The 71,855-nt window shown below is 43.5% G+C and overlaps 2 protein-coding genes and 1 non-coding gene across 4 annotated transcripts; 2 read left to right on the forward strand and 1 right to left on the reverse strand.

Annotated features, from left to right (window-relative positions):
• Window positions 1-10,468: 10,468 nt before the first annotated feature.
• On the forward strand, window positions 10,469-19,110 carry TAC4 (tachykinin precursor 4). The gene is made up of 3 exons (XM_061141106.1): window positions 10,469-10,567; window positions 15,154-15,247; window positions 19,079-19,110. The coding sequence occupies exons 1-3, from the start codon at window positions 10,469-10,471 to the stop codon at window positions 19,108-19,110; spliced, it is 225 nt and encodes a 74-aa protein (XP_060997089.1).
• A 6,581-nt stretch (window positions 19,111-25,691) lies between these two features.
• KAT7 (lysine acetyltransferase 7) lies at window positions 25,692-58,898 on the reverse strand. 2 transcript variants are annotated; one of them, XM_061143771.1, is made up of 15 exons: window positions 58,732-58,898; window positions 55,866-56,013; window positions 51,469-51,645; window positions 50,112-50,351; window positions 45,765-45,847; window positions 42,761-42,850; window positions 41,231-41,329; window positions 38,983-39,093; window positions 37,119-37,310; window positions 33,247-33,336; window positions 32,889-33,029; window positions 31,780-31,873; window positions 29,016-29,162; window positions 28,316-28,422; window positions 25,692-27,359 (listed from the first exon to the last, which is right to left on the reverse strand). In XM_061143771.1, exons 1-15 carry the CDS (start codon window positions 58,744-58,746, stop codon window positions 27,258-27,260), a joined length of 1,836 nt encoding a protein of 611 aa, XP_060999754.1. In that variant the 5' UTR covers window positions 58,747-58,898; the 3' UTR covers window positions 25,692-27,257. The 2 variants fall into 2 exon arrangements, with proteins under 2 accessions (XP_060999754.1, XP_060999755.1); XM_061143772.1 differs by lacking the exon at window positions 42,761-42,850.
• On the forward strand, window positions 46,848-46,920 carry TRNAE-CUC (transfer RNA glutamic acid (anticodon CUC)). The gene has a single exon. It is a non-coding gene; the product is annotated as a tRNA-Glu (tRNA).
• Window positions 58,899-71,855: the final 12,957 nt, after the last annotated feature.

The raw sequence follows: 71,855 nt of genomic DNA on the forward strand, positions 1-71,855 counted from the left end.
CCAGGTGTTATTCCACAGGGACCCCTAGTTCTAAGGCCACCCCCATGGGCCTTCAGCTTCACCCCCAGACACCAGCGATGGAGTGAAATGGTCCCTGGAAAAGGTTGGCCACAGCTCCCCCGAGGATGCGTGTAAAGGTAAACACGCTTTTGTACATGTCACCCACATGTAAGCGCCCAGCACACACCCTACAGGCCCCATGGACACTCATGACGCGCACCTGTGTTACGCATATGGCTTGGGCCGGGTGGAATGCTTGGAGGCCCCCACCTTACCCTCTTCCCTGCTTCCTCTCAGGGGCGGGAGGCAGAGGGCAAACTTGTTTACCACTTCTGCTCTGGGCAGTGGTGATGAGCTCAGACTGGCCCATTGCCCTCCACGGGCAGGGCCAGGCCTGAGTCATGGGGGTCAGATGACTGCAGAGGCTAAATGGGTCCCATCCTGCAGCCCCCAGGAGCTGCTGGCAACCCCGCCCTTTCGCTGATGGTGGGCTGCCCTTCTAAAGCAATCAGGATGGGGTGGGGAGGGGGATTCCCAGGCTCAGGCCCCAACCGGCCCCTCCCCTGACCAGAGGACAACAGGGCAGATGACCCCCTTGATCTATGCCCAGCCAGGCCTGGAGCCCTGAACATGCGTCCAGGAGCAGCACCTCCCTCTGGGACATCCTAGTTCAGACCAACGCCCTCCCAGAATGCCAAGCACTCCTTCAGTCATGTGCAAGTCCCCAAACACATCTCAGAAATAAATGGAATGATGCAAAAACGGTTGTGCTGGAGATTATGATACTTCTCCCTGGGTCTCAGTCTGCCACACTCTGAAATGAGAAGAGGGATCAGTGTCGTCCAGGGGCAGTTCCCAACTGACACCTGCCTTGACCTGCAGTATGTCTTTGGGGGGCTGCAGCTGAGGGAAGCTGAGAGAAAGTCCTCAGCTCTGTTCCCCCCACAGATCCGCAGGCCTTAGGATTATCTGCCAACAGGAAGACCACAGCCTGGCCCCCCTTGACAGCAGAGTAACCAAGGTCAGCACCAGGTACCCACCTTCATGATGTATTTTTGCCTTGTAAAAATCCTTTCTAGTATTGTGGGTATTTGATTTCCACTGAAAATAAATTCCTAATGATTTTTAACCCCTCTCTATTTTTTGGAGTTCCACCAAAACTACAGTTTTCATGAGATCCCTCCCAAAGGTCCCAGCTCACAGGAGATGCACTCCACTATTGACCCAGAACATTTCCCCAGGGGCACAGGTGGTCTTCCACTGCTGCTGGGATTGACCTCACATCCCCAAGGACCACTAGCCCCTTTAGTCAAGACCAGAGTCCTTTACTCCCTCCCCTCCCAACTCTCCATGCTACCCTCCACTGGTGTGGCACAGACAAGGACACAAAGCCAGGTTCCATCCAGGTCATGTCATTAGACTCACCAGGTGGCCTCAGAAAGGCCAGTCCCTCATCATGGGTATTACTGGCCCCACCAGTACAAGGAAGGAATTGGAAAAGATGACCCCAGAAGTCTCTCTGAACCCTGAACTCTAGGGTTTTATAATTCACCAACAGAGGCATCTGTTTTTATTACAAGACTGAATGAGAACTAAGGAAAGAATAAGTGTGAGGGCTCCCTGCCCCCCAGCCCCAAGCTGGCACTGACTCTTTCCCATTGCTCCTTTGGCACTGCCCACTTCCTCCCGGCCACCCTCTGGCTTCACTGATCCTCACGCTCCTCCCACCGCCACCCTGCCCCCGGCGGCCTCCTGCTTCAAGCCCTGACAGTGTCCTGGCCCTCCCCCATCCGCTCTTCTGATCTCCAACCCTGGCAGCCCCTCTCCCCATCTTGGCACAGCATCTTTCAGCTTGCTGTCTGCCAAGCCTGGGCATCGCCCACTCTCCATGCCTAGGCACCAGAGTTTGGCTTTTGCCTCCCCAAGCCTTCAAGCCTCAACACTATCCTCGCCCACCCGCCCCCCTGGGTGCCAGAGACTTGCTGATTCCTGCCAAAGTCGGCATGGTCATCCCCCCGCCTCAGGGCCAAACTACGGCTCCAGCAGCACTGACTGGTCCAGCCACTGTCACCCCTTGGGTCCTCAGATGAATCCCTCCCAGGGTGATGACTGCATTTATTCTTTGGTAAGAAACAAGGACAGCTTCACTGTAGCAGCAGCAGCAACAGCAAAGACTGTCAGCACCCCTCACGGGTCCCAGCGCGGCGGGTCCAGACCACAGGAAGTCCCCAGGTGGACCACTGGCTGACGATGGGCTCTCAGGACCCTCTTGTCAGGACTCCTAACAGGAAACTGAAAGCAGACCCTGTGCCTGTGGGCTCAAAACACTGGTGGGAGCTTGCCTACCCCAGGTCAGCCTGATTTCTGCCCCCAACTTTGTCACTGTATAACTTTCTCCACATTTCCAGCCTGGATGGGAATGGCGTTTGGGGGAGAATGGATCCATGTATATGTACGACTGAGTCCCTTCACTGTTGACCTGAAACGGTCACAACATTGTTAACTGGCTATACCCCAATACAAAATAAAAAGTTCAAAAGAAAAAAAAAACTTTCTCCACATTTCATACTGTTAACCTTGCCTTTTTTCTTTTTTTAACTTTATTTTCCCTGTTTTTCTTATCATTCCTCTTTTTTTCAAAGTGTTTTGATTATATCAGGCACATAAAGATGTATAGATAATATCACAGCAAATTTCGATGCTCACTACCTAGCGTGGTTTTGGGGGGCCTGTTTTGTTTTCTGGTCACATGGCTGTGGGATCTCAGTTTCCTGACCAGAGACTAAACCCAGGCCCTTGGCAGTGACAGCATGGAGTTCTAACCACTGGACTGCCAGGCAATTCCCTCACTACCTGATTTAAGAGAGGAATCGTTACAAAGAAAATTGAAGCCACTTGTGTTCCCTCCCTCCTCCTCCTCCCCATGGATATGTTCACTACATGTGCATGTCCATTTATAATATGGAAATATGTTTTTCATGCTTTTAAATTCTGCATAGATGGACCTATAGTTTAGGTATCCTGATATAACTTGGCTTTTTTAGCCCAACACTTTATGAGTTTTATCCACGTTAATACACCACTCTAATTTATTCATTTTTACTGCTGTGTAGTATTCTACTGCCACAATGGACTTATCTGTTTTCCTGTTAAAGGACATTTAGATTATTTCTCATCTTGTTTTAAATTGTAAAGGTAATAAGTGCACATATTCTCACTGTAAAATATTCAAATCATATAGGATACTGAATAAATAATGGAAACCTCCCTTTACCTACTTCTCCATCTCAAAATTTACCACCACGATCACCTATGTGTATTCTACCGCCCTTTTTCTTTTTTTTTTTTTTAACCTTCATTTTGGGTCTCTTTATTTATTTTTTTTTCATTTATTTTTATTAGTTGGAGGCTAATTACTTTACAATATTGTAGTGGGTTTTGTCATACATTGACATGAATCAGCCATGGAGTTACATGTATTCCCCATCCCGATCCCCCCTCCCACCTCCCTCTCCACCCGATTCCTCTGGGTCTTCCCAGTGCATCAGGCCCGAGCATTTGTCTCATGCATCCAACCTGAGCTCTACCAGCCCTTTTTCTAGTCATTAACATATGCATGTTTGAGGTGAGGAGGATTTGGGAACCTATGAAGGGAAAAAAAAACACAATCCCACATAACTCCTTTGTTCTAAAACCTTCAGTGACTCCAGTGTCTGCTGGATAAAAGCCACACTCCCCAGCCTGGCATTCAGGGCCTCATCTCTCGGTTCCCCAGTCCCCAGGCAGCCTGGACAGGGTCTCACTGAACTCAGCATTCCTCTGAGAGCCCACATGTTCCAGACTTCGGTCAGGGAAAGCAGGACAGGGGTCAATCCTGAGTCTCATGCTCCACCCGCACCAGCCAAGTTAGCCCACTCATGGGTGCCATTTCCATCTCTGAGTGGCTGGCTGCAGTCCTCCTGACTTGAGAAACAAACTGTTCTGCAGACAGCAGGGTCTGGAGGCTCCACTTGGTAGACAAAGGATGGTGCATTATAATTATACTTTCACTTAGCAGTTCACTTTTCTGCCACACTTGCTAACTAAGATCCAGGAAGAAAATGCCAATTGGATTCATGAGCTTCGCCTCTCCCACTAATGGGGTCAGGCCCTGGCGGCCTTTATTGCACAGAGGCTCCGGGAGACGCAAACACACAGGCGAGACTTCACCACCACATCTGAGGCAAGGGCTGCGCAGAACCCACATTCCCTAATGTGGGGGATCCACACGCCTCCCTCAGCACTCAGGCCTGAAGCTTCTGAACCCTGATTTTAAGGCTGGGCACACTGAACCTTGTCAGAGAGTCCTGGCCACAGGGAGTTCCAAGTCTGAGAGAGACCCAGTTCCTGTCCTTAGGAAACTCTCAACATGACAACAAAATATCAGGGAATGCCGAAAATTACTTTCTTTAATCTGACTTTCCTGTAAAATAGGGATGAGTGTTATTGTTTAACTACAGTATTAATGGCAATCATAGTAGCTACCATTTACTAAGGCCTACAATGTGCCTGATGCTGCATGAAGCTCTCTTATGCACTATCTCATTTAAAAATTTTAACAACCTTAAGAAGTAAGTATGTTATTATTCCTATTTTATGGTGAAGGTCAGAAAGGTTAGTCTGAGTTCACACACTGTTAAGTGATGCGGTCAGAATTCAAACCCGGAATCATCTTCTTAGACACTACACTTTACTTCTACTCTTTTTTTTTTTTTTCTAATAAAAGTATTTTTTCTTTAATTAATTTGCTTCTCTTGACTTCTATCCTTCTTGTGGATAAACACCCCCCACCCCCAGCCACTGTGCACATTTGTCTTTCCTCATAGAATCTAATTGCGAAAAAGATGTGGGTAGGTGGGGGGCCAGGGACCTGGGGAGAAAGGTGATGGAGAAGGAAGGGAGATGGAGTGAGAAGTCCCAGGGCCATAGGGCTGGGCCAAGAAGCACCTTTGGTGGTGGGCGAGGGGTCTGATGAAAAGGGCAGGGACAGGGACTGTTTTCAATCATTCTCAGGATCCAGGAATTTCTGGTACTGGGCCACCTATACCTTCAGGCCCTCTCAGAAATCCTTGGGATATTACTGACAGGCTACAAACGCCAAAGGCAAGGCAGGCTTGGGCCAAATTGTCTGCCATGCCCACACAACCTGTGGGCACAGAGGGTTATGGCTTCATTTGCTCCATCTATAATCCATGTGTAGAGACCCACTTTTCCAAACCCTAAGTGTTCTGGCTAGGTCAAGTGTCTGAAGTGTGCGTGCATGTGTTAGGCCTCTTTGGGGCCGCATGGACTATAGCCCGCCAGGCTCTTCCATCCACAGAATTTTCCAGGCAAGAATACTGGAGCGGGTTGCCATTTCCTACTCCAGGGGACCTTCCTGACCCAGGGATGGAACCGCGTCTCCTGCATCTCCTGCACTGGTAGGCGGATTCTGAAGTGTACGCATACTGTAACCACACTGTAAATGTGGGTAAAGAGGGCCCAGGATTCTTATTCTATCCCCCAGATACCACTGCCATGGCACTTTCCACACTGTTTAAAATGTTAAAATGCTTGTCTGGTTTTTCAGCTGTGTTGTGGGGCAACTCACATGTTGTAAGGTCTCATCAAATCCAGAATCAATGAATGAATGCATGAATGTAATCTCAAAGATTCGCAGTAAAACTAAGCCATTGCCGTTGAAAGGGTCCAAGCACAGGGTGCAAAGACTATTGCCCCAATTCCACACAACGGGATACATGTACCAGGAACCACCCTGCCCCCTCCATTGGAACGACCACGCTGCGCATCCCAAGGAGGCTCGCCTCCTCTGGCGGCCCAGCCTCCCTTTCTCCTCGCGTCTTTCTATCCAAGGGGCAGGCCGTGAGACTAGGACCCAGCTCTGGCCCCTTCCAGATCTGCCCACGCCGAGTTCTAGAAACGCGCGCGCGGAGGTGGGGTGGGCGAGTGGATTGGGCTTCAGAAGGAGCCTCCACATGGGGGCGCTGGAAGGGCGCGGGAAAAACTGAAGCAGGGTCTCTGTGGCGTCCTCTGAGGCTGGGGAACCCAGAGAGCCAGCGCCCCCTGTCCCCTTCCCGCTCCGGCCCGCCCCGCCCCTGCCCCGGCTTGCGTTTGCGTTCTCAGCCGCAGGGAAAGAGGCCGATCAGGCTCGGGGCTCCGCGGCTTCACAGCTGGACGGCCTCGTCCGAGGCACCCAGCCTCCCCGAGCCGGCCGGTAAAGCGGGGCCAGTCTTTCCACCTCCTTTGGACGCAGTCGGCGCTCAGGAAACGTCAGCTTCCTGCCCGCATCCCGCCCTCGGCTCTTGTTTCCCTCTCCCCAGCTGTACTCCCTCCTGCGTCCTTTCTCTTCTCGGCTCCGCAATCTTAGCCAAACCGCAGCCTTTAACAATCGTGCGCGCCCACCCGGCGCCCGGGCAGCCTCGCCGCGGCCGCGACTCACCTCGCAGCCCGCCAGCCCCCGGCGCCGCCCCCGCCCCAGACCCGCGCTCGGCCAGCTCCAGAGGCCTCGTCCCGGCTCAGCAGCGGCTCCTCAACCCCCCGCCGGGCCACGAGGATCGGGCGAGGAGGGACCCACAGGCCAGGGAAGTGCCCGGGTGGCCGAGGGCACCGGGCGGGGCGGCGGGCTCGGCAGCCGAGCCGAGAGCGCCAGCCTGACCGCAGCCCGAGGGCAAAGCTGCAAATAGCCGCGGTTTCCAGCCGGTGCCCGGCCTCCCTCCCAGCCTTCCGGACCTTCGGGATTTTCTCTCCCTTCTTCCCGCCGCCCTCTCCTCTGCCCCGTGACCCCTGCCCCCTCCCCGCTGTGCCCCCACCACACCCTGTCAAACTGGGGCCAGGAGACCAGCGATAAGGTCCAGGGTTCCAGAGGTAGAATAATCACAAAACTTAAGTTAGGACTAACTGAGCACATACTATGTGCCAGTCACTGTGCTGAGCTCTTTAAGGGTGAGCATTCATAAAACCTTTACCACCACAGATGAGGGTTGGCTCCAATTTGCAGATGGAGACACTGAAGCTCAGAGAGAGTCCTTGGGTCCTAAGGTCACTGGGTTTCAACCTGCAGAATGGGAAGCCATCTCCCCTGTCTAGAGGGGAATGCTGTTACTCTGCCTCCAGCCATGGACTACTTGCTCTTGTGGGAAAATGGAAAGCAGCTGACTGGGGACCTGGGATGCTAGTCAACCAATAATTCTCAGTGTAACCTAGAGCAAGCCCAACCTGCTGGCTTGTGAAATCCAGTGTCAGTTTCCACATCTGTAAAGTGAAGGGACCATTCATCTCTGTAAGGAAAAACTTGTTAACAAAAGCGGAAAACCAAAGTGGATTGTAAGTTATTAAGTGCCCTGCCCATGGAAAAGTTAGCTGGGGCCTGTGTAGATTCAGACCCACAAACTAGGGTTTACTAGGTCAGAAGGGTCTGAGCTGGGGAACCTGCATTTTAGCAAATGCAGGGATTCTGAAGTCATCAGGGTTTGGGGGGTTTTGTTTTCATTTTAGCTGCTCTGCGTCTTCATTGTGGTGCCTGGACTCCTTGTTGCTATATGTTGGCTTCTCTAGTTGTGGCACTCAGACTTTTCTTGTTGCGGAGCATGGGCTCTAGACAGCAGACTTAGTAGTCATGGTGCAGGCTTAGTTGCCCCAAAGCATGTGGGATCTTAGTTGCTTGACCAGGGATCAAACAGGTGTCCCCTTCATTGGAAGTAGTCTTCTCAACCACTGGACCACCAGGGAGTCCCTAAACTATCAGGGTGGGATTCACCAAGGAGATTCCTGAAAGGGAGTGAAAGTAGTGTGTCCTTCCCCAAACCTCCATGCCCTTTTAACATCTCTACCTTCACTGGCCTGGATGTGGACCGACTGCATGTTTCTTAAAGACCCACTGTGTGCCAAGCACACATATATCACAGCCCCATTCTCGGAGCGCTCATGGCATAATAGAGCAGCGTGGCAGGGCTGTCCTCAGCCCAGCTGACCCTGTGGGAGAAATGGAGCCAGACACCTTCGTGCAGGGGGTGAAGCTTCATGCCAGGCTGTACTGCACGATGAGAGAGCGAGGGCCAGGTTCTGCCTGCACTCCCCCGGTCAGCAGCCTCCTCAGCGCAGGATACAACCTGCACAGCCTCTGACCACATCCTGTGCAGAGAGAGCTGCGAGAGATATGAGTGGGAGACATAGGGGAAGCCTAGGGGAGGGGGGTGAGTTAATTCTTGCTGGAGTCAGGAAAGAGAAAAACTCTACCGGGGGTGACCATTAAGCAGACTGTTCATAAGTGGGAGTTTACCACGTGGAAAAGGAAGTCCAGGCAGAGAAGCAGCTAAGGACAGCGTGGAGGGGCAGTGAATCTTGTCCTGTATGGGAGCAGGTGGGGAAGCTGTCTGCGGGCAGGAAATGGACAGACTGAGGGCATGGAGCACAGCCTTCTCTCCCCTCCCACCTCTTGCTGGCACAAGCAAACTGAATGCAGCTTGTCTGCCAACCGGAGTTCTCCTTTCCCGGAGGCTGTGAGATGCTGTTGGGCAGGGACGGTGCCTTATTCATCTTCTGTCGCCCAGTGCCTCACCCAGCATCCATAATGTTAATGGGTATTAAATATTTACCATCATGCACTGTGCTAAGTGCTCCACATGCATTATCTAATTTCATCCTCAAACAACTTTGGAAATACATGCTATTAATAATCTCATTTTACTGATGAGGATTCTAAGTAACATGCCTAAGGTCACACAGCTATTTAGTGAGGGCCCTGGTGATGGAATTCACAGCTCTCTGACCACAGGGCCCTTGTTCTATATCCGTTAGATGGACTAAGTGGAGAAAGGCCCTGAATTCCATGCTAGGGAGCTTGAACTTTACACCATGGGCAACGGGGAGACACTGGAAGGTTGTAAGCCGGGAGAGACGGGTCAGGTTAGGGCTTTGAAAAGACCACTTTTACAGCAGTGGGAAGATATTTTAGAGCTGATGACATTTGAGCAGGATGCCACTTTTCTGGCAAATCCCAATTCCTCCTTGTATTTTTTTTTTAAGTCTTGCCTTATCTCTTAAGGCAAGACTTATATGCAGAGTACATCATGAGAAATGCCGGACTGGATGAAGCATAAGCTGGACTCAAGATTGCAGGGAGAAATATCAATATCCTCAGATATGCAGATGACACCACCCTTATAGCAGAAAGCGAAGAGGCACTGGAGAGCCTCTTGAGGAATGTGAAAGGGGAGAATGAAAAAGCTGGCTTAAAACTCAACATTCAAAAAGCAAAGATTGGGTCCCATCACTTAATGGCAAATAGATGGGGATACAATGGAAACAGTGACAGACTATTTTCTTGGGCTCCAAAATCACTGCAGATGGTGACCACAGCCATGAAATTAAAAGATGCTTGCTCCTTGGAAGAAAAGCTATAAAAAACTTAGCATATTAAAAAGCAGAGACATTACTTTGCTGACAAAGGTCTGTATAGTCAAAGCTATGGTTTTTCCAGTAGACATGTATGGATGTGAGAGTTGGACTATAAAGCAAGCTGAGCGCCAAAGAATTGATCCTTTTGAAATGTGGTGTTGGAGAAGACTCTTAAGAGCCCCTTGGACAGCAAGGAGACCAAATCAGTCGATCCTAAAGGAAATCAGTCCTGAATATTCACTGGAAGGACTGATGCTCAAGCTGAAGCTCCAATACTTTGACCAGCTGATGTGAAGAACTGACTCAATGGAGAAGACCCTAATGCTGGGAAAGATTGAAGGCAGGAGGAGAAGGGGACGACAGAGGATGAGATGGTTGGATGGCATCACCGACTCAATGGACAAGAATTTGAGCAAGCTCTGGGAGTTGGTGATGGATAGGGAAGCCTAGCATGCTGCAGTCATGGAGTCTCAAAGAGTCAGACACGACTGAGCAACTGAACTAAACTGATCTCTTAGGGCAAGACATGGCGGGGAATGCCAAGGAAGGGGTGCAGTGACAGGAAAGGGAGACTAGTGGTAGAATACTACTGGGGAGAGGCCTCTCCTGCAGGGGAAGGAAGAAGCCAGGCAGTTCCCCCTCTCCATTTCCAAGATGCCAAGGCCCCCTCAGGGCTTCTAGTCAGGAAGCCAAAAGCACTAGGCCTTATACACTGCCCCATTGTGCACCTGCCTCCCGGGGGAATGCAGCCAAAGATAAGGTGGTGTTGCAACAAAGATCAGCTTCTGGGGGCGGCAGTGGAGGAGGCCTGGTCCCTTCTCTGGGCAGCTCATGATATCACTGGCTTTTCCAGCAAGTGGGGTGGGGAGTTACAGGAAATGGCCTGGGGCATCAGATAAGCTGAAGGAAGAGGCTGAGTAGCTGAAAGGACAGAACAGGTGGAGCTTCCCCCACCTGCTAAGAGGAGCCAGAGAGAGGACCAAGCCTGCTTGAGGCAGTCTTTGGGCTGAGAGGGGTCCCCTAGGGTCCCAAGATGCTGCTCTGCGTCACCTTGCTTCTCCTCCTGGGGCTGTCTGCATGCACTGTGGCAGGTGACAAGGAACTGGCAGTCGATGCTGAAGTGGGCTCCTGGGTGGCTGTGACCCTGGAGGTAGGTGCCTTTGGGGAGAGCAGGGCATGATAGCAAGAGAGCAGGTTGTACACTGCATGGTAGGGTGTCTGCCTCCCCTCTCTGGGCATGTTCAAGGCTGTCGCCCCTGGCCTGATAGACCTCCAAAGAGATACAAGCATATTTTGTTGTTGTTCAGTCACTCAGTCCTGTCCGACTCTTTACGACCCCATGGGCTGAAGTGTGTCAGGCTTCCCTGTCCTTCACCATCTCCCAGAGCTTGCTCAAACTCATGTCCATTGAGTCAGTGATGCCATCCAACCATCTCATCCTCTGTCGTCCCATTCTCCTCCTGCCTTCAATCTTTCCCAGCATCAGGGTCTTTTCCAGTGAGTTGGTTCTTCACATCAGCTGGTCAAATTATTGGAGTTTCAGCTTCAGTATCAGTCCTTCCAGTGAATATTCAGGACTGATTTCCTTTAGGATGCTATGAAGGGATGGGACCCGATGCCATGATCTTTGTTTTTTGAATGTTGAGTTTTGAGCCAGCTTTTTCATTCTACTCTTTCACCTTCATCAAGAGGCTCTTCAGTCCCTCTTCCCTTTCTGCCATAAGGGTGGTGTTATCCACATATCTGAGGTTATTGATATTTCTCCCTGCAATCTTGATTCCAGCTTGTGCTTCATTCAGTCCAGCATTTCCCATGATGTACTCTGCATATAAGTTAAATAAGCAGGGTGACAATATGCAGCCTTGGCATACTCCTTTCCCAATTTGGAACCAGTCCATTGTTCCATGTCTGGTTCTAACTGTTGCTTCTTGACCTGCATACAGGTTTCTCAGGAGGCAGATAAGGTGGTCTGTTTTCCCAATCTCTTTAAGAATTTTCCAGTTTGTTGTGATCCACACAGTCAAAGGCTTTAGTGTAGTCAATGAAGCAGAAGTAGATGCTTTTCTGGAATTCTCTTGCTTTTTCTATGATCCAATGGATGTTGGCAATTTGATCTGATTCCTCTGCCTTTTCTAAATCCAGCTTAAACATCTGGAAGTTCTCGGTTCACGTACTGTTGAAGCAGAGCTTGGAGAATTTTGAGAATTACTTTGCAAGCATATGATATGAGTGTAATTGTGCGGTAATTTGAACATTCTTTGGAATTGCCTTTCTTGGGGTTGGAACAAAAACTTTTTCCAGTCCTGTGGCGACTGCTGAATTTTCCAAATTTTCTGACATATTGAGTGTAGCACTTTCACAGCATCATCTTTTAGGATTTGAAATAGCTCAGCTGGAATTCCATCACCTCCACTAGCTTTGTTCATAGTGATGCTTCCTAAGACCCACTTGACTTCACATTGCAGGATGTCTGGCTCTAGGTGAGTGATCACACCATCATTGTTACCGGGTCATTAAGATTTCTTTTGTACAGTTCTTCTGTTTATTCTTACCACTTCTTCCTAGTATCTTCTACTTCTGTTAGGTCCATACCTTTATTTTGCCCATCTTTGTGTGAAATGTTCCCTTGGTATCTCTAATTTTCTTGAAGAGATGTCTAATCTTTCCCATTCTATTGTTTTCCTCTATTTGCACTGATCACTTAAGAAGGCTTTCTTATCTCTCCTTGTTATTCTCTGGTCTCTGCATTCAGATGGATATATCTTTCCTTTTCTCCTTTGTCTTTTGTTTCTCTTCTTTTCTCAGCTATTTGTAAGGCCTCCTCAGACAACTATTTTGCCTCTTTTTTTTGCATTTCTTTTTCTTGGGGATGGTTTTGATCACCGCTCCTATACAGTGTGAACCTCCATCCATAGTTCTTCAGGCACTCAATCAGATCTAATCCCTTGAATCTATTTGTCACTTCACCTGTATAACTGTAAGGGATTTGATTTATGTCATACCTGAATGGCCCAGTGGTGTATGGAATTAATAGTGTGTGTGTGTGTGTGTGAACAGTATGTGTGTGTGTGTGTGTGTGAACAGTATCTGTGTTCATGCTTCATTTAACAAACTTATTTAACATATACATGTTCCTGACACTGTCCTAAAGGCCTCATAAATATTAACCCATTTAATCCTCATATCCACCTTGTGGGAAAGGCACCATTTCTATCCCCATATCACAGATAGGGAAACTGAAGAGTAGAAAGGTCAGGCCACTCGTCCAATATTACACAGCTTCAAAAGCACAGCTGTACACCTTGCCCAATGTCTTATTCTGTATATCTGTGTCTCGGAGGACATTGTCCAGCACGTCCTTTCAAGGGGGTCAACTTGGAGTGGGATCACTGTTTTGTCTCACATGTAGAAACTTATTCCCTGATAAGAAATGGTTTGATTACCAGCCTCTCCTACTAAGCTGACCTGAGTGCTATCAATGGGAAGAAATCTCACAGCTAGAGACACAGCGTCTGTGCCCCACCTCATCTGATCAGATAGGCAGAGACCCTGACCTCGGAGGGTCCCATCAGACAGAGGGATGAGGCCAGTGGACTAGAGATACACAGGAAAAGTGCTCAGGGAAAGCCTCCAGGAGGGCAGATGGGACAGGGCTGGGCCTGTCCCCTAGTCCAGGGACGGTGAGGACACTGGGGCTGCAGGACGAGCCATCAAGTAACAGCCATGCCTGGTGGCCCTCCTCCTGATGGGCTTCCTTCCTGGTTTGTCTGAACGGGAACTGTGTGCCGTTGAGAAGACAGCAGGCTAAGGAGATGAAGCTTCAAGTCTCAGCTTCTCCACTGACTCTGTGTGACCCGGGGACATCAGTTTCCTCACTTGTAAAATGGGAGGTGGGGTGGGGGGGAGATGGCCCCCAAGGTTTTTTTTCCAGCTCTGACATGGAGTCTGTGCCAAACATCAGGGGACATGGCCCAGGCACTGGGAAGCTGTGTAACAGGGACCACTCTACACAGTTACATGGGAAACATCATCGATTTCAACCAGTGCCTCGTGGGACTTTCCACACTGCACCTGCATCTGATACTTCTTGGCTCACTCTCGTTTAACATCCCTCTGCTTCCCAAGACACAGAATTTGGGATATAGGAACCACCTCATCTGAATGAGGAATGATGCCTCTGTTAGGGATGATCTGATTTTCTCCCTTGTTCTCAGGACTCCCGGGCTGCAGCCTGGAGCTGGGGATTTGAGTTAAAGGAGTAAGAAGGGCTTCTGGTCTGGGCAAGAGTCCTTCCTGAGTAAAAGAAGCCTCCTAAAGGGCCCCAGAAACCTGAGGGGTGGGAGGAAAAATAACATTCTGTCCAGCTTGCATTTGAAGACTGCCTTTTACCAAGGCAAAGTGCTTTTCATAAGCTTTTCAGAAATAGGTCCAAATCCCCAAAGACACTTTTCTGGTTCCTGGCCGGGCTAGATGACTCCAGCCTGAGACAGCTGCCCCAGCCACTGATGTCCTGGAGAAGAGACAGACTGAAAGTGACTGAATTAGTCCAAGGCTTAGAAAACAATCCAGTCCTGATCCCAGAAGTTGGGATAAGCTGGGAGAGCCAAGGGGGTTTCCACTGCATCCCAGCCAGGTCCCCGCTTGTCCCTGAAGCTTCAGTGCTGCCCCTGGGGAAACTGGGAATGGACGAGTGCATGACCCAACCCCAGCTGCCAGCCTCCAGGCAGGCAGCTTGTGTTACTCTAGGGCTCTGGTCACCTGTCCCACCCTTCCTGGAAAAGGAGACCCTATCCTCTTCCCTATTCCCAGACTATCAGAGAAAGGGCCTTTCGTTTGCCATCCTGCATCCCATACATGCTGAGCTGCGGTACCAGGCACTATGCCAGGTATTGGGGATACAAAGATGTGAAGATGGTCTAATGACTGTCACCCGCTATCACTCTCTCCACTAGCAAGCATCTCTCCGTCTCAGCAAAGCCAAGCAGGCCCTTCATCAGAGGCTCCAGTAGAAACCAGGGAAGGAGAGGCCTTTGGCCAAGGTCACAAAGGTTAATGGAGAAATGAGAACTCAAATCTATAGTCCTTGGTCCAGAACTTTCACTCCACCAGCTCAAGGATGAAAATGTCTTTGCCTGAGGGAGTGGCCTCCGCCCCGGGCCACATGCCATGAGAGGCCCAGGTTAAATCCAGGACAATAAGGGGAGTGCCAGAGGAAAAGAGAAGAGCAGGAGTCTAGAGTCAGACTGAGTTTGGATTCTGACTCTGTCACTTCCTGTATGAACTTGGACAAGTCACCTAATCTCCACAAACCTGTGTCCCCATCTGTAAATGGATAATTCACATGGTGGTTGTGAAGCGTAAATGAGACTATGCCTGGAATGTCTGAGCTTATGAGTTAGAGGACCTGGGTTCCAGTCTGGCTTCATCTCACATCCTGACTGGTAATCACTCTGAGGCTTAGTTTCCATCTGTAAAATGGAGACCCAAATAGTACTTTCTTTATATGGTTCTGGTAAGGATTGAGTTAATATATGAAAGTGCTTAGGAACACTTTAACGTTAGCCATTTATTACTGCTGTTATTATTATTATTTACAGTATTGTATAAAATGTGAGGAGATCAATGCCAGCACAGAGCATGGGTCATTGAGATTGTTATTGTTCAGACTGTCTTGTTGTCAGCCTCCCCCGAAATCTAAGGAACTCTCTGCTTCTTCAGGAAGATGTCATCCCCAGCATCCTACTTCAGCTCCGGGACGTGAAGAAGGGCAAAGCGAGCCAGTTCTTTGGGCTAATGGGGAAGCAGGTAGGAGGTGAGTGACAGATGTGGGCGGATGCCCAGGGAGGAAGGCTTCTGGGTGGGTTCTGACACGAAACAGAGGCCCTAACTTAAAGCCCAGGACTCAGCATCCCTTACCCCAGTCCAGTAGGGGTCGCTCACGCCGTGGAATGAGATACAGTGTCCATGTCAATTGTTATCCAAATCAGGACATTTCAGAGACTGTTAGTTATGCCAGGCAACAGGTACAAACCACCCCAGCATCTGGGGAGTGCAGCGACCCTACGGGTGGAGACAAATATTTTGCACCCTGCTGGTGCCCCTCCTATGATACTGCGGAGGACTATGGAGAGGTGTTAGAACTTGAGATCTGCCTCTGATGTGAGTAAAGCCTAAGATGAAGCTTTCTATGAGATTCTGTTTGGTTCAAGTAGAATTATTAAAATGGATCTATGTTCCCTGAGGGCACTCTCGATGTGAAATCTATATCCTGGGAGGACAAAGATAAAAAAAAAAACCTGAACAGAGAGCAGTTTTCTTACTGACAACTAAATTTTTAAAAGTGGTTTTGGTGAAGATATGAAAGCACTGGCACTTCCATACACCTTAATACACTGTCCATTTGGAGGACATGTTGGCAATATCCATCAAAGTTGGGAACATGCATACCTTCTGACTGATAGGTTCGCTTCAGGAAATCCATCAAATAGAAATGCCATTGCTACATAAGCCCTGAGGTATTTGTGCCAAGTAGCAAGAATGTGAAAATAACCTAAAAACTATCAATGGGGGGATAATCAAAATATATCAGACACATCCATGGCCTTTTTTTTGCCTGTTCTGAGTCTTGCTGGCAGCACTTGGACTTCGCTTAGTTGTAGCATGGGCCTAGTTAGTTACCCTGTATCATGCGGGATCTTAGTTCCCCAACCAGGGATCAACCCTGAGTCCCCTGGACTGGAAGGTGATTCTTAACCACTGGACCACTAGGGAAGTCTGGCACATCCATGGCCTTTGTGGCCATTGAAATGGATGAGGCAGATCTGTGGAAAGATAGAGAAAGATTTCCAAGATACTGGCTAAGTGGAAAAAGCAAGTTATATAACAATACATAAGATAGGAGCCTAAATGTTTAAAAAAATCACTGCATACTTACACACACACACACACACACACACACACACACACACATATGAAAACATAGGGAGAGTTCCAGAAGGATAAATATCAAACTGTCACCAGTGTTTTACATCTAGGATAGGAAGTGAAGGTGAGGGAGAGCAAAAGTTAAGGGAGACTTTTACTACACTAATCTCTACCTTACCATTTCATAGTGGGCAGTTATTCAGAAACTGCTTTTGTAATTTTAAAAAATATATATAAAAATAAGAGAAAATCTTCCTGGTACATGCACCATGAAATAAAATAGAGAAAATTAACTTGTGACCAAACTTTGGCCTCAGTTTCTTTTACAAAATGAGTTTTGGCCTGGGCCATTTCAGAGGTCTCTTCCAAATCCAGGAAGCAGGAGGTGGGGGTATACGGGACATATTTACTGAACACTGTGCTCACTTGTGATTAAATCTCATAATATAAAAAAAAAAAATCTCATGATATCCCCTTTATCACCAGCAGGGAAACTAAGGTTCACATAGGCTAAATGCTTACCCAAGGATGCTCAACTCGCACCAGGCAAAGACTCCACAGTATGCACACTTCCCACTACCCTAAACTGCCTCCTACCCAGAGTGTACTTTGTGGGGCTCAGTCACACCAGGACAACAGGGGGTGACCAGAGCCCCCAGACACCCACCAAAGGCGTGGATCCCAAAGAACCATGAGCCGTTTCATCTCACTGGACCCCCAGGGAAGCAGGGCAACCCTGATTTCTTCTCTTTCCCCCAGGAACTCCTCCCATCCAGTCAGAGGGAACAGGTAAGTGTTGTCCACACCTTCCCCCACGTGCTTCCTGGGAAAGACCAGGTTGTCAGAGAGGTGGGGGAGACGCTCTGGCCAGGGTGGGCATTGTCGAGGGTGGGGCTGGAGTGGTTTGGCTGCATGCTAGGCTTTCTGGCTGTTTCCTTAGAGAGGTGGCCTATGCATCCCTAGGGAGCAGCTGCAAGGATGAGGAGAAGATGGCGATGAATCCAGTTCTGCCAAAGGTTCAAAATTACCGTGGGTCTAAAGCTGAATTGAAGAAACTCATCAATCCAGAAGGACCTTAAAACTGAAAACCCTAACCCTGTCTAAAATCCTTCAGTGAAAAGGGCAAATCGAAATCAATACAAACCAGCTTCTACCCACCACCCTTCAGTGCTCCCAGGAGCAAGCCACACACATCCTCCCGGCCACCCTCACTGAGGGGACTCCTAGCTCTACCTCTCCTTCCCTGCCCGCCTGCCCTACCCAGAGCCTGTCTTCCTGGCCTAGGCATGGCGCCCTACTTGGCACACGGCCCTGCACTGTTCTGCTGGGTCACAGGGCTGGTGTCCCCAGAGTAAAAACCACCCCACGGGCAGGTGAAAGTCTGCCATCTCCTCTGTCCTCACAGTTTCTATTAGAGGCGCTCATGAGGTATTTGTGGAAGGAAGGGCAGAAGGGAGGGAAAATGGAAGAGAAAGAGGAAGGAATCAATGAATGAATTAGTGAATGAAGAACCTCAGTTCCTAGAGAAATTACTTTATTCATGAGTCCCCAGTTCTGGCCCTGTCTTTCTTGGTTCCTAAGACAGTCTTCCTCTGCTTCACTTTCTCTTTTTCTTCTCTGTCTCCTCTCTTCATCACCAGGGTATCAGGGAGAACCAGTGGTCCAGGGTCAAGGAGGAGCAACTACAGAAGGTAGGTGATAGCTTCTCCACCAGCACACACAGGCACATTCTGCTCCCCACTCTCAGGGCCAGCTGAAGCCACAGAGAATGGTGTGTGGTTCTCCAGACCCTGGAATGTTCCCCTTATTCCCTAATTGTTAGAGAGTCTTAAGGTATTTTCTGTCTTCAACAACCTAAATAAAGGCAATATCACTCTGGGAGGGGTTACCAGCTGACGCCTTCTGGCCTGGGCCACAACCACAAAGGCATTCAAAGGGGATGCTCAATAAACAAACAAGAAGGTAAATGAATCAGTAGATAAGTCACTCAGGCTGGGGAAAGATTCATAGCTCAAGCTAGCAAGCTCAAGAGGAAGGGCAGGGGGTGACATAGCTGATTAAGACACCAAGCTCCAGTCTGCTTCCTTAATCCTGACCTCTCCCCCTAGAGCTGCAGACCTGTGGGCCCCTCTCTAGCTTCCCAGATAGAATACCTGCTCCTTCCAACAGAGGCTCTTAGGAATCAAGGTGGGAAAATTCTCTATATTCCCCCGAGAGTTTTTCCTAAGTGTTTGAGCCGTTTCATTTGAAGGGCTATGGAAGTCACCCCAGTGCCAACATGGAAATGCACATCCCTCCATGCAAAGCATTGGCAGCAACCTCAGAAATAATCAATTTTCGGGGATGGAAACAATTTGCCCAAAGTCACACGGTGAACTGATAACAGAGCCAGGACTAAACACTGTCTCCTGCTCCCCAGAGTCCGGGCACTTCATGGGGCCCTCAGAGGGCCAATGGAATTTTAAGTGCTGGATTACCACTCCCTTTCTTTAGAGAGGATTAGGGAGGGTTGGCTCATCCACTCTCTAGAGGCATTTATGATTGAAAAAGGAAGCTCTGCCAGATTAACCTGGAATTTGACTGCCTTAAATAACAATTCAGGAGAAACCTGAATTGGGCAAATGGAGGGCCTTGAGTGGATGACCAGGGAAGGCCTCCAAGAGTGGAGGAGGCAGACAAGGCTCCCCTAACCACTGCTTATGTGCAGCACTCTTCCCAGGCAAAGAGGATGAGAACCGTGGGTCAGAGTGAGAGCCCCCACCCCACGCCTCCCAGAGGATGAAACCCTTCTCCTTACCTGGACGTGGCAGCCAACCAGCCGACCAGGCCAGCCCTCTTCTGTGTGTCTTCTGTGCTCACCATGTGTCCCTCCCACCACGCTAAACTCACTGGGCCCCTCCCAGGACTCTGGGTCTCAGGCAGCGGTCGTGCATAAATGCACTGTGGTCACCACTGTAAGCTAATGACCCCACACACACCCGGACCTCACTGGATGGACCGAGCCTTCCTACCCCCATTTCTCTAAATCCTGTGCCCATAACACAGCAAGGGTTCAATAAACCAATGAAGAGCGAATGATTTCTTCTCTGGTGCAGGGCAGAGGACAGGGGTGGCCTGGGCTCAACACCCTGCCCAGGGGCCTGGCATGTCAGCAGCCAGGAGACCTCTTCCAGAATTGTAAAGGGAAATGCTAAATAGCCCTGGTCCCCACCTGAGGTGGGAAAACAGGCTTGGGACACAGGTAGCCCTTGCCTACCCACCATCATAACCTCAAGGACCCAAATTCATGTCTTTGGACTTGGGAGAATTGGGGCCCAGGTCCTTCATCAATTCTCATCTCAGTTGAGGTGGCCCCTCAACTGACCACTCTGCTTTGGGGTCAGAGGCAGCTAGTCATTTGAAGAGCTCTAGTGTAAGGAAAAAGGCCACATCTCAGGGAGGTGACGGGGGACCAGTCCTGGCCCAGCTGTGGTCCTGGGAGGTGGTTCACTGTGACAACTCAACATGAAGAAGCAGAAGAGAGGACTGAATATTTTATTCCCATGTTTGAAGTTGGAGACATTCAAGCTTTGGCTGAAGCCACTGACCATTCAGTAAGTTTCCTCTTTGGCTGGCACCATGCTGGGCCCTCAGGTGGGACTGGGAGCAGGGAGGGAGACTGGAATTTGTCCTTGAAGAACTACCGACCACAGATGGCAAAGGAGAAGTACTCACTCAAGGGAGCCCTTGCTCTCCAACAACCCTTTTCACACCCACCACGTCCCCTCAAGCTGGTGTCTGGACATGCCATTCCCCTCCCATGCTGGTGAATTCTTACTCAGAGGTCCCAACCCAGCAACTACTCATTCACTCCCTCCACTGATTTCCCACAGCACTTTGCAAATTCTTCCACCACAGCACTCATATCTGATATAAAATTAACAGTTTATCTCAACAACAGGGTTTATCAAGTACACAGACTGCTTAGCTGTCTTTACCCCAGTGCCAACAATAGAGCTCAGAGGTCCTTGGAGAGGGTTTTCACGAAGGACTCACATAGAATGCATGGTCCTCAAATGCTCAGCTCTTGACCTGCAGTCCCATGACTGACCGTTCTCATTGGCTCAGGTCTATAGCCAGCACTGCCGCACACCCTGCTGTGGGCTAGAAATCTGCGAGCGGCTCCCCCTCCCTCACTGCCCCGTCTAAACACCTCCCCTCTAGTTGGTGGTTCTTCCAAATACACCTAAATTCATCTTCTTGCTGCTCTCACTACCCTTATTCACAGGAGGTACTATCTTCCTTTGCCTAGGGGGCAGCAGCCTCCTGAACAGGCATCTGTGCTTCCCACCTTACTGTTCTCCATCCAGAGCGGAACCTTTAAACATGGTGGACCCGTCCATCCCCTACTGGCCACAGTTCAGTTTCCTAGGTCAACCTGACGTTCTTGTTGGGGCCTTTAAGGCCCTGTGCTCCCTGATCCTCCCCTCTACCCCCTCAGCCATTACCAGACATTCTCTCAGACCCTTAGGCACACCAGAGGCTCGCCAGCTTTTGTGATCTGTGCTCAGGCTCTCCCTCTGGGAACGCTGCCCACGCCCCACCTCCCCACCCACTTGGCTAACCCAATCATGTCAGGTCCCAGGATAAAGCAAGCTCCCTTTTCAGTCTGGGCTTCCTGGATAACCAAGCTCAGCTAGTTCTCTCCAGTTATGCTTACCCAACACCTGTCCTTTGCCCTTCAGGGCACTGATCACAATTAGGAATGTAATGCTGATCTTCTCCAGGAGACCAAGTTCTAGAATCTTTTGTGTACAAATGAATGACTGAATATATTAGACAAATTACCTCCATAAGTACGATCCTCAATCTGCACCGGAAATCCCAGAGCCAGGATTCGAGGGAAGGGTCCTTCATTCCAAGCACATTTGACCCCTACAATGACTTGGGTGTCTGCCACAATTACAGACATGTCTCAGGCAGAAAAATAAGTCTTCACAAGGAATTCTTTTAGTTGGGCCATTTCAGTAAGTACTAAAGAAACATCTAAATATCTGCCCCACAGCATACTGGTCTCCAGAGAATCCTTCCAGACCATTTTAGGAAACGTTACATTCTGTCTCCTTCTTGGAAAATCTCAAGAGGTTCTGAGATGCCCTCAACTCAAGAAACATCAATATGCAACTTCAACTATGTTTTCCAAGTTTGACTACAGTACCCATTTTACCTGTAATACTTCACTTGGGGGAATGCTGACATGGAGGCTTCCCAAATGAAAACAGGAAGAGACTAATCCAGCTGCATGTGGAGGCTGTGTAGGGGAATGATGAAAACTACCCAGGTGGAGTCCTTATGGAAACTTGAAAGCCAAGATAAATGGGAACTTAATCCAAGAATGGGAAGCCACATGAACTCCAGGTGAACTGGAGAGCTCTTTCCTAATAGGAGGATATTCACCTTTCCTGATCTACTTCTGTAAGGTAGTGACTAAGAATTCTAAGGCTAGGCAAGGACCCGAGAGGCAATTTGACTGGAAGCTGAGATATCAACCAGGGTTAAGCTGGGTCTGTGGGTGCCACTGCATGAACAGTGCTCCCTTGGAGTTACACAAGGTGGAGGTCCTCCTCTGGGCACATCTGGTTTCCAATCACAGGCAATCATTTACCAAAATAAATCTACAAAGCCCAACTGTGAAGGCAGGCAGGTGAGGTTCCTTCCTTTTCACTGGAGCTTTCTCAAACCAGTTTATTTATTAACCCAAGTTCAGAAATGACTTCAAAGTCTGTTTCCTGAACTGTATACAAATGTGTGCATATCTGCATTTATGTACTTTTCTTAAAAAAAAAAAAAAAAAAAAAAACCCCAATACTTTTATTAGATTCTCAAAAGGTCAGAAGGTCCTTTAATCTCAAGTCCTTTTTTCACTTACCCACTGCTATGTATCTGTATGCCTAACCATCCCAAAATAGTCAATGGTTTAAAATACTTCCAGGGACTTACTTGGCAGTCCAGTTGTTAAGACTGTGCACATCTACTGTAGGGGTCATGAGTTTGATCCCTAGTCAGGGAACTAAAATCCCATATGCCACTCAGCGTGGCCAAAAAAATAAAACAGTACTTCTCATGATTCTCTAGGTTGGCAATCTTCAGCTGGATGATTCTTTAGTTTCAGGAGGTCAGCAGGGGTCATTCTGAAGCTGCATCCAGCCTGCGTACAGGGTCTGGACTTTTGACACTTAAGCTTCTGGTCTGAAAATATGTCAGGTTTCCAACAGCAAAAGTAGAAACAGCTAGAGTATCACTTCTGGCAGCTTTGATTAGTGAAAAGTCCAGCCCACACCCTGAAGGAAAATTAGCTCTTTTTGGAATGAGCAGCACTCATATATAGAGATGGGATTGTTGGTGACCATTTCTGGAGGTGATCTACCACACCTTTTTTTTTGAGATAAGGGTATACGTTTCTAAAAACTTTGCATATGATTGAATAAAATGTGAGCAGTTTCCAAAACATGTACCGAGTTAAGAAACACTGGTTTCATGAATGGACATGACTTGTCCAGGGTAAAGATGTTCTCACACAGAAAATCCGGAGGGAGCAGCAGAGCCAGAGCTGTGCAACAACACAGGTTATTTTCTCCACTCTTGGGCACAAATCAACAAACCCCAAACCCCAGAATGGTGGTAACATCTACAGGTATCACATAAGACAGAAGAGACAAACTGATATTTCAGCACAAGGGACATTTTTCACTAGGCAGTCCTTTTTTACCCCCTTCTTAGTGACATTCATTGGCATTCTGTTGAAGATACCACAAAGGAAGTGGGCAATTAAACTGCCCTCATCAGCAGGAGACAGTGTGGGAGATGCAGTCATACAAGTTTGTAGCACAAAGTGCTGGAGTAAAACCAGTGGTCGAATTCTATAACTCCATGATCCCAATGAATAGCAAAAAGTAGTTTTTAGTAGTTTTACATTTAGCAAAGTTTCACCTTATTCTCTGAATATGCAAAACCCTATAAAGCACTGTATATATAAGTGTATCTGTGAAACCATGAGCAGGCAGGATGTTAACCTTCAGTAAGGCCTTCTCTTTGGTCGTCACTGGACCTCACTTAATGGGACCTGCACAAACCATGCATATGCCAAGGGCTGAGTGAAGGCACGCAGGTGGGGCTCCCATCTGCCTTTTCACTGGAGCTTTCTCAAACCCTCAATCTCCTGAACTGTAGACACATGTGTGCATATTTGTACTTCTGTATATTTTTCTTTTAAAAGACCCAATACTTTTATTAGATTCTCGGGTCAGAAGTTAAAGTAAAATAGGTAAGGATCACCACAGAGAGCAATATTGCTTGATCCCAGTACCTGGGATCATAAAAACCATGCTCTGACTTCAATGTTTGGCATATCAACTGCTCTTCAAAGGAGGAAAAGGCAGACATGTTTATGCCTAGTTACTAATAAACTTCCAAAAAACTGCTTTTCACTCATTTCATATTCCAGAAGGAATGCATGATGGAAGCAAGCTGTGGTATTTTTTTATACTGGCTTCACATGAACTCCATGAGAGGCCATTCCTAACCCCAGTCAGGCAACCCGCCCAGAACCACAGGGATAAACCAAAGCTCAGGTCATGTCCAGAGAATCATCTTGCCATATAAAGGGCACACCATATTCTCAAAAACTACTTAATGTGACTCATTGTTCCCCTTTGTGAGAAATGGGAAAGCAGGCACTGAGGCATCAGATGACTCACAGTAGTTTTGTTAGAAGCATGGGATCTGGACTCAAGAGAAGCAAAGCTCTCAATGTGTTTCTATAACCTAGCAGTAAGACTTCTGAGCCTCAAATTTTCTCCTGTGGAAGAGGGCTACAATATTTACCTTCCAGTGATGACGTGGTAAGGACTGAAGGAAACCACAAAAGTAAAGGGACAGTGCTTACTAAACAGTTTATTCCTAAATCAGAAGTAAAACCAGAATGAGGCACATCTCTGTATCCTGGTTTAGGTCCCTGACCTACAAATGCTGCCTACAGGAGTAACTAAACTCAATTCTTTCATCTTAAAGTTTTCACCAGTCTTGTCATTTCTCTGGCAATGGAAGCCACTAGAAGCATGGGGGACTGTGGCTGAAGCAAAGAAAACTAACTAGAAGGGAGAAGGTAAATCATTAGGGAATCAAAAAAGCCAAGAAAGCAAATAGCAGAGGGGAGGGTCAAACAAGGCAGTGTTAAAGTACCCAGCACAGCGCTAAGCAGAAAGGAAGCAACCAGCACATGCTGGGGCTTTCTTCCTCTAGAAATGGTTGGTGCTTCCACTTACGGAGTCTCAGCCTGATGTAGGAATGATTCCAGACTTTTGCTCTTCTAACAAAGGAGCCTAAGAAGCTAAACTTCTTTTGTGCAGGTACAAAAGGAGCCACAGGGAACAGTCTGACTCAAAACAGCCAAGGAAGTGAATGGTCAGTTCCCACACCTGTAAGGATTTAAAGCAGAGAAATCTTCCTTTGATTTCTAGGTGAGGAAAGAGGGACAGCAATCACCAAAGACTTGTGATCTGCACTGTCTATCCACTATCATGGTCCATATTACCTTCCTCAATTTTTCCAAAATGGGAGAGACAACAGAATTTCCCTTTGATGCAAACACCTAGAAGGAGGAAATCAGGGCACACATTTCTCTAAGATGTGTATAAGAGTGGTCTTTTTATAAGCCTGAGTTTCTCTCATCCCATTTCCAACCCTATTAGGTGACACACAGGACTCTAACCTTACCAAGGAAGACACTTAGTTTTTCTGCCACGAGAGGTTCTCACCATGCTGGCCACAGGGGGCAAAACCACTCCAACAAATACAATTTCCACCCTCCTCCTCTCCACCATCCAGTTAAGTGCCCAGTCTCCCATTTCTCACACTAGGTAAACGCTACAGGAAAGCGCAGTTACTTTCAGAAATCACCTCAACCTGAGAGAGACAGTGATTAGAGATGGCACTGCTCACTACTGGCAAGCAAGCCTGGACACGTCTCTTTCCACCTCCCACAGCTATCCCACCTAGCCTTACCTCCGGCTGGGTCTTCGAATGGATAACACAAACTACTCACAGCTATGCGTATCTGTTAGCTGGAACCAGAGTGTGGCACAGAGAATTTACTCCATCAACTAGACAAGCTCAGAGTAAGCACTCCCTCCAGATAGCCTGCATCAGAGGAAAAAACAACTTTCCCCACCCACAAATCATGTCTTTGAACAGTCAGTTTACTGCTAGGAAAATAAACCCCAAGTCCATTTCTTATGAGCAGTAGGCCAGCGACACCATTTCATACTCAAATGAGAGATCCTGGGTGAAACAAATTTCAGCAGAGAACATGCTTTATTGAAGAGTAGATATAGAACAGCACATTCTACCACATTTGGGGAAGGGTTAGCTTCTGTAAAAGGCCTTTACCCCTTAAGAAAACCCCCAGTGAAATTGCTTTTGGGTAAATTTTAACAGTGACACTGAAACTGGCAGGGAGCTGCCACTGAACATGCTTAAAGTTAGCTCCCCCCAACCCACAGTGAATATAAGTAGTGTACAAAGATGACAAGAGAAAGGCACAAATGACCAGAGTTGGGATTGTGGTGAGAGCTCCACATGAAGACAGCGGTGTTGCAGGAGACCAAGTTGGGAAGGGTGACATGTCATACATCAAAAGCTGCCCCAAGATAGCAGGTTATAATGGGCTAGAGAGAAATTAGAGGGAGCATCTCTTCCTTCACTTAAACGACACCAAAAATAGAGGAGACCAGAGAATGGGGGATGGTGGTAAATCCCAAAAAGGAAATGGAGTTCTTGGAAGGGCATAAGCACTTTAGTCCTTAGAGGGAGGGTGAGGCACTGTTGAAAAGAAAAGCAAACCTTGGCAGGGGTGGCCATTCTGCCTTGCTGAGTCATGGGCTGAGATACGGAAGTCATTTTCAATCACTTCTCCAAGGATGTTCAGACAAAAGCAATGCAACTTATGTGCAACTTAGGTGTGCAATATCAGACCGGTACTGGTGAAAGGTTTCTGCAATATAATTAACTGGTTATCATGCAGCATGAAAGGGAGAACTGGAAATTATTTTGGCACCTGAAAAAGTAAAAAGAGGCAGGGAGTAAAGAGAAGAAAACATTTACTACTGGGCACTTTCTGGTGAGGCAAAAAGTAGTATTTCATTCCCTTTCACCAAGATGTTGCCCACTGCCCACAGGTGAACTCAAATCCAAATAGAGAATCACCACCTCGCAATTCTTTTCTCCATCTCATTTAGATCATGTGCTGTAACCAAGACTAATCCCTGCGAGAATCTTCAGAAGTATTTGGCTCTGGTCAGCCTGATACTGATCAAAAACAGGTCTTTTACTAAAAATGGAGGAAATAACTTAAAGTGAGATGAAATCCAAAGGGAAGGGACCCCTCCCAACACACACTCAGAAGTGTCACCTCTTCCCTGCCCCTCCAAAAACACGTGTAAGGAATAACTGGAAAGGTCCTGGTGGCAGTAACCGTAGTTGGTGGTCTGGTGACCAGGTGGCAAGAAGCACTATTACAAAGTTTAGAAGACACGACACAACCTCATGGGGCCAGAGGAGAGAACCAGTGACTGGACAGGTACAGTACCAAAACAGAACACCTTGGGTCAGTGCTACAAGGGATCTGCACTCAAGTCTAATAGAGATCCCATCCAGGCAACCTCACTGAGGCCGAAACAACAGTTCCTCAGAACCAGCGTCTGCAGTGTACACGAAGGTCGGAGCCAGGACAGTCCTGAGGGGGATGGCCTTCCCAAAGGATACTGTACTTGCCAATCACAAGAGCAACAGAAATGACAGACAGATCCCTAGGGTACGGATTCCTACTGCTGGGGTTCGCTGGCTCGGAGTAACCGGTCACTTTAAGTGCCCTTGGGAGGGGTCCATTTTAAACAGCTTGGATCCATGGTTTTATTGGAGTTGGATCTTTTGGCCTCTTTGGCTATCCACTCATCAATGAGATCCTGAGAGAAAACAATGGAAAAAAATTATTATATGCATTCAACTAAAACATCTTTATATGTGGATTCCAAAATGATTGTTAGCAAAGAAGAAATCACCAAAGGTTTCATAATATACTAAGGTGTGAGACAGGTATAAAAAAAGTTCTTTTGATTTACCTAATGTTCTCCTACCTTATCCATTTTTTCCTATTATGCCCTCAGCAAGACCTGAAAATCATTACCCATCTTCCCTTATTAAATGTTGTGCATACGTGCCAAGTCACTTCAGTCATGCCTGACTCTGTGCAACCCTGCCAACCTTCCCTGTTCATGCATTCTCCAGGCAAGAACACTAGAGTGGGTTTTCATGGCCCCTCCAGAGTAAATGTTGTAAGTCAACTTAAAAAATTTTCAGGAGAGAAGGAAATGGCAACCCACTCCAGTATTCTTGTCTGGGAAAGTCCATGGACAGAGGAGCCTGGCGGGCTGCAGTCCATGGGGTTACATGACTGAGCATGTGTGCACGAGGGTGGAGGGAGATGGGTTGGTAGCAATAAAGTGGTAGAACTAAAAAAAAAAAAAAAAAAAAATTCAAATTGACATGAGTTGAGATAGCATTTGTTAAAGGAATTTAAAACCACTTCTACAGGCCCTGGAGGTTATGGGGATTCTCCTCCACAGATGGGCACTCTTCTCTTATGTAAGAAAATCACCAAAGGACAGAAGTACAACAGTGCAACATAAAGCTGCTTAACTGGAGCTGTTGATGCTTCTGTCATCCAGGTATGAGACAGAAGCTTACCAGAAGCGTCTGATAAGGGTACAGTTGGAGACAAGCCTAACCATGAGACTAAGGAAAAGCTGCACGAATTAAGACTCTTTAAAAAGGGAAGGTTACCTTTAAGTTGTGAAGGCTCCACTTTGCTAGGCCTCAAGCAGATATAAAGCAATGTGTAAGAGCCTAACAGAAACTTTACCTGTCTTTTCAAAACTAGGTGTTTTCCTTTCCAATATTTGAGCATCTGAAGGGCTTGCAGAGTGCTGACAATGTCCACAGGATTCACAGCTGTCTCCTGGCTAATTTCTGAAACAGAAGAGCTACTTGCTCAAAACGCAGACCTCTCCACCCCCCTACCAAGGACCCCTCTCCTTTGAAGGAAATCTACACAGACTCCAAATGTTTGGAATCTTTGCTACTTGACCCAAGCCGTCCAGAAGTTTATAAAGTATTCATTTGACCACTTAAAATAACTACAAAAGAGGGACAGTACAGCAGGAAACCACTTTGGCTCCTATAGCAATTGAAATCAAAGAACAAACTAAATTATTTCACTCTCGCATAAATATTCCGGGATGTTAGAAATTCCTATGTGTACCAAATGACTTGAAGTTCTTCTTCTTTCTTTTGTTGAGAATTTTGTGAATTAAAGTGTCAGCAACCTAAAATTTGAGAAACCAAATCATATAACCAGTCCCTAGGGCCAAATGCTCTGGAATCCTTAGGCACCTTAGTGAGTGGTCCACATTAGTGAGCCTTCCGCTCTCATATTCAGATGAAACACAGAATGCAGCATTATCTTTGCAGATTACACAACATGAACAGGGCCAAAGAGAAAAGTCAGAATATTCAGAGGAGCAAACATCACAGGTAACATTCTCTAAGAGCAAAAAACCAACCTTTGATAGAAATCTCTTTGCCTTGGAAATTATGCAGGTAACGAAGAAGCACTTCCTTCCAGTAACTGCGATAGCTTATGAGCCCCAGATCTGAAAGTGGACGCTCTGGGGAGCCAACTTTTTCTTCCACTTTGGAAAGCAAATAACCTGCCAGAGAACAATGCAGACACTGTATCTCATCCTAATAAGAAAAGCATACCAAAATGGATAAAGATTTAAGGAGTAGAGTCTGCTTGGCAATATCCATTGGGGTTCATTTATTTAATGCAATGCCATATATTAGCTGTAGTACAGTTGACTGACTTTGTACAAACAAAAGGGGACAAATGTGTTTTAACATTTACTTATAATAGACATTAATATAACAGGCTTCTAGTGGAAGCCTGCACTAGAAACTTATTAATATTAATAGTTATCTGTAGGTATGCATTAAGAACAAAGTAGATGAGGAATTCCCTAGTAGTTCAGTGATTAAGACTCAGCACTTTCACTGCCTAGGGCCCAGGTTTGATGCCTGGTCAAGGGTCTAAGATCCCACAAGCCAAAAAAAAGAACAGGGTAGATGGAAACAGATTTGAAAGCCATTTCACTATAGAGCTTTCAAGCTTTTTCAGATTTTTGTACTTTATGGATTATCTCAGGACTTGCCTGGTGGTGCAGTGGACAAGAATCCTCCTGCCTATGCAGGGGACAAGGGTTCAATCCCAGGTCCAGGAAGATTCTATAAGCCTGTGCACCACAACTGATGAGCCTGCACCCTAGAGCCCAAGAGCCAAAACTACTGAGCCCAAGAGCCTACAGCCTGTGCTTCATAATAAAAGAAGCCACCTGAAAGTGAAGTCTGAACACCGCACCAAAGAGTAGCCCCCGCCCGCTGAAGCTAGAGAAACCTAGGCAAAGCAACAAAGCCCCAGTGCAGCCAAAAATAAAATAATTTAAAAAAAATTTTTTTTAAGTAACCCTAAGTTCTTAAAAGAGAAAAAGAATGGATTATCTCAGTACTGCCTATGAAATATTGGTGGGGGACAGCAGATGGGAATAGACATGATCTTAATTTCACAAAGTCTCCAGCTTTAACAGCTAAACATCTAACTTTCAACACCAGGGGGATGCAGTCAGCAAACTCATACTTCAGGAAACTGAAACTACTGGATAACCAACTTGTTTTCTTCAACAAATAAACAGTAAAGAAAAAAAAAAGAGATGGAGCGGAAATCTCTAAACTAAAAACTGATTTATAAGCTACACAGTTCTAACTGGATTTGAGTAAAAACAACTTTTTTTTGTTTTTAAAGAATCAAATCACAAAATAATGAAAATTTGAATAGTGTATTTTATGACATTAAGGAATTTTTTGTTTTGTAGGGCTTTTTTAGGTATAACAGACCTTATACTTTTAGATACCAAAATAACAGAGTGTGGGACTATAGGTAGAACAAGACTGGCCATAAAATGGTGATCATTACAGGGGTGTTTATTATACTATTATGCTACTTTAGTGTATGTTTGAAAATTTCCACAAAGTTTATAAAATAGTTGTTACCTATTCAAAGATGCACAATCCCCTCAACTCCATTAGTGGATTATGTCATTTCCTGATTAATCTCTAACCGGGTGGCTTAAAAAAAGGATCAAAAAGCTGATTCTAGGAATTCTAATTTGACCAAAATACATCATGTTACAGTGAACATGGAATAAAATACAGCTGAATCTCATTATTTACAGTAATTATATTCTATAAAGTCATAGCAAACACTGAATAAGCTATATTGAACCACTGCCCTTGGGGTAAATACAGGGTTAGGTTCCTGTGGGCCCCTTGTCACATTTTCATCAACCAATTAATATATAACCAACTTTGTTTTATGTGTTTTTGTTTAAAGACACCTATTTAATACATACTATTGATTTAACACTGAATTAAAAGCCAACAGCACAATCATGAATGCCTGAATAAAACCTGTCTATAAAACACATTTTCTCTGGAAGGCACATCGCGGCTCTACTAGACAGCACTTCAGCACTGTGCCCAGGGGCTGCTGAGAATCAGCAGGGAGTTTGGTGGCTGGGACTCCGCCCTTTCCCTGCTGAGGGCCTGGGTCTGATCCCTGTCAGGGGGATTAAGAGCCCACAAGTTGCGTGGCATGGCCAAAAAAATAATAATAAAGATAAAAACAGCAACAAAAAGCATAAAAATATGAACATGGCTCTAAAGGACATTAGCTTAAACAAAGAAAGCCAAAATAAGTATCTGTTTGACCTCATCTGGAAACATGTGGTGACTTTTTTTCGCTGCCATGCGCATGTTCTTTGATTTTAGGGTTACAAATAAATTTTACTGAGTAGCCAAATTCCTAAATACAGCATTCATGATTAATGAGACCCAAAGCCTCTATCAGGTATACGAATGCCTTTAGAGAACAACTTACAAAACTGAACTTAACACCCGTAAATAAATTTGAAGCTTTACGCATATATGTGCTGTTCATAAATCTCACATTAGGATAATACTGAAGAGCTTACTTTACTAGCCTCTATATCTCAGACTATTAGGTGCCAACTCAGGGTCCTGTATTCATCCGAGTGTTCAATGTGTGTCAGGCCAACTGACAATGTTCAGGTTTCTTCCACTTACTCATTCACTTAATATGAGTGTAATTCCACTATATGCCAGGTATTGTGAAGACAGACCATAGGAGAAAGAGACAACAATGCTTCACATAGTCCGTGCTTGTGCAACTTATGACTTGGCTGTTTTACTTACTGAAATCAATGAGCATCTTGCCATAGCCCTGTCTCATGTACTGAGGCATGGTAAGGATACAGGATACATTGTAGTTGAGGAATGAATTCTTTTCCTAAAATCAAGAGCAAACAGATGAGAAGATTGGAAGAATATGGGACCAAAGGTGGCTCAGCAGTCCCAGATACAAGCAAGGCTGCTTGCAAAATATATGCTAATTAGTCCTGGGGAGTGGCTCTCAGGCCTCATAGCTGGTACATCCACACCCTTTATGCTGATCCCAGAGTTTCCCTAGCTGAGACCTCCAGTCTCACCTTAAGGGTACTGACTCTTGGATTCTTTTTTAGAGGCAAAGAGCAAGGCAAGAAGGTTTAGAACACTGAATCCAGTCTAGAGTACACTCTTTGAATCACATATTGTATGTTCCATTTATGTGAAATGTCCAGAATATACAAGCTTAAATAGAGACAGTGGGCCTGGGAACGGAATGAGTGGAAATGAGGAGTGACTTACTTACGGGTACAGTGTTTCAAACTGGGAGTAACAAAAACTGATAGTGGTGACTGCGTGGTGGCTGCACAACTCTGTGACTAAACTAAAACCCACTGCATGGTACACTTTAAATGAGTGAATTGTATGGTATGTGAAAATTATATTTCAACAAAGTTGCTACATTGAAAAGTTATAAGCAAAATCTGGCCCTGAATCTTTAAAGGTGTAGTGGTGTTATCAGTGAAGAAGCCCAGCTAAAAAACCAGGCAAAAGGAACATATTTCCTGGTTTTAAGCTAATAACACAGAGGAGAGCAAAGCCAGGAGAGTTGGCTGGCTTGGATGGCAAAATGTGGGCTTGTGGGTTAGTAGGCCGGGTGCTGGCCAGCAACTAATGAGCAGCTTCAACCCACAAGTCCAGAAATGAATAAACCAAAAGCTTTTCATAAAGACTGCACATTTTCATTAAATAATCTTTGATACGTGGATGTCCACCCCACCCCCTGCCACCCTTTAAGAGAAGGGCAATCATCAATGCCCAGGGAACCTCCTCTTTCTGTCAGTGATCTGAGGCTTCATATGCCAGCATCAACCACCCTGCTCTGGTCATCAGCTTCTTAATCTCCAGATCCCGCTGACCTTGGAAAAATATCCAATCAGGTGACAACCAGTGCTGTCTGCTTCTGTCATAACATAGAACAGGAAGGGTTCCACATCATAATATAATGTCTTGTGGTCCAGAAAAAGCTTGGCCAACAGGCACAGGTTTTGGCAGTAGATCTGGAAGTAAAGAAACAGCATTTATGTGTGGGCAAGTGATTGTTATACTTATCAGATAAAGGCCTAAAATTAAAGATCACACCATTATTGTTAATGAAGCAGAAACTGTATTTTGGCCAATAGAAAAGATCTATCTTCTTTACAAGCTGGAGATAAACTTCTAAAACTAATGAAAGTACAATATTTCCATCCCTTTTTCTGATGTCACCATTTTTACCTTGTTTTTCTTGCCATCCACTTCAAATACAGAGATGGAACCTTTGCGATATATCTCATCACCAGGAGGGTGTTTCCACACACACTTAGCCTGTAAGAGAATGGAATTCACAACAGGGAAACAAACCTTCCCAGGAAGATTTGCTGCTTGAAAGGGAAAAGGAACCACAAGTCAAACTGGGTTAGCTGAGATGGACAGTTTGACAAACTGACAGCAAAATGGATTTTTTTCTTTTAGTGAAACAAAGAAAGGCTTCTAAATTCACTGCAATATATTTATGGATTTTTATAGCAGTTTGGAACAAGTTTTCTGGATTATATTCTGGCATTCCTCCAACCCAGGAGATTAAATCTTCTCCTATGTAAAAGTAAGATAAATAAAAAATACCCCAGGCTTATTATAAAATGGCTTGTGCCAACAGGAAATTCTTAAGCAGCTTATTTCCAGCAGCTTAAGAGTCGCTAAGTGAAGGTACTCTCATCTTTACCAGTAATTTCTCATTACCACCTAAATCATTACGGTCTTCTTTTCAGATTAGAAAACAGACCCAGTGATAAAAACCATGCCCCCTCTCCAAATGTTCCCTTTGTTGTACTATAATGAAACAGGTCATGTCCTTCTGTGGCTTTAGAAAAATAGGCAAGGAAACCTGGTTGAGCAACAGGAAGACAGGGCTGGGGTGGGGCGGGGGGACAACAACTTGGCCACAAGAGGGCACAAGGTACCCCTTTCCTCACCTTCAAATGCTCACAGATTTAATGCAGGGAAGCCACTACTGTAAATAGGTGACTTTTGGAAAGATTTTATGTAAATTCTTTTAAAAATATCATCAAAAAGCATATGGCTTTTCCAATAGTCATGTACAGTTTTAAGAGTTGGACCATAAAGAAGGCTAAATGCTAAAGAACTGATGGTTTCGAACTGTGGTGCTGGAGAAGACTCTTGAGAGTCCCTTGGACAGCAAGGAGATCAAACCAATCAATGCTAAAGGAAATCAATCCTGAATATTCGTTGGAAGGACTGAGGCTGAAGCTCCAATACTTTGGCCACCTGATGCAAAGAGCCGACTCACTGGAAAAGACCATGATGCTGGGAAAGATTGAAGGCAGGAGAAAGGCACAACAGAGGATGAGATGGTTGAATGGCATCACCAATTCAATGGACATGAGTTTGCGCAAGCTCTGGGAAAGTGTGATGGACAGGGAAACCTGGTGTGCTTCAGTCCATGCAGTCACAGAGCTGGACACAACTGAGCGACTAAACAACAAAAAAAGCGTATATATGAATATTTTTTATGAAATTGTATTCTGACTCTTTTGGTCAATCAAGAGTCATAAGGGCATCCATGGTGGTCCGGGGTTAACAATCCACCTGCCAATGCAGGAGACCCACATGCCTCGTGGCAACTAAGCCCATGTGCCAAAACTACTGAGCCAGCACTCCAGATAGAGCCCAGGTACCACAACTACTAAAGCCTGTGTGCCTAGAGCCCTGCTCCGCAACAAGAAGCCACCACAGTGAGAAGCCCACACACCACAATGAAGACCCAGCAGAGCCAAAAATAAAACAATAATTTAAAAAAAGGCAGCATGCCCCAATCTGTCACATGTAAGTCCACATTCATCCAGTAATGAGAACTCCACCTGTGGTTGTTCCTGCCTCCACCCCGCTACTCATACTGGCTCTTCCCAACAGTGAGCAAACTAACAACAATTACCCGTTCAGAAACAGAAGCCAAACTGTTGGCCAAATAGGCAAAGAAAGCCATTCTGTGATTATGCCTAAAGCAACAAGAATCTTCAGAGGTATGAATTAAAACAGGTTTTCTATTTTGTGAAATTCAATTTTTATAACTTATATAATAGATATCGTCAAATATTCAGACTGTTTACTTGATCCTCAGACTATATAGGCCCTTTGTTTTCTCTCCCTACTATTTCTTGCCTTTTGGCTACTTCGTTAAGTTAGTACCACTAAATAAACAGAAACAGAAAGAAAAGAGAAACAGTAAGCTGTTCACATCAATAAAAATAACAGTCTTTCACATAGCAAACTCTGAATTAGCTTAACTCCATGGTCTACAATCATGGAGCCCAGTCCTCACTTATCACCCACCTGCCCCCTACTCCCAGCATTCTTCCCCACCCAGTCTAGTGGGAGCCTACTGTGCTGCAGTCTGAAGGGCTTAATTGGCGATGGTGGTTTGAGCCAGAGTGTACTCCAGAGCTGGGAACACAAAAAAGCAGTTTTAGCACCAAACTGGAAAGAATACTATGACAGAAACTATAGGAATGCTGGGCTATAGATACAGCCACAATCACTTATGACTATGGAAATAAGAAAAAACAGAGGTTTCCTCATCTTACAGACCAATCTCCACCCCTGCTCCACAGCAGAAATTCAAGACAAGACTTTTCATTCCACAATTAGAAGAAAAATGGCTTAAAACTATAAAATAACTAGGGAATACATTTGTAAAAAAATAAAATTATTCAATTGTTTATTCCTATTTTTACAAGAAGGCTGTTCAGAAACCAGAAAACACTAAACAACTCATGGGAAAGGCTGACCCAAGGACCTATCCTGTTAATTTCATAATTTGTCTTTCTTAAGCAAGAGTTCCTTCAGCACACATTTATGGGGCATTTATTGCCAAGGCTAGTTGCTAGACATACAAAGGTGAATCACATTGTGCCAGTTCTGTCTAGTGAAGTCCATCTGTTTTTATCCACTTTGAGACAGAAAAACTGTGGGCAGAGGTAATTCATACCCAGATAGCCACAATGATGTGATTGCTCACCTGGAGCCAGACATCCTGGAGTGTGAGGTTAGGAAGTTAGTGGAGGTGACAGAACTCCAGGTGAGCTATTTCAAACCCTAAATGATGATGCTGTTAAAGTGCTGCACTCAATATGTCAGCGAATTTGGAAAACTCAGCACTAGCCACAGGACTGGAAAATGTCAGTTTTCATTCCAATCCCAAAGAAAGGCAATGCCAAAGAATGTTCAAACTATCGCACAATTGCACTCATTTCACATCCTAGTAAAGTAATGCTCAAAATCCTTCAAGTTAGGCTTCAACAGTATGTGAACTGAGAACTTCCAGATTTATACAAACTGGATTTAGAAAAGGCTGAGGAAGCAGAGATCAAACTGCCAACATCCATCGGATCATAGAAAAAGCAAGAGAATTCCAGAAAAACATCTACTTCTGCTTCAATGACTACACTAAAGCCTCTGACTGTGTAGATCACAACAAACTGAAAAATTCTTAAGAGATGAGAATACCAGACCACATTACCTGCCTCCTGAGAAATCTGTATACAGATCAAGAAACAACAGTTAGACCAGACACAGAACAGACTGGTTCCGTCTAGTCAAAGCTATGGTTTTTCCAGTAGTCATGTACAGATGTGAGAGCTGGACAATAAAAAAGGCTAAGCACAGAAGAATTGATGCTGTTGAACTGTGGTGCTGGAGAAGACTCGTGAGAGTCCAATGGACAGCAAGGAGATCAATCCATCCTAAAAGAAATCAGTCCTGAATATTCACTGGAGGGACTGATACTGAAGCTGAGGCTCCAACACTTTGGCCACCTGATGTGAAGAGCCAACTCACTGCAAAAGACTCTGATGCCAGGAAAGACTGAAGACAGGAGGAGAAAGGGACGACAGAGGATGAGATGGTTAGATAGCACCACTGACTCAATGGACTTGAGCCTGAGCAAAAGGAAGGGAAGCTTTGAGGCAAACCTGGAGTGCTGCCGTCCATGGGGTGGCAAAGCATTGGACATGACTGAGCAACTGAAAAACAACAATCTAGACATCCTAGAGCTTATCACCACCACGGTCATGGACCTTCAGACAACTTACCATGTGTCGGCGGAGTATTGTTTGGCTCTTCATGTATTTTAAACAGAATTCACACATGTAAAGACGTCCCAGTCGTGCATATTCTTCAGGATAGGGAGAATGGTACCAAGTATCAAGCTCATAGCGACCAAAAGCAATTGTTTTAATCATGTTGCTCCCCTCTGTGATTTGGCCTTGCAGCCTTAACTTCTCCTATATTGCAGAGAAGAAATCAAGTCAAAGGAGGATCAGAATTAATCATTTCTATTGTTGTAAGCTGTGTGTATGCCACCACAACTGGCTATGAAAAAAATAATATCTGGCTTCTGTCTCATGAGAAATGCACTGAAGAGGACTATGGGGGCATGGGTCACCAGGAAGGCTAGAGAAAATGTACTGTCTACACTGCCCAGAGCACAGGTCTTGAGAGTTGTGTTTCTCTGCTACCTACCCACTTGGGCCTCATCTCTTGAACATCAGAACAAGCCCTTCGTAAAATTTTAATTTTTATCAGCCTGAAACAAATCGAATTTTAAAAGACCATCTATCACAAACTCCCTACACCTTAACAAACATTCTAAACCTAAACAAAAGCTTCTCGAGAATGTGCTTCATATGTGTGCAAAAGCTTTTATAAAGAAAGCTGTATGGATCTGCATGACATGCACCCATGGTGGTCATCCTCTCAACTTGGGTCCTTTAAAAAACAGTTTTGAAAGGGGGATGATGCTTTAATTATGGACTTTAAAGCTAGAAAGTAGAAGGTATTTTTGAATACCTGTCCCCACTCAGTGGCTATGAGTTAGCCACAGAAATAATTCTGAAGAATAATCAGACAGAGCTCTAAAAATCTGGCCTAGGAAATGTTCAGTACCAGGGTAGGATAGTGAAAACCAACAGCGGTAGCCCAGCCTAAACAAGGGCAGCAATCAAACACTGCGTCTCACAATATTTGCCTTTCACAAAATTTCCTCTATGGAGCCTTATACCAAGGTCACAGGACAAAAATTTCTGTAATTAACCAAGGTCAGTAGCAACTGTTGCCATGAGCCTCTTGATCTAAATCAGCCAGGCCCTTTACCCTGCATTAGGTAAAATACTCACCCTGAAACATTCTAACCAATCACTTAATATAACCCTTCCAGTTGGAATTTTCTCTGCCTGGAGGCTGTAAAAGTTGGCAACTAGCCCATGAAAGGGGTCAGCTCGCCCTTGAGTTAGCCTGCTGTTCTAATAGCACCTCTAAGAAACTCTGTTCTCCTCTCATTCTGCCTCATGTCTGAAAATTCTTTTCCAACCAGCCCATGGAGGACTACATAATCGAGAATTCTTAAAGTATTTGATAATAATCTTTTTAAAAAGGAAGATGAAATTCACTTTACAAACTTTAAGTTTCTTTGAACATATTTAATTCATTAAATCAGAATTCTAAACTATCTGACAACAACCTTGATCATTATTCCTCTCCCATTCTTTTACAGCTGTAATGAAAGGCTGAAGCAACCCCACAAAGGGGAGTTCCTATTTAGGTTAAGGGGACAACAGAGAGGGGTACCTCCCAGTCTAGAGGTTCTCAGAATTGCAAATTATCCAACTGACACAAAGGGGCACCTACTGTTCTATCCACATAACTACCTCTACCAAACAGGTCCTTCCAGGAGTTGAGGTGGAGAGGAAAAACTTTTAAGAGACAAAGGAAGGGAGGAGGGGTAATTAATTTTAAATATGAATGGGAAGGAACTCTCAAATAAGGATGGCTGGGGGAAGGGAAAAAGAGTCAAGCAGCAAGGTACGTTTAATCCCTAACAAACTGACTGCCAATTTTCCTTGGCAGTTCCAAGTGACCCTCACAAGTGGTCCTCATCTTGGAAGTTTTAATACTCACCAGATCCTCTGAAGCACGGGCTTGTGCTCTTCGGAAAAGATCCAAGTCATACTCGCTTGTCAGGTTTTCCAGGAGAGGTTCCCGAGTGTTCCCATAGGTCTGCCTGTGTTCCTAGGAAAATAACCAGAGCATGATACTTTCTGCTTCTAAGAACTTAACCTATTGCATTTCAATGGATGCCAACCAGAGGGCCAAAAATAACCTATTTATTTAGTGCCTACTATTAATATTTGCCAGGCATTATACTAGGCACTAGGGATCAAGTACAAAACAAACTATGTATCAGACAGTTAATTCCAGAAGATACCCACTACCCATTCTAGTGAACCTGGAAAGTTAATGTTCTTATAACCACCCCCAAAGGGAGTTTCACTCTTCAGAACTCTATGCTTCCATTTCTTCCTCTGAAAATGTGCATGGCAAAACAAAGAAATAAAATATAACAAAACCCAAATGCACTACCAACTCCTAGAATCCTGAGAGCTAGTTGGATACTCATTTAAAAACAAAACCAAATAAAAACTAGAATCTCTAAACCTTCAATTCTAAGATTTTAGGCTGAAAATAAAATCTACAGGCAGGAATGAGCAACTGGACTAAGCAGGCTTTTATAAACTCTTTCCCTTGAATTGCTGCACCTACCATAACACAATCCACCAAAGGTACTAGAATACTCCCACTTTAGAACTCCAGTCCAAGTATACAGGAAAAAAGTTTAGCTTCCTTAAGAAATGCTTTGCTAAATATTAAGCAAGTACAAAAGAGGGAACAGTCACTGAAAATTAGAATCACAAAAATAATCCAGTTTTAAATAAATAATATAAAATCTTACCATGGCAGTCACTATACAAGTATCCATACACAGGAAAGAAATTCCATAGGGGCAACTTTCCTTTTAACCTTCGATTCTAGCCCTTCCCACTCCTTTTAGACTCCACCTCCTAGCAGAAGGTGAAGAGGCTCGGAAGACAGTAGAAGATAATGGCTAAGAGGATGAGAAGGTTCATTCCAGGAATAACGCTGTAGACTTCACTCACATATTAACATATGAAGAAACCACTCACCAGTACTTTTACCCCTATTAAAATTTCTTCAGGCTAATCTGGGCCCCTTTGATGGATATCTTTTCAATTTTAGGCTCTATCATCTAAGACTTGGGTTCTAAGTATTTCTTCTAGTTTCGTGAACTTTTTTAGAAAGCTTTAAAAAATCCTATCCAGCACTTTTACCAGGAAGGTTCAGCCCAAACTAGAAAGCAGACGTAAGGTAAATTTCAGGAGTTTTTATTCAGACACTCTCTACCTTTATGATTCTGGGAAAATAACCTCTCTAAATCTCAGTTTTCCATCTATAAAACAGCTGAAATACCACCCATCTTTGTAACAAAGATTATGGGAGCAACATAACCACAGTGCCTGCCTAGCACATAAGCACTTAATAAATGGTATTATCATATTATTACATCTCTACCCAACTTGTAGATAAAAATACTGAACAAGACAGAAGGGAAGCATACAATTTTCACCCGAAAGCCTAATTCTACAGCTGGGTCTTGGCTGCTGGGGGGCTGTGCATGGGCTTCCTCTGGTTGCAGTGAATGGGGGCTACTCTTCCTTGAGGTGCGGGGGCTTCTTATTGCACTGCCTTCTCCTGTTGCAGAGCACGGGCTCTAGCAGTCAGGCTCGGTAGTTGCAGCGCAACAGCTTACCTGCTCCAAGGCATGTGGGATCTTCCCAGACCAGGAATTGAACCTGTGTACCCTGCCCTGGCAGGTGGATTCTTAACCACTGGACCACCAGGGAAGTCATAAATGTACACTATTTTTTAAACTAGAAAAATAAAAAACTACAAAAAGATTTACTATACATCACACAACTAAAAACTTTTACTGTGTAGGTATTTTATTCTTTCATTTAAAGAAATGGACTGCTGCTTGGCTTGAATATTCTTCCTTATCAACATCATATTTGTTCAAACAAGAACATTTAACCCTTTAAACCTAAAGTGAGGTTTACAAACTAGAAGATTCAATTTTTTTTATTCTAAATTCTAACAGTATTTGTTTTTTGAGGATGCCCAGTTCCACTTTTGCTGGAGAATTACATATATAGTGAACTCTAACTGCCAAAGAAGAGTCTTGTTACAGAGCATACCAAATGGCAAATGAGAAAAGCAGAATCTTAGCAACCAAAAGGAATCAAATGTGATAGCAAGAGTTCATGCTATTAAATATTTAACTTATGCTCACCATATATTTCTCTTTCTGTTCTTTGCTCAGCCCAGAATTTCTTTTCTTCCTGAGTTCAGCAACCTTTTCCTTGTATCGCAACTGCCTCTCTGATGGTGCCTAAAAAGAAAAAGGAGAAAATCAAGAAGCTAGCTAGAAAACTCATTAGGTAATTACGTCTCTAAATGAAAGTAATATACACCAAAGAAAGGGTGGAGGGAAAAAGGGTGGGGGTGGGACACAAAGTATATTACAGCCACCCTGTGAATGCTGCAGTAATTTTTAAACTCCAAATGGGGTTCCCTCATCACCGAGACCACTATCCTGTCAGTTGAGTTGAGTTCAGGAAATGTACTTACTTTAATGTTAATCCAAATGGAATATAGATTAAGGATGGAAACAACAGGAATAAAATAAAGATCATTTCAATTCATTAGGCATTTATTGAATGCTTACTGCTTTCCAAGCACTGATATGGAAAATGAATAAAAATTTAAAAACTGAACTAGAACCCAAGATAAACAATGAAGAAAAGTGTAGCCACCATTTACTGAGTGCTTATTACCTGCCAAGCACTGAGGACAGGTACTTTACATGCATAATTTAGCTGACTACACTGCCAGGTAGGTATTATTCAAGGAAATAAAGCTGAGGGAAGTTAGCTGACCTGCCCAAGACCACACAGCTAGAGTAACAGAATCGCAGTATTCAAATCCAGACCTGTTTGGCTCTAAAGTCAAATTTCTCCCCATCACCGTGCCTCCTCTACTATCCACTTATAATCTAACCACAAAAACAGACATCCATATGATGAGCTATGAGTATATAAAGTGTGCTAAAAGCTAAACTAACATTCTGAGAACATTACAAATAGGAATACATGAGGAAGAAATTCATTAACGGTACAAGATTTGGGAAGAATTCAGACAACAGCTAAGAGTTGCACAAGGCCTTGAAGGAAAATCATAATCTCTTCTTGGTATAAGTACACAGTTCTAGGCAGAAAAACAGCAAGAGAAAACACCAAAGGCATTCAGGGGCAGGGGAGAGGATAAGGAATTAAGTAAAATCAACGTGCATGAATGTTCAGAGAGGCAAAAAGATTAGAGCAAAGCAGCATTTTGGAATCCAATAGAAAAGAAAAGTAGAAGAAAAGTGACATAATCAACAAGTGTCAATGCTAAGAAAAAGTCACTGGTGCCACTGGAAACATAACAGCAGAGTAGAGGGGCCTGAAAGCAAATTATAATGGGTTAAAAAGTGGATGCAAATGAGGAAATAGAGCAGAGAGTGTAATCTTTCAAATAATTAAGATTATCTATTATTATCACAAGTAGCACGATTCCTTCATTTAGGAGGTAGAAGTTTTGTTTCTAGAAAATTTGCTATTTGGAAAAAGCACTGTTTCTAAGTTTATAACTGAAGACCAGTTGTTAAGACACAGCACAGGAAACAAGAAGCGTGGACATAACTACAACCATCATGGGGCAGAGAGAATCCAAGACTTGGCTCTCAAACTGTGAACGGCCAGAGCTTTAACAAGGCCCATACCTGGTGCCTGGTTGCATGCCTGTTGTTGTCATCTTGCCTGTGGGACAGCATCCTTTCTTCTATCTGCTTATCCCGGCTCTGTGCTCTCACCTGCAACCATCAACAATGTCAATCAATCCACCTGCTTCTAAGACTATGTTTACTTAAAGTGTAAGAATACAGCAGTAATCCCTTGAATTTACACTGTACTTTTACTTTCAAAGGGTCTTCACATTAGCACAATCTGTATAAGAAACAGATAAGGCAAGCTTCATATTCTGTTTTCTCAGCCATTATCTGAGAATCAGAAAGTGACATAATTACAGCTGGATGGTGATAAAGCTAGGATTTTAACTAAGTCTGATGACTCTGAGCCTCTTTCCACTGTGCAATGGTATAAGTGTGAGGAAGCGCAAGAACAGAGTAAAGAAGTACAAAGAAAAGGTTAGATACTTGAGATCAAGTCTATAGGGAAACTTAACTGCATTTATGACCTTAGGTAAATCACCTTCGATTGCCAACAGTCTCAGATTCATCTACTGGGCAGTGAGGACTCATATCCAGCTCCCTATTTCACATCAACACCAAAACCCAACATGGTCAAAACAGGGCGACTAACACTCTCCCACAAATCTGCTCCATCCCAAATCTCCTCTATAGCAATAAATAGTAACACTTTTAAACAACTGATCAGGTCAAAAACTTGAACACTGATGATGTTTGATTCTTTTCTTCTCTCCCTCCTCACATGATATTCAACAGCAAGTCTACCAGGCCGCCCCTCTCCAAAACACATCCTGAGTCCAACCAATTCTGACCATCTCCACTGACAACAGTCCAAGCCACCATCTACTGCCTGAACCTCAGACTAGCCTTCCCACAAGTCTACCCTGTGTCAACTCTTTCCCCCTCCAGTTCATTCTCCACATACCAGCAAGCTGTGATTTTTCAAAAGTGTTTTGGTATTTTGCTAAAGCCCTCCGAATGCTTCCCATGGCTGTCAGAACAAAAGCATACTCCCTTTGCCAAGGCCTACAGGCCCTTCATAATCTGGATCCTACTTCTTCATTTCCTATCACATTTCAGCCACACTGGCCTACTTTCCATCCTTCAAACCCAACCATTTTTTCCCCACCTCACAGCCTTTGTGCTTACCCAGTCTTCTACTCAGCATCTAGACACAACTGCGTCTCTGCCATCACTCACGACTCGGATAAAATGTCTTTCTTCACAGCCCAAGCAAAAGCAGTGCCACACCTGCCACCTCCAACACAGTCACTCTCTGTTTAGTCTTTTTGTTTCTCACAACATTTACCACTAAATGAAATTCATACTGATTTTCTATGTTGATTATGCCTCTCCCCATGAAAATGTAAACTCACCGAATACGGTCTTTTGACTGAATAAAAATGGTAATATCGCCGATTGCAATCATTTATTGGAAAACTCTGAGTAATTCTGTGCATGCCAAGTATTTTTAAAACTCGGGTTTTTAATAAACGTGAGGAATTAGTCTAATGTTTCCATTTGAGATTCTAAATGTAATAAAATATGTATCTTTCAGAAATACTCCTGATCCTCTAACCACAAGGTCCAGTAGTAAAGATGGATTATCCTGAGTCTGATACCCTTTGTAACAGAGACCACAAAAGAGTAAAGTTCAAGAAATGTGTTCCTTTTTCCAAAATTTTCTTCCCGAAACTGAAAATTGTCTTTTTTTAAATAAATTGCTTAAGGCAACATGTTCATACTGCCATCAGCCAACAATTTTATACCTTAGGAAGACTTTTATATAAAACCATCCACAGTATTAGATCATTACATTTAAAGACAAATGGTAACAGACAACTCCCAAAAAACAGGGATCACAGTTATTTCCAGAGAAAGAAACACCTAATGCATTATCAGCTTCTGATGGAGAAGATGGAAGAGCTAGTCCTGTTTTGATTTGGTCTCACACTAACGGGAAGATAATGGCAAGACCTACCACTTCTACAGTCAGCAAAAGAAACTGCCGTGCTTATAAGAGAGAGTTGAGATGAAGGAAAACAAGGGTTAAGAGTCCACAAACTCAAAATTCACGTTACGTACTGAAAGTATACTACTTTACTGAAAGACTAAACACAACACATAAAAGAGCTTTCCCTACTGTGGTCCACTTATAAATAAGAGAACACATTCCTGAATCAGGGAGGATTAACGTTAACTAGGGAATCTCATTTTTCTCAGGAGGAATCTGGCCCAGACAGGAATAAACCTGTTATACTGGCCTTTTTAGCAAAATAATCACCACAAAAGCAACAATTAATACTTTGGTCTAACCAACCTGGATACCCTATCCAAATACTACCTGAGCAATGTGTTTAATTAATAACATTTTCAATTTGTTTGCCCGTAATTCGTTTTTTGATTCCTCCTTGGTAGCAACAATCCAGACAGAAACAACAAAATAGGGTCTTAGGTTCTACTCTTAAATCCATTATTTCAAATTCCAAAAGTTATTTAGAACTGTATTTTTCAAGACTGTAAGATAAGAATTAGCCAAGAGTAGGTATGATTGAGAGTAACAAAAAGGAAAAGTATTCCATAGAAGTAGCAAAGAGGAAGAGAATTTAGAAAAACCTTTAAAAAGTAAAATATCGTCATAGATTTACAAGAGAAACTAATGCATAAATACTGAGATCACATATTTATGCAAATCATTCCTTAGTGGAAAAGGTTCCTAGCAATCTTTCAAGAAAATTTTCAACAGAAAATATCGATGCAGTTAGAGGGTGATGTTCCAAATATTCCATAGATAATCCCTTTGTTAATTTCTCTCAAAGCACTCCTTACAGACAATAATTCTTTTATTAGTCTGTTTTCCATTTTTTAATCACAGCTGTTTCATAATTTTCCTCCACTAGTATATAAGAACAAGGACCCTGCCCATCTTGTTCACACTGTATCCCCACTGTTTAGCCAAGTGCCTGGCAAATGGTAAGCACTCAATAAGTATATGGTGAATAAATGACAATATAATTACCTTGCATTCATCAGCTGAGAGGTTATGATAGAGAGGGCATCCTGATATGGAGAAATGTCTCTCGTGTTTTCCTGTAAGGTGTCCTGTTAAAAGAGGAAAAAACTTAACCTCAAGATGAAAGATCTAAGCTTGGAAAGTAATAGTTTTCACTAAAATAAACCTTTTTTTATGATATCATTTTTATCAAGTATATGTCTGATTACAAAATAAATCCATCAAAGGTAAGGGTCATAACTTGCACCCACAATAAATTCTTTTCTTCTACAGGTTGGACCTAACCACCTCTAAACATATTTGCATATATTCAATATAAATTGTAGTTCCTTCTTTTCTGATCATGTATTTCTCAAATTCCAAAATGTCAGAAACCCATAAATTTACTTAAAAGGCACAAAGTTACAAGCAAGAATATTTTCTTTTGGTAGAATTTAACTTTCCTATGCTAAATTGATCAAGTCATATGTATAATAAGTGTACTTTCTATTATGCAAAATGTTATCCAATCTAAACTGAACTTCTTACAATAATCAAAAGAAACATGCAAAATGGAGATGGAAGTGGTCTTTTCTATCATATGAGGAAATATACTTTGGTAATTTTGGACCAGATTAAATATATTCATTTTTTGTGGAGGGGTGGCTGATTTTGTTTAAAGATTTAGGCTTCTTTTATAATCAAACTTTTATATTACTACTATTTTGTTTTTAAAATACATAATCAAACTTTTAAACAGGCAGTTTGTGCAAGGGAAAGAAGGAAAAATATTAGAAAAGACAATACAGAAAGCTTTTTCTAAAGGGCTATTTATTTTTCTATTTTTCACATGGTTTGTGAAAATACACAGGTAATTAATTATTTCATTTTTATGTCTCTTCAATCAAAACATTCATCAAACATCTAAGACTGAGACAGATGGTGAGACAATGCTAATGAGATAAATTAGCTAAGTTAAACTGCAAATCTACAAAAATCTTTCTTTCATGGAAAAAAGACATTTAATTTGTAGTAAAGGAGACATTTAAAAGAGATTTAAAAATTATACAAGGTTTATAGAGTAAGCTTTAAAGGGTAGCAACAGGCAATTCCCTGGTGGTCCAGTGGTTAGGACTCTGCATGCTCACTGCCGAGGGCCCAGGTTTGAACCCTGGTTGGGGAACTAAAATCCCACAAGCTGGGCAGAGCAGCCAAAAAATATATAAACAAACAAATAAAAGGCAAAAACAGTGCAAGTATTGCGGGAGAGGAGAATTAATACAGGGCTTTACAGGTGGCACTAGTGGCAAAGAATCTACCTGCCAATGCAGGAGATGTAAGAGACATGGGTTTGATCCCCAGGTCAGGAAGATCTCCTGGCGGAGGAAATGGCAACCTACTCCAATACTCTTGCTTGGAAAATCCCATAGACACGAGAAGCCTGGCAGGCTACAGTCCATGCCATGAGGTCGTAAAGAGTTAGACATGACTGAGCACACATACACAAGAACAAGACAAGAGTTAATATAATGACATGCATGCTGCCATTTCTCCAAGACTATATTATTAAAAATCCTGCCTGCCAATCCAGGAGATGTAAGAGAGACACAGGTTCAATCCCTAGGTCAGGAAGATCTCCTGGAGAAGAAAAGGGCAACACACTCCAGTATTCTTGCCTGGAGAATCCCATGGACAGAGGGGCCTGGCGATTTACAGGCCACAGGATCGCACAGAGTTGGACACGACTGAGCAACTTCGCACAGCACAGCACATATTATCAGAAACGCAACCTTGGAGACCCACACGTTTACCTTAGACATCAGAAACAGTCCTCAAGGGTCAAACACTATGCACGAAAGGTCAAGTATCATGGCTCTAGCAAGCCTTTTAGATATTACGCATCTATCTGTAACTTCTGAATAAATTATTCAAGTTTGTTTTATAATATGTAAACTAAAACCAATCTGCCTATATTAAAAGTTTATAAAATGATAGCTGTTCCATTAACCTAGCAATTCCACTGCTATGAATTCATCCGATAGATTTCTAGAAAGACACCAAAATATTATACATACATACAAGGCTATCAATTAGAGTACTCTTCTAAATAGCTTTAAAAAGAAGCTAAAAAATGAGAAACAATATAAATATCAATCAATACAGGGCAATTCAAATAATTTCTAAACTTTCAAATGGAATGGAAACTTTCAAACAATGGAATTCTCTATATCCTTTAAACAGGAGGGACCTCTGAGTGCCAACAATGTAAAATATCTAAGATGTCAGACCAACCACTGTTTATATTTTTTATAAATAATAACACAGAAAGAAATATATGTACACATATACATGTGTTATGTATGTATAAAAACTTACTAGAAGTATTCATACACAACTACCAACAGTAGTTTTTATATCTAGGATATATTCTGGGGATATGAGTAAAGGAGAACTTTTACTTAGCACTCAAGCCCTCCTATAGGGTTTTAATTTTTCACAAGTACATCATACTTTCATACCAAAATTACCAAAAAAAAAAAAACAAAAACCCCACCCCCAAACCTAATGACATTGTTTTGGCTAAAATGAGGAGTGGAACAGGATCAAGAATCACTGCAGAAGCTCAAGTTCATACTTTTCAAGCTTCTCCAGACATTAAAACCCAAAGTCAAAGTAAACTTTCCTATGATACAAAAGATTTATATTTACCCTCTGGTCTACCACATTAAGAGTACTGAGTTCAGGGCATAAATAACACATAAATCAGACCCCTACTCCAACCTCATCTCCTCCTCCCCACTCTGGTCTATCTGCCCAGGCATACTGGCCCCTAAAGCATTCCTTAAAGTGGCTAAGCACTCTCCTGCCCCAGACCCTGTCCACTTGCTGCTCCCTCTGCCCATAATGCTTATCTCCCATAGACTCAGATGGTTCACTCTCTCCCTTATTTCATGTTTCTGCTCAAATATCAGCATATCAGAGTGGCTTTCCCTACACAGGCACGCTTGTGTGTAGGTGCAGTACCCTACCCCTCACAGTACACATCTCTAGTGGATTATGTATTATACATTTGTCTTCCCCAGTTAGATCATAAGCTACAAGAGGTAGGGTTTGACATGTTCACAACTCCACCCCCAGAATTTAAAACAGTGCCTGGCACAGGAAAACATTCAGTAAGCACTGAATGACTGATTAAACATAGTACATAAAACAAATGAAACAATTTAAGGATGCATGGACAGCAACAAGCAGAGTTGAAAATTCCTCATCTTGCTATGTGGCAAGGAGATCCTCTTAAAGTATAGTAGCTATCTCTTGCATTAGTATTTGTACAATACTGTCTATTCTTAGTTTTTCATTATTTATTTCAAGGAAATTGACTTAGGCCTGAAACAGCTACCCCAAGTAACAACTGGTACAGCATTCAGGGGAACTCTGCTCTAGTTATGCATTTGATGGGTTGAAATTACCTAAGAAACTGCTGCTAAGACCAAGAAAGGATCCAAATACTAGGGAAAACATACTAATAGTCTGCAAAGCAGCAACTTTTTCTCTGTTCTACCATTTTTCTGAACCTGGAGGCCACATTCAAAGGCTAAATAGGTAGAAAGAGAGGTCCACTGTCTCTCAAGCACCTTCCAACTCTAGACAAAAGTTTAGACCAACATCTGCACCGAAGCTCACTTAAAGAACACACCTAAAATTTTTAGTATATGTGCTGCCGAAGCAAGCACAGAACACACCTAAAATTTTTAAAACATTACTATAATCCCTCAGTAAGGAGAAAAAATAACTCTTAAGGAAACAATGATATAATTCATCTATCTGAGAAGAAATATTTATCTAGTTTATACTTCCTAAGCATACAAAGCCAGAAAACCTAAAGCTACTAAAGTCACAAAAGGTCAGGGTCTCATCTATACTCCTCACCTTCAGTGCCTCTTGACCAAAAAAACTGTTTTTCTCATTTCCTTAATAGCTATGGCCATATAATTTATTCACCTTACACTCTATTGTTAGTCCTCAGTACGCTTGAACTATGCACCATACAATCAGCTATTTGGAGATAACTGACATTCTGTTTTGTTTTTGTTGGAAAAATGAAAGAATTTTTCACTGGGAAAAGTTCTCAATAAACTGAATGGTGCATCATAGTTAATTTCCTTGTAACCAAATCTGTTATTATGGACAATAAGCCAAGAAGCAGGAATGCTTTTATCCAAGTGAGCAATTCAGTGTTATTCTAAGCAGTGGTCACTGAAGACCCTAAGAAGCTAAGTCGCAATGGAACACTAAACATTTCTGGGTGATCCTAATTCCAGAGAGAGATAAAACCACACAATCCACGGTGCCACGAGGTGGGGGCACACTTACCTAGAGAGTTACAGCCTGGTGTAGGACACTTCATATTGAAATTGTAGCTTTCGTGGAAGCGGCGGCGCTTGGGGCGATGAGAGAGATCACTGCCCGAGTCCTTCAGGGACATGTCCTTGGCAACGCTCTCATCGTGAGACACGTTGGGGCTGGAGATGTCTATGTCAGATTCAGAAGAAGGGGCATTTCCAGTTGGCGTTCGAGGTGGAGACTCATCATGATCGGCTGTATTTTTAGTTTCTAAAGTAAAACAATTGGTAGGACTCATGAATGAAGTTTATTTTACTTAGAGGATTATAATATTCAGAAGAGTTTACAGGCTTCCCAAGATCCTCTTCCTGTGATTTAACCAGTAACTTTTGTCATTTATCTGCCATAAAACTAAATGGAAAATGAAGAAAAACTAATAACCACTCCCCCTGTGCAACTTTAAATTCTGACTAAAATTCCATTTGAGGTTTACATGATACATTTCACTTATTTGTGCTTCTCCCAAGCCCCAAATCATGAATAATCAAACCTGGATGGAAATAAACTTTTAAAAAACATTATCATCCTACTCTCCTGATGGGAGATACATAGGATGGAATATAAATGAAAATGATTCTTTCTGGATGACACTGAACATACCTGGTGTGAGTGTGAAAGGACTTGACTAACTCTGAATCAGGTGTTGCAAACCAAATGCCTACTAGTGCTGAACAAGGCCAAATCAAGAGCCGATTGTCTCTCTCAAAGGGATAGCTACTATTCAGTTCCAGTCAATTATGTGGTGAATGGCCACCTAATGTTCCCAGAGCTTTCCATTTTTTCAAAGAAACTAGTAACTCATGTTTCTACATAGAATCTTTGTTTTTTCAAATACTGGCCACTTTTTTTAAAGAAAGTAAATATGATGCCATCAAACCAACAGACCATGTTGGCAGGCTAGAAATTCAGCAGTCCATAGTCTTTGCTCTAAGGCCTCTGATTTGGCCTGGTGAATCACAACCTCAATAGCTTACCATTCATTCCGCATTACTGACAGTCATTCCTCCTCAGAACTTCAGAGATAAATGGACCCATAAGCACGACTGTAAGAAAAACTGCTTTAAGCCTTCTTCATCTGTGGGTAAGAGGTCGTCAGTTTCTTTTGCCTACTGTAAGCCAGATCAAATATACTCCAGCTACTCTGGACCTCAAGAGTAGCAGAGTATCAAACTGTCCTCAGAAAGAGGTAAGAAAGGAATCAGACAAACATCAATCACCTAGCTGAATTTTGTACTGGGCATCTATCTGCAGTGGCTCCAAGCCTCTTATAAGAGGAAACTGATTAGATCCTCTCTGTAATGAGTCCAAATCACCCATACCCACTCACCTCTATCTGAGAAGTCAACCACTTGTTCAGTTTCTGAGCCAGACGAACGAGTCTGCCGAAGCGGGTATTTTTTCGGAGTCACTGGAGTAGGCTGCTGCTGACTACGGGTCACTCTCCTGGTAGAATACGCAGGTTCCTCAGTGCCGAAAGACTGCAAATTTCGAACAGGACTGGAATCTGATCCCGATTTTTAAAATAATAAAACAATTAAAGAAAAAAGGAAGAAATGTTTTATATTCCATTAGCGTGACTTATTAGCATGTAGGTTCTCCTAAATACAAGCAACATAGAGACAGTAGACAGGTGCGTACAGCACAGAATTAATGGCTTAGGCACTGGAATCAAGACTGAATGTAATTCAATTCCACTTCATCACACTAACTAGCTGGGCATACTGGGCAAGTTAATCTCTCCAAGCCTATTTCCTAATCTATAAAAAAAGGGGGGAAAATACTAGTACCACATTCTTCACACATTTGCTGTGAGAAATAAGTGAAATAACTCATATAAAGGACTTAATAATAAGATTCTTAGATATCCAAATGTAGTACTTTATAAATATTAGCTACATGCTCTTTCTTCCTTTACTCTAACCCACCAGAAAAGAGACACTCTACTGCTAAAGATATAACAATATGCAAATATTTCCTTTCTTTAAGGACCTTTTTTTCTTCTTGATTACCCTATCTGACACTCTAAAGCAAAATAATACTAGATTCATAAAGGGTAAGGTAGGGATACAACCTTAAAACTGTCTGGATGCAGAAATCTATCCTGAAGCAGCCAATAGTTCTTTTACATCTCCAATCTCAAGAGACTTACAGGAATAAAAGCAATTCAGAGCTAAAATTAAAGTATTTTAAACAACAAAAGATCCTAATATGTAAATCTTACAGATTCTTCAAAGAAAACTGAAATTCTCAAACTCTTGTGTAAAAGTTGGCACACAGCTCGGTTTTCAGTTTGCATATCTCCAAGGGGCTTCATTTACAATGTAGTCTACATTTTGTTTTAGAAAGGGCCATCTAACATGAATCATACTGTGAATGGTGTCCCCAGAAGTTGTGTAACTTACTGGTGATAAAGTGTAACTAGAAAGAGACCAAGGGCTCAGGTATTAGGTTGGTGCAAAAGTAACTGTCGTTTTGCATTGCTGAACTTTGCTGTTTGATATTGGAATACATTCTTAAATAAATGTGGTTATGTTATACACATTTTAATGCTCATTTCTTGCTTTATTTTTTTTTTGCTAATGACTTATTACTTCTGTTTTAGACTATAGAAATGTTATACAAAAAGCAAATTCAAGCAATTTTTTTACCTGAGCTCAAAATCGGTCATAAAGCAGCAGAGACAACTTGCACATCAACAATGCACTTGGCCCAGGAACTGCTAATGAACGTACAGTGCAGTGGTGGTGCACAAAGTTTTGCAAAGGAAGACAAGAGCCTTCAAGATGAGGAATACAATGGTTGGCCATCAGAAGGTGACAGCAACCAACAGAGAGCAATCTTCAAAGCTGATCCTTTACGAATACACAAGAAATTCCCCAAGAACTCAACATTGACTATTCTATGGTCATTTGGCATTTGAAGCAAATTGGAAACGTGAAAAAGTTTGGTAAGTGGGTGCCTTATGAGCTGACCAAAAATTTAAAAAACTGTCATTTTGAAGTGTTGTCTTCTCTATGCAACAAGGAACCACTTCTTGATTGGATTATGACCTTCGACTTGTCGACAAAAAGTGGATTTTATACGACAACCAGCGACCGACCAGGTTAGTGGTTGGACCGGTAAGAAGCGCCAAAGCACTTCCCAAAGCCAAACCTGCATCAAAAAAAGGTCATGGTCACTGTTTGGTGGCCTGTTGCAGGTGTCTGATCCACTACAGCTTTCTGAGCCTCGGTGAAACCATTACATCTGAGAAGTATGCTCAGCAAATTGATGCGATGCACTGAAAAACGCAACACCTGCAACCAATATTGGTCAACAGACTTCTCTATTACAATGCTTGATCACATGTCATACAACCAAGGCTTCAAAAGTTGAACAAACTGGGCTACAAAGTTTTGATTCATCCATCATATTCATCTGACCTCTCATTAACCGACTACCACTTCTTCAAGCATTTCGACAACTTTCTGCAGGGAAAATGCTTCCACAATCAGCAGGAGGCAGAAAGTGCTTTCCAAGAGTTCACTGAATTCTAAAGCATGGATTTTTACACTACACAAATAAACAAATTTATTTCTTGTTTGCAATAATGTGTTGACTGTAATGGTTCCTACTTTGATGAATAAAGATGTGTTTGAGCTCAGTTATAATGATTTAAAATTCAGAGTCTGAAACCGCAATTACTTTTGCACCAACCTAGTAGCAGATCACACTTCAAAACGATCCTTTTTCCATTTGTGGTCAGCTCATGAGGCACTCACTTATCGAGCTTTTTCACCTTTCCAATATGCTTCAAATGCCAAACTATTGTAGAACAAGCCACATTGAGTTCTTGGTTAACTTCTTGTGTAGTTGTAAGAGGATCAGCTTCTATGGTTGCTCTCAATTGGTCTCTGTCACCTTCTAATGGCTGGCCTCTGCACTCCTCATCTTGAAGGCCTTTGCAAAACTTCTTGAACTACTACTGCACTGAACGTTCATTAGCAATTCCTGGGCCAAACGTGTTGCTGATGTTGCAAACTGTCTCTGCTGCTTTATGACCCATTTTGAATTTGAACAAGAAAATCGCTCAAATCTGCTTTTTGTCTAACATCATTTCCACAGTCTAAAATACATATAAAAATAAACAACAAGTAATAACTCACTAGCAAAAACAATAAAGCAAGAATTGCGCATTGAAACGATGTGTAAGAAAACCACTTTTATTTAAGAATGTATTCCAGTATCAAATGGCAAAATTCGACAATGCAAAACTGCAATTACTTTTGCACCAACCTAATAATTCCTAGCTATTTTGAATATTTACATCTGTCAGCTGTCCAGTGCATGGCCAATTACACTTTCTAAGATCACTTATGCACAATCTGTTGCATACCCTCTGCCTGTAATACCACTTTTCCATTTTCAACTTGTAAATTCCTATTAGATCCTTTAAGATTTCCACCTCTGGACTTCCACAGTACTCTATGCCAACCTCTCTCAGAGCCCACTCCACAATACATTATCATACCAGTTTACATCCTGCACTACACTGTAAGCTCCTTGAGGGTAAGAAGTGTGATTTTTCTATCATGGTATTCCAGAACATAGCATAGTACCTCAATTACAATAGCCATTTATCAATATTCCCACTGTACCAAAAGATAAAACTTAAAGCTGAGAAATCAAGAGATATCTATACTTCAGCTCAAATATTAGATTCAAAAATAAAGAACAGTTGCTACAAGAGAATGTTCCCACCTTCTTGCTTGAAAAAATAATGTTTTTCTCTTATTCTGCAACATGTTCATATAGCAATTAACCAAATAAATACTATTTAAAAGTGCTCAAAGTATTTTATGTTTTCCTTAATTTACTATCCCTCTTAATTGATCATTGGCTTTCTGTATTAATTACAACTTTCTGTCTTCCCCAGAGCAGAGCCAGGAGGGTCAGGGATACCCTCCAAATCCAAGCCCAGATGGCCAACTGCACTACAGAACCTTCCAACACCAAGATTCCCCATTCTTTACTACCAAAGCAAAATTCTGGATATTTACAATTGACAGCTGGTCAACTGTTTCTATTTATTAACTGTACCTGACTATATTGTATAATTAAACATGGTTTTAGAAGTACTGGGGCTTTTTTGTGGCTCATCTGGTAAAGAATCTGCCTACAATGTGGGAGACCTGGGTTTGATCCCTGGGGTGATCAAAGAAGATCAACCTGAAAGATCCCCTGGAGAAGTGAGAGGCTATCCACGCCACTATTCTGGCCTGGAGAATTCCATGGACTGTGTAGTCCATGGGGTCACAAAGAGTCTGACATGACTGAGCAACTTTCACCTCACTTCACTTAGAAGTACTGGGCCTCCTACAATAACAAGTTCTTCAAGAGAGCACTTTAAGTCCCTAGGCCTAAACCACTTTTAGGAAGTGAAAAGATAATACTCTCATTTTACTGATTGGAAGACTGTAATCTATAAAAAATTAAATGACTCAGGACATTCATGTGTCTCACATCTATTAAACCAGACACAGTTCTTTCGGGTCTACAAATTAAACAGTTCCCCAAATGGAACCATTTTTAAACACATGACACTTCACAGTCATTTATTCTGCATTTTACCAGATTCTGTCATCAACATTCAGACAAGGGACCAGTTTCCACATTAACCAGCACAATAATATGACGTGCAATAAGCTGTGAGGTGTGATCATGAAAAAGGAAGCTGCCTCTTACCTTGGGAACTCTGGCTTAGCCGGGCTGAAGAGCGGGTGACTCGAGCAGATCGCCGGGATGTGCCATCACTTTCTGAACTATCTGTGTGCTCCAGATCTGTAGAAAAATCGGAATCTTCGGTTCCATCTGAACTACTCCCTGCATTCCTCTGTAACACCATAGATTCAGACATTAGCACAGAAACATTTACTCTGTAGGTTTGAATTAACACTGGAAATAAAACAGACTGTGATGCTGATAACACCAAGTTCAAACCTTCCTTTTATTTAAATGGAACAACTGACAAATAATGCACCTTTATTAAATAAATACAGGAGAAGAATTCTTACTGTATTATTATAATTCTAAAACAAGTTCATTAGGTCAGTACCACAAACTTTAATATTCTACTCAAAACAGTCTGGTTGACATAAAACATGTACTTACAGTAAGTCAAGGGTAATGAGAAAAATGTTAGTGCTAGACCCCATTGAACTTTAGAGTAGCTTTTGTTCAAAGTCTCCATGAACAGCTATTACATTTTTAAAAACCACACACTAATTCAAAATGTCATGGTCCTAAAAGAACTTAGGGAGAAAGACAGTAACATTCTTCTTTCTTATGTTATCTACTTTTAAAGTTTCTCCATTTGAATGCCAAAGTGCTTTAGGAAAGGGGGGAAGGCAGTGACTTGCACATGAAGACTTATAGGTAAGCATAAACAGAAGGTTGGAGAAGGCAATGGCAACCCACTCCGGTACTCTTGCCTGGAAAATCCCATGGACGGAGAAGCCTGGCAGGCTACAGTCCATGGGGTCACTAAGAGTGGGACACGACTGAGCGACTTCACTTTCACTTTTCACTTTCACACATTGGAGAAGGAAATGGCAACCCACTCCAGCGTTCTTGCCTGGAGAATCCCAGGGACAGGGGAACCTGGTGGGCTGCTGTCTATGGGATCTGCACAGAGTCGGACACAACTGAAGCGACTTAGCAGCAACAGCAGCAGCAGCAAACAGAAGGTTTTTAAAAATCACCTTTTCGATTAATAATTATTTACCAATTGTTAGCCTTCCAGGCATGATTAGCCACAGAGATAACTTTTATCAACTGCACTAATAAAAGTGTTAACTTTTATTAACACTGTACCTTTTACTAAACCAGAAAGAGAAATACATTTGTTAAAAAAATTAAAACAAAACCAAAATAAACACTAAAGCTTCAAATTATTGATATAAGTTCTTTATTCAAAATCCTAAGCAGTTGTGTTTAGAATTCACAATCTTTTAGATTTTTGGAAAGGGAAAAATTTGCATACATGCTACAAATAATACCCTTTCTACAGCAAAATTTATAGATAATCACACTAAATTAGACACACAGAAACTGTAAATCGCCTCAGGACAGTTTAGGACAGGTTTTGCCACCAAATAAGCTACAAAAAAAGTGTACATTTTCACAAGTTCTCTGTATTTGGGAACTGCAGAAAGAGAACTGTGGGCCAATTCCAAGGTACCAGTACTATTTTTGCATTTGGTGAACCTTAACAGAAATACCACCTATCAATGTACATCACTGTAGGAGACATTAAAAAGTATAAATACTTGAAAGCCTCTGGGAAGAGAAACATTTCTGCAGAAATGAACAAAAATACAATCAACTTTCCAAATATTCCAAGGCTAATCTGCCCAGATACTGAGTGGAGGCTCCAGACAGCCACAGCAAATTGACAGATAAAAGGGGAGTCTTAAAAGTCATCCAGTCCAATTACTCAGATGTTGAATCCCTGATTATCTCTGACCATCACCTTCCTGGCTTGATCATGGAATCGAGTTCTTCTCTCCCGGCTTTTACTAATCTACTTCCCATCTTACTCCATAGCAGACTTAATTGCTCTGTCACTTTCCTGCCATTAAGCTTTGTCTATTACGGCCAAGTAGCGAATTTCCTAGATCCTTTCAAGTTATTTACGAGTCTGTTTTCCCCATCAGACTCAGATTTCCTTAAGCCAGGGATCATGTCTTAATTAATTTCTGAATCCCCAGCAGGCAGCAAGCAGTCAATAAACATTTGTTGAACTGAATTAGATTTGTTCTAGTCTCGGCTCTGCATTGCCTGAGTGGCTTGGGGTACTCCATTAAGCCTGTCTGTTTAGCTGAGAAAAGAAGGGGTGGGGGTGTCCCTAGGTGATCTTATAAACCCCATCTAATTCTAGGAAGTTTCTGATTTAACGAACTGTATTTTGTAGGCGCTAACTAAGCAGACAAGGGAAAATTACAGCTTAGGAGCAACAGGCCAGAGTGAGATCCCTTGGGAGTGGGCGCTGGTTCTCTACCACCCAGTTCTCGGCTTTGTTGTATCCCCCGCAGGGAAAGGAAGGATGCTCCAAAACCCCGCCTCTGTGAGCATCATGAGACGGAAGGGAGGGGATTCGAGCCACCCAATCGCGGTCCCGATAAACCGCGCCCCCACAGGACAGACTGGCAGGCCTAGCCAATCAAGAGAAGAGAGATCGTTCTCTACGGCCTGTCGGACAGCGATAGAGCCGGGCCCAGACACCGCCCCCACACGCGGGGAGGTGACCGTTGAGCCCAAATGGGCGGTGTCACCAGCCAATCAATATGCTTCTAGACGTTTCAGCGACCAATTAACGAGAAGAACGCCTCCGAGCCAGGCAAGCAGAGGGCGGGAATAGTTGCAACCATAGGCCGAGGCCAGGGTCGGGCCCACATTTTTCTGTTGGGTATGGACAGAAGAGGGTTGCTAAGCTAGGTTCGGGGGAGCGGGAAGTTGGAACCCAACCATTGTGAGGCGTGGCCAAGTGCGTCACGTTTCTCAAACGACTGTCCTTAGAAACCCGCCATCCCTCCCGTCCTGTTCCTCTCACCTTCCTTCGAGGCATTGCCGGCTGCTGCGGCCCGACGGTTATGATTCGGGCAGCGGCGGCAGCAGCAGGAACGGTGGCTCCGGCGGGCTCCGTGGCGGCCTCTGTAGCAGTCCCAATCCTGCGGACGATCCCAAAGTGCCTCCTGCTTCTCAGCGTCTAGAGCCTTCTGCGCAGGCGCCGCGGGCTGAGGCGCTTTTTCCTCCACTTCCGGCTGGGGTTTGCGTCACTTGACGTTACGGGTCAGAGAGGATCCTGGGAGGTTCGTTCCCCTGGTGAGGCTACTGAGCGCCATTTTGGCCTTGGGCGGGAAGTGGCCGTGGTGGTGGAAAGTGGGGCCAGCCATATTTAGTTAGGGGAATGGCACTCTTTGTAGGTGTGGGTAGCCATTTCTGTTTGGGGCAGAAGCCTGACGATTGAAGTTAACAGTTCTCATCTTTACCTTGGGCAAAATTTCCCTTCCTGGTCGTTTTAATTTCTGAAGTCGAGGAAGGAAAGCCCCAGAATCCATCAGGTTGCTGAGATTTAACCCCTTTGTCGCCGAATTGGCTAAAGGACGTTTCCGTTTATGAGCATAAACTCAAAGTTGGGAAGGGATATTTTGCAGAAGAAACAATTTTAACAGCTATCCTGTGTCAAAATGGTGAAGAATGGGAGCTTGAGAAAGGAACGAAAGGAGCGTCCATCACCGAAAAGTTTCTTGTAGAGGAGACATTGTCCTTGCCCTTTAGCAAACATCAAGTAAATTACTTCGTTCAATCGCGAAAGGTGACCGAACCATTCTCCAGAAGCTGTAGCTCCAAAGAAGAGCCAGTTTGGCTCTGTGGTGAGCACCCGTCTCCTTACCCTAACCTGTATGGGTGTGAGCACCTTGGGTGGCCCTCAGGATGAGAATGTGTGTGCATCTGTGTGCTCCAGAGCCGCAGAAGCATTGAACTTCATAAGCCCAAGTGACCTCTTGAAATTCAGCTGCTTCAGCCAAGAGTTGGGAGACGGAGGAACAGGAAGGAATATTTTTAGTAAAGCTAGATCTCAGGCACTGATTTTTAAATAATAGTGAAGGGGGGCTCGAAAGAAGTTGTGGAAGATGTAAGGCTGCTGCTGCTGCGGCTAAGTCACTTCAGTCGTGTCCGACTCTGTGTGACCCCATAGACGGCAACCCACCAGGCTCCCCCGTCCCTGGGATTCTCCAGGCAAGAACACTGGAGTGGGTTGCCATTTCCTTCTCCAATGTGTGAAAGTGAGAAGTGAAAGTGAAGTCGTTCAGTCATGCCCGACTCTTAGCGACCCCATGGACCGCAGCCTACCAGGCTCCTCCATCCATGGGATTTTCCAGGCAAGAGTACTGGAGTGGGGTGCCATTGCCTTTTCCGCGATGTAAGGCTCGAAGAGTTTAAAGGCTGGGAAGTGGATAGCGGACGTTGAGGATTTGAGTGAGTGAGTGAGTGAAAGTCGCTCAGTCATGTCCCAATTCAGCGAGTCCATGGACTGTAGTCCATGGAATTCTCCAGGCCAGAATACTGGAATGGGTACCCTTTTCCTTCTCCAGGGGATGTTCCAACCCAGGGATCGAACCCCGGTCTCCCGCATTGCAGGCGAATTGTTTACCAGCTGAGCCACAAGGAAGCCCCTTGAGGACTTAGCCTTGCTGAAGATCCTTGAGAGGACCAAGGCCTTACCCGGAGCACCTGGGTGGGAGCCAAGCAGGCTCAGTCATTAATTTAGGATTCTGGACCCCAGTGTCACCTGAGGCTAGCTGAAATAGAGATTTTTTCCCCCTGGAGCTGAGATTAAGAACAAAGCAGCATCAGGCAAACATTTGATTGATGTGCTAAACAGAGGACTCCGAAGGATTGAAGTTCCAGACGCTTAGCTAAGCACTCTCCTTGGAGATATTCTGTGTGCTTAATCCCTCAGTCCTGTCTTGACTCTGCGACCCCATGCACTGCAGCCCGCCAGGCTCTTCTGTCCTTGGGATTCTCCAGGCAGGAATACTGGAGTGGGTTGCCAGGCCCTCCTCCAGGGGATCTTCCCAACCCAGGGATCAAACTCAGGTCTCCCACCTTAGAGGCGGATTCTTTACCATCTGAGCCACCAAGGAGATATTCTGGGCTAGTGTTAAGGCAGACAGCTTTTGGTATTTTGTTTTTATTATTTTAGTTTTTAGTCTTTACTATAGATATCTTTGAATAACTTAGTTTGAAGTGTACATAAGATCTTATTTGGAAAGGGCTCCTGTTTATTCTTTTGTATCCCCTTAGGACTTAAACATTTACTTTCACACTATTACTTTTATTCTGTACTTACTGGTATGTTCCTAAGGTTATTTTTGAGTGTTCTGGCTCCCCAGTTGTTGGTAAGGAGCTCTTATGTTAAGAGCATGTCTCACTTCTTTAATACCATTCTTAATAGTACTCAGTCCATTCTATGCTGTGCTTAGTCACTTAGTCGTGTGTGACTCTGCGATCCCATGGACTGTAGCCTGCCAGGCTCTTCTGTCCATGGCATTTCTCAGGCAAGAATACTGGAGGGGGTTGCCATTTCCTTTTCCTGGGGATCTTCCTGACTCAGGGATGGAACCCACATCTTGGCAGACGTGTCCTGCATTGGCAGATGTGTCCTGCTTTGGCAGACGGCTTCTTTACCACTAGCGCCACCTGTGAAGCCTACAGTGAATTCTTGCTGGTCAATCATAATATGTTTACTGTTTCCGTCTGAATGTATAGCACTCAAAGATGGTGAAGTATGCCTACCTGGAAATTAGTAGAGTAAAATCTTATCCCGACTAAACTATTCATCTTACAAACACCAACATTACAGATGTTCAATGTTAATCACATACACTGAATTTTCAAACACTGCAACCAGCACTAAAAGAGTTTACGGTTTCATTTAGACATGGTTCTTGCCCTTGGAAAGTGTACCCTTTAGCAAAAAGATGGAAAAACTAACACCAGTGGGATAGAAATGTGATCATAAGAAAAGTACTAAAGATGAAAGTCAAACACCTAGGTATGTTTAGAATGGGGAGGGGGAAATCCTGAAAGCTTTTTCTCTCTTCCTTTCTTTTTTTGAACTACACATACTCTTTACTTTGTTATTTTCATCATGACACAGTTATCACTCAAAGCAGGAACTGATGTTGGTTTCATCAGTTACCTTTTACCAGTTGCCCCCTGCCTGTCCTCATCTGCCAGACTTCACATAGGTAGCTCCACTGTTGTTGCCTTTACACTTTCATACAGGCTTTTCTTCCTGCCTTGATGCATCGCTCAGCCTTCTTTAATATTTACTTTCTTCAGAAGGTCTTTCCTGATTTATTCTTTCTAAGGTATTAGGGCATAGTGCTATGTGTTACTTTGCATTTACTGCTTTGTATGTACTTTTTCTTATACAACTTGGTAGATGTGCTGTTTCCCTCACTCTGTGCCTAACAAGCAATAGGAACATAACTCCTACTTATTTTATTCATCAGCTCTTCTAGTGTCCAATACAGGGCTTTGATGTCAGATTTAGATTTGAATTTCAGCTCTGTCACTTTCTGTCTGCATTGCTCTTGGACATGTTATAAAATTTACCTGTGTCTCAGTTTTCTCATCTGTGAAGTGGAGATACGAATAGCCACTTAAGAGTTGTTATAAAGATTAAAGGAAATGATTGTTATAAAGAGCTTAGCACAATTCCTGATAGAGTAAGTGCTAAATAAATGGCTGTTGTTATTCCAGTCACCCTAGTTATGGCTGTAACATCTTAATGTTTGTGACTATAACTTTATATGGTCTCAGTGGGTTGTTTGCTTTTTTCTATTGAGCTTCACTTAACTCAAAAGATACAGAATGATTACCCAGGCATTATATATTAGGTATTGAGTCAAAGCAAGATAGACAAAACATCATGTTTCCTTAGGTCAGTAAGCTTGTTCCAAAACACAATAGAGCAGTAATGGAAAAATAGAAAAATGAGCAAAGTTCCAAAGTGGTACAGAGGAGGAAATGTGGGATTTTATCTGGAAGCTTTAGGAAAGTATGCATAGAGGAGGTGAATGTCATAGGACAAATAAGTTTCCCTGCAGACAAGAAGAAGGCCTTTCTTACAAAGGGCATAGCATGTGCAAAAAGCACAGAGGTGGAGCATCACTGTGTGTGGGTGGCTGAAGGCATCACCAGATTTGGAGTGGTTGACAGAAAGAAGAGGCAGGAATGGTGTGGGGAACCATTTAAATGTCCTGCTGAGGAGCCTGGGCCGAAGGTGAGGGGGAATCCCTAAAGGACTTTAAGCAGAGGAGTCCCAAGATTAGGCATGCACTTTAGAGATCTGTTTCTGGAAGCTGTGAGGGGGACTGATCAGAGTCGCAAGGAGACCAATCAGAACGCTGCCATAATAACCACCTTACCCAGAGTCGAGGGGGAACCAAACAGGGCAAGGGGAGCAGGGATAATCTTCTGTGTGTGTTCTTGTGAATTTTCTCCCTTATATCTGTATCTCCTCTCCTCTGTTTCATTTGAAACTTCCTAAAAGATCCCTCAATCTCCTTTCAGATGTTCCCCTTGCCAGTAAAATGATATATACCATATTTCAAATACAAAGTATAGTTGTCCATTGTTTGTTTCAAAGGCCTAGGAGTTCCTCGAGGTTGGGAGTCTTGCCTGGCTGGCCACATCGTCTCCCGCTTCTTTCTTGCTGGCATCTAAAAGGGCTCGGTAAATGGGATGGCCACTGCCGGCTGTTGGCTCAGTTAGGAAAGACTTGCACAGAACCAGTCCTCTCTCCTCTAAGCCTCTTTCTGACCAGTAGTGGTTAAGGACAGCAGTTTCTTCTGTGTGCATAATTGTCCTGTAAGGTGAGGAAACATGACTTGACCTTTTAAAGACAACGCTAGTGTAGCCAGGCCAGTCTCATAACTTCTGAGTAAAAGTATTGACCTAGTCCCTATCCCTCTGTGAAAATCTTAGAATTTGCTGATGTGACCATAATTCATATTAAAATCTTTTAATTTACAGCTGCCTTGAAAATAGAATCAGTGAAAATATGTTTTTTTTAATTGAAAAAAAAAAAAAAAGAGTCAGTGAGATCATTCATGGTTTCTTCTTTCTTACTCTTGCTGGATAAGGCCAGGAAATTCTCTTACCTTCTTGGCCACTTGTTAATTTGGTTCTTGGATCACCTTGTCCACACCCACCTCCAGCCCTGCCCTGGGGGAAGGTATTGGACAGATCCCAGCAAGCTCAGGCACTGTTCCCCGCCTCTGCAGCTGGGGTTATAAATAACCACCAAAACTAAACAGTCAAATAACTACATTTTGAAAATTGCTCAAATAAAAAAAAAAAAAGATCACTCTGATTCTGATTTAGTAGCAGTTTTCCCACTCCTGCCCTTCATCTCCCCCTTTCTTTCACTTATCTACCTCTCTTCTCTGATCCAAACTCCCTAGGGAAGCCAATCTAAGCACAAAGTCCTCTTACAATGAAGACATCTCTTCCCTTATTTGACAGGGGCAAAGCCCTCCAGGGCTGTAGTTATAGTTACACAATGTTGTTATAGCAGCAGAGGCCTCAGGGCAACATATGTTCCTGGGTGGTAATTGGGTTTGCTTTAACAGACTGTCTCTCCCTGTTTCTCTATGCCCAAATTCATTTATCAAGAAAACCAGGGAATTGCCATTATGGATGGGCCTTCATTTTTTTTTTTTTTTTTTAATTCCAACAAAACCAAATTCTTTTCTATTCCCAGGATGGAATGTATTCAGTGATCATGGGTTGAGACGTTTTAGACTGAAGTTATTTTCATTTATTCGTTCAACTAATATTTATCGAGCATCTGATAAGTGCTATGCATTGGTAGGAGCTGAGTGTACTCTGTGAATAAACAGACAAGGTCTTTTCCTTCTAGAGCTGTTGATTTAGGACCAGTGTGTAATAGTGGGGGCTGGGGGAGTATGACATACACCAGCACCAACCCTCAGTATAATAACACTAAATAAATGTTTGAAAAAATAAGACATTCTTTAAAAAAAAAAAAGAAAAGAAAAAATAAGACATTCTTAATCTCACTGTTGCTATAGAGCTATTTTTATTGTTTGCATATTGCCTTCCAATTTTTCTCCACATGCATACATTTTATTATATGTACACATTTTGCATAGATGCACTCATTGTTTACATGAAATTCCATATTTTTTACACATTCTTAGTATCTCCTTGTTTCTCTGTAGTCCTCGTAATTATAATTGTAATTGCTGTGTAATGTTGTAATGTGGCATAACATGCTCTGTTTGGGATTATTGAGGTTCTTTTAAGTCAGATAATGCTGCAGTGAGTGTCTGCATTCATCTGTAGCTCTCCTGTTTTTATTTCTACCTCTTATATATTGCTTGATATTTTTTCCCCAAAGATTGTCCAAATTTAAAGTGTCACTATCTTTGTGGGAGGATACCAGTTTTAAGATGTTCCCAGAGCCGAATGTTACCACTTAATAAAATTTTGCAAGTTTAGTTTAAACAAAAAAGAAAGAAAACTGCACCTCAAATGTGCTTTTCATCTTATTTCTAGTTAGGATGGACTTCAGTCTTCCATGTGTTTATTTTCTAGTCCTGTTTCCTCTTCCATGAAATCCTGTGCATTACTCATTTCTCTACTGAGCTCTTAATGATTTTCTTTTAAGTTTGAAAGATGGAGAGACAGATGCTTTGTCTGAGCCACATTCAGCTGTGGAGTCCATGTTATTGAGAAAGGAGAACATTTGCTTCATAATGATTTCTCTGGTAGTTTCTCCTCACTCTCTCTCTGGCTTCTCTATTACCTCTAGTGGTAAAGTCTTTGTCAAGTATGCATGCTATTGAGAAAGAGAATGAGATTATGAATAGAATGTGTAGATGACATGGGTGAAAGCAGCGAGGAAACAGGTTATATCTTTCCTCAGCAAGAACTGAGGAGCAACTTTAAAAGCTGTAGTCACTCTTGCCCACTACAGAAACTTTGAAGATGGATTGTAGATACTATTTTCCTGATTACCTAGCAGAAATTGAGTCCTAGAAAGAAAAAAAAATTCACAAACCAGTCAATTTCAGGAGGATACAAAATGATCTTGCATTCTGCCATTTGTAAACTGAGGGTCATTTCATTTGTTGGGAGATGTTTTCCCCAGAATAGGGGCTAGGAATGGGTTTCTCTGAGTCACTTACAGATGCTTAGTCAATCTCCTTTGTGACTAATTGTCCCCAAATGTGAATCAACCGTCAGGGTGAGAGATGCAAGCTACAACCAGGAAAATAATTTCTCTATTTAAGGTAAATCAGCACATACACGGTCCAAACTCACAACCTTGGACTTCTTAGTCTTCCTCTAACCAGCTGAGGTTACTGATCCAACCCAATCTCAGGGGTGAAGGATGATTTTCTTACTAGTCTGGAAATTACCTGGAGATGAGTGGGCGTCTGGTCATTTTCATTCCTGCCTAGCCTTGCCGGTAGATGTCACTACACCAGAGCACATTCTCCAAAGATAGGCTTAGAAGGAAAGAGAGGGCTTCAGAAAGGCCTAGTCCAACCATCTTGAACCTATTCTCCCATGGCTTCCATTAATAACTCTGGAAAACTATCAGAAATACATATATACATGGCTCCAGACAGTACTAAAGCCTGAACTCAGAAAGCCAAGACCTCAGGTTCTGGGCAGAGTCAGAGTTCTTATCCAGAGGCCTTCCCCATATGGGGTGGGGCACACAGCTGCTGTAGGAAGGGTGGCAAGACCATTTCAATGGGGGTGTGCATATGATAGACTTATCAGGGAACAAGAGCCATAGTCTTGGGGCTCTTCCAAATGTCACTGTAGAGTAGATACCTCAAGCAAAGCACTCCACCCACCCTCCACCCTTGCCCCTCTGTCTACACTGACAGGGGCCATCCCTTGCTTGAGGGTTGCCAGACTGGGGCTGGTTCATCAGCTTTGGGCCTTCTGAGGGCCAGCCAGACATACAGCCACACCCTGCCAGGAAACTGGAAAAGTTCCTAATAGTTCAGACTGTCATTACTGTTCTCCTTCAAGACAAATATAAGTAGTATTAATAATCTGGGGAAAAGAGCTATTCTATACAGACTTTGGTTCCATAATCTTCTGTAGGATAAAACTGAAATTCTTACCTGGCCTGACTACAGTCTCCAAAGATAGGCCTGGAAGGAAAGAGAGGGCTTCAGAAAGACCTAGTCCAACCATCATGACCTTCCCTGCATTATCTGCCCTCTGGTTAATTCTCCAGTCTGTCCCACACAACCTCATTCTCTGTGTTTTAACCTCATTGACCCTCCTGCCCTGGTTCCTTCCACCTCAGGACCTTTGCACATACTCTTTACTCTGACTGGATATTTCTTCCCTCATTCTCTTCTTCACCTCTTTCTACTAATCCTTCAGATCTAAAGTCAAATGTCATTTCCTCAGGGAACTATTTCCCAAAGCTTCTAGATTAGACCAAAGCCCTCATTTCTACACTGTTATAGTACCCTGCATTTTTCTTCATACCATTTGTCTCAGTTTATAATTATATATCTATTTGACTGTTTAATCTAGATTCTTTGCCATCTGTCCTCCCAATGCATACCCTAAAGGTTTCATGAAAGCAGTGTCCATTTTACTTACCACTGCATTCTCAGCACCTAGCAAGGTACATAGTGCTTAACAGGCACTTAGTAACTATCGAATGTATGAAAAAATGGCAGTAATAATAATAAATGAAGGAAGTTAGAAAACATAACATTACTCTTGTACCCGCATGCATATAGCATTTGTAGATGTGTCTATATAGTGTCTAATTATAGTCACTCAATTCCTAAGACATATCAGAGTCCAAAGAAACTTCTAAATTGGTCAAGAGGAAAGTGGAATTTACCATATGAGGCAAAATCTTAAAGGCTGTGGAAAGATGGAGGCTGAGGCTCTGATCCATCCATGTGAAACTATAAAGGAGATAAACACAGATTTATTTACTAAATCCCAAAAATCAGTGCAAAGGAAAATTTTTTGAAAACTAGATTATGGACTCCCCAGAGAAGAGACTGTGTGTTATTTATCTCTATATCCCCAGGACCTAGCATGATGTCTGGCACATAGTAGGAGTTTAAGAAATATATGTTGAACTATTTTGTTGAAGCTTAAAAGAGGTAGACGTGGGTCTGGGGATAAAGTAGAATACAGTTTTTCACTTGGGAAATCTCAGAGGCAGAAAAGTATGAATAGGGTCAAGAAGGGCTCCTTTACATGTATGGACAATAGCTATACAATAGACTGTTTCAGGGACATTAGGGCTATTCAGGGCCCATCCCTTGACCTTTTGAGAGCATCCTTATGAAGGGCAATTACTATGCACTCTCACAAAATGCATCGTCTCTCCACCAGCAGGGACCAAACTCTAAGCTATATAAAGCATTGATCTCACCCTGTCTCACACTGTTATCTCTAGTGCCCTCCAGACTCTTGGGCACATGCCCCGTTGGTTCCATGGGCATATTCTACTCTGGTTTTCACCAAAGAAGGGAAAAACCCAGAAGGTGGTGCCCTTCAATCAGAAGTAAAAATGGCTGCATCTCTCAGGGCAACCAGAGCCTGGGGCTGGTATTCCTGAGCCCACAGCAGGGAAGCCATTAGCCCCGGTCCCAAGAATCCCTGCAACCAGCATCCCTGGCATTTAGCTTTCCATCCCTGGCACTTAACCTCAGGCCCCTTAAGTGGGGACATTTCAAACAGTTTTTCTTAGAGCCGTGGAGGGTTCAAAAGAATTCTTGCACATTAAAAAAATAAATCCTCCAAAAACAGCTATTGAGCTGCTCGACCTCACTTATTTCTTCCCTCTCCCAGCAGTGTGGGGCTTAAAGTAAAGGTTGAGGACTTGGTTGTATGTTCATTAGCCTTGTTCCAGCCAGCTCTGCTGGTCTCATCCTACCTACCAGCAGGGTAAGGGCTATGTCTTGTCTCAAAGATGGGCCTGAAGGCATAGGCATCACAAAAATAATTTGACTCTTGTCAGTGGTATGCCGATGTGTCATGGAAACTAGTCCCAGGGGCTTGTCACCTCTGACTTCCCCCCTGCCCTTACAGCAGCCTATAAATCACTGAGTATTAATATTGTTTGGAGGACCCTTCTCTCCCCACCCCTACTCTGGGGCTCCCCAGCAGGCAGAAGGCTGCAAACTAAGCAGGGAGAAAAGAAGAATGGGCAGCAGGCAGGGGTGCCCTTCATTTATCAACCAGACACAGCAGTTGGTGGCCCTTTCCAGCAGTGCTCTGGCAGGCTGGGCAGGCAGTGCAGCCAGTGTTTTCTGTCAAAATGGAGAGCACAGTCCGGCAAGAGTTCCCTTATTTGGCTGCCCTGTCCCAGAAGTAGGGAGTCAAGGCATGAGTCCTTTTCTTTTTTTGGGTTTTGGTGGGTTCAGAATTAAAACACACTTTTGGTCCTGGATAGATTCTTACCTCCTTCCCACCCTCTTCTGCCTAGTCTTCCATGGGCCCTTCTCTTGGAGCTTCTCTTTTGACCACGAAGAGCTTTCTCACTTTACTTGGCACATTACAGAAGTTTCTTAAGAGTCCCAGTTCCAGAGCTCTGGCAGGCTTTCTTAAAGGGCAGCACCACCCTCCTCCTCCTTTGATCGTCTCTGGTTTCTCCTTAATGGAAACCCCCCAGCTTCCCCATCTCTCTCTTTCTCTAAGGTAGGGAAAACTTGGAGAACGGAAGTGCGTTTAGTCCACTGAATGAGAGAGATGCTTTTGTCAAGAAGTTCCGAAAAATGTTCCAACTCCCTCACCGAGAACAGCTGGGACCTGCCAGATTCACCTCCATAATTTCTGAGCACTGCTCCTCTGCAATATAAACAAAGTCAAGAGTTCTAGGGAGTTTAGGACCTGGGGAAGTGACAGGGAGGCAGGGAAGTGGGTTATAGCATGGCCAACCTGGACTGTCTTCCTAACTCTGACCTTCAATTTCTGGGTAAGGAGTGGACCTCTGGGTCTGCCTCCCTCTGACTTAGTCCTTTGAGCCCCTCCGTAGTAGTTATATATATAGACTTTGAAAGCAGATGGACCTGTCTTCTCTAGCTGCATAACTTTCAATACATTTCTTAACCTTTCTGAGCCTCAGTTTTCTCACCTGTGAACAGGGGATAGTTATGTCTACTGTTATAGGATATAATAACTGTGACTAAGAGTTAAATAATATAATGTGGGCAAATTACTTAGCCTATCGGAAGCTCCCAGTAAGTAGAAGTGGTATTCTTCTATGACTTTTGGCCAGGGCACATGGCCTGTAGCATCCTGAGTATATTGCTTTCTTCCTGGACCCTTGTTGTTAGTGTCTCCTCAGATGGCACAAGCTTCGTGGGCATTCTGAGGAATGCAGACTCACCACTGATTCAGAGATCCCAGGATTTCTAACCTATTTGGGGAAGCAATCAAAATTTGGTATACATAGCCCAAAAAACTGACAGGGTTGAGATCTAGACCCTGGCTTGACATTCTGGGCAAACACCAGTAGATCAAAGAATTGGATGGAGCTTCTGGGTGGGACTTCCAGGGAAGGTACCAACTTGTGTGATGCTATCAGACTGTCATGGAAGAAGCAAGACCAAGCAGAATACACACTACTTTGTAGATTACCAGGCCTTTGCCTAAGTTGAATGGAAGCAGGGGTTACAGAGGCCACTGGTGGGATGTACTGGAACATTCCAGGCCCTTCTGCTGCACAACACCACCCCTTGAGCTTAGAGCCATCAGGGTCTTCCAGGAAGAATTGGGTACAAGGACCTTCCCCTCCACCATGCACAGCAAGAAATCATCTGCTCTGAAAGAAGCATTATTCTAAGTGCTACCAAGGTACTAAGTGTGGGGAGTGTAAGTACAGCCTTTTGGGACTTTTTCACTAGATAGAGAGACCTGGCTGCTAAGGCCATTTTATTGAGTGAGGAACATCTTGTGGAAAAGATCTGTGTATAGGATACCCACAGGAAAAGCCAGGAACAGGCACCTAATCAATCAGGGCTGAAGAGTTGGATGAGATATAACTTCATTTTTCAGTAAGAAACAGATTTACAATGAAGCTAATGAAACTCAAGGGTCAGAGCCCCTCACTTGCACAGAACCCTTCCAAGTCCTTATCCCTAATTCTATAATTATTTTACTATTTAACTTGAGGAAACCTCAAGTGGTATAAGCCTTAGACGTCACAGAACCTGAAGCCTTCCCTGCTTTTAGTCTGCAGGACTTTTAATCTCAACCTTCAAAAAAAAAAAAAAAAAAATCTCAACCTTCAGGAGTGATCATAAACAGTTGGAAAAACAAATACTTAAATAATCAACTTTGCCGCAACATTGCCAGATGCAGTGCCATGCCCTAGTAACTGACAAGAAATAACAGAGCAAATGTGTTCCTTTGCTTGGAACTGGGGAGAAAGGGGACTTCCTTGGTGGTTCAGTGGATAAGAATCCGCTTGCCAGTGTAAGGGATATGGGTTCGATCCCTGGTCGAGGAAGATTCCACATGCCTCGGGGCAACTAAGTCCATGTGCCACAACTACTGAGCCTGGGCTCTAGGGCCCTCTAGCCACAACTACCAAGCCCACATGCCACTAGTACTGAAGCTTGAGAAACCTGTATACAGGTCAGGAAGCAACAGTTAGAACTGGACATGGAACAACAGACTGGTTCCAAATAGGGCAAGGAGTACATCAAGGCTGTACATTGTCACCCTGCTTATTTAACTTATATGCAAGAGTACATCATGAGAAATGCTGGGCTGGAGGAAGCACAAGCTGGAAGCAAGATTGCCGGGAGAAATATCAATAAGCTCAGATATGTAGATGACACCACCCTTATGGCAGAAAGTGAAGAAGAACTAAAGAGCCTCTTGATGAAGGTGAAAGAGGAGAGTGAAAAAGTTGGCTTAAAGCTCAACATTCAGAAAACTAAGATCATGGCATACGGTCCCATCACTTCATGGCAAATAGATGGGGAAACAGTGGAAACAGTGGCTGACTTTATTTTTCTGGGCTCCAAAATCACTCCAGATGGTGATTGCAGCCATGAAATTAAAAGACGCTTACTCCTTGGAAGGAAAGGTATGACCAACCTAGACAGCATATTAAAAAGCAGA

The sequence above is a fragment of the Dama dama genome, chromosome 5, assembly GCF_033118175.1.
Source record: "Dama dama isolate Ldn47 chromosome 5, ASM3311817v1, whole genome shotgun sequence".
Classification (NCBI taxonomy): domain Eukaryota; kingdom Metazoa; phylum Chordata; class Mammalia; order Artiodactyla; family Cervidae; genus Dama; species Dama dama.

What these genes read in the sequence shown, in the direction of transcription:
- TAC4 (XM_061141106.1), top strand. Translation starts at nt 10,469, where the DNA reads ATGCTGCTCTGCGTCACCTTGCTTCTCCTCCTGGGGCTGTCTGCATGC. An exon ending in ATGCTGAAGTGGGCTCCTGG is followed by an intron (nt 10,568 to 15,153) that starts GTGGCTGTGACC and finishes CTGCTTCTTCAG; the next exon opens with GAAGATGTCATCCCCAGCAT. An exon ending in AATGGGGAAGCAGGTAGGAG is followed by an intron (nt 15,248 to 19,078) that starts GTGAGTGACAGA and finishes CACTCTTCCCAG; the next exon opens with GCAAAGAGGATGAGAACCGT.
- KAT7 (XM_061143771.1), bottom strand. An exon ending in ACCAGGCTGTAACTCTCTAG is followed by an intron (nt 45,848 to 50,111) that starts GTAAGTGTGCCC and finishes CTCTTTTAACAG; the next exon opens with GACACCTTACAGGAAAACAC. An exon ending in CAAGATGCTCATTGATTTCA is followed by an intron (nt 29,163 to 31,779) that starts GTAAGTAAAACA and finishes GTTCTCTGGCAG; the next exon opens with GTTATTTGCTTTCCAAAGTG.